Raw genomic sequence first — 72089 nt, forward strand, 5'->3', positions numbered from 1 at the left:
ATCATTACAATGTCTTAATTGTTTTTGTACAGTAGACTTTCTATTGCTAAGTAACGGAAATAATTGGATAGCTGCAGCCATGTCTCCTTTTCGATCAGTCAACTCTTGATTGGTGATGTGCAATTTGGTATCGGTTCGAACCAAGGCCTGGTTTACTGCAGCTAGCTCCTCTTCAAGTTGGGCTTTCTTCTCCAGCAGCTGAATTCGAAATTGAGAAGCAGAAGAGTGCTGTTCCTTGAGATCTGATACTTCAGTATGCACTTGAGAAACAAAACTCTGATCCTTAGCCAGTTTCTCGTCTGCAGCCTTAGCAGCATGACAAATGTTGAGATAGAAGTCAACAGTAGCTGCTGCCTGAGATAGATAACTTGAAACTTTCATGCCGGACTGCTCAGCGATTTTGCAACATTGAAGGAACCCATCTCTGATTATTGGCCTTTGCAGAGCCTCGAAGGGAATTCTTGAGAAAGAAATTAGCAGTTCTAGGCATGTGCCCATATCTATTAAAGGTGCAAAAGGCTTGCTGCTAGAGGAAGAATTCTCAAAAATTTCCAGCAAGGAGTCAGCCAAGACTAATGGCTCAACTTCGGCATTAAATGATGGAGAGGTAGAGGGTGTGTCGGAGAAACTAGCCAGTTTGGCTTCGAAAATGTCTACCTCATCCATAGACATGAGGGGTGCAGAAAGTGTTGTGGTGAAAAGCACAGAGGACTGCATGGGAACATGAGAAATAGGTGGAGCATTTCTGGCAGCCTCTATGGTCTTAACTACCAATGAATCAAGTGAAGAGGGGCTGGAAGTGGGTAAAGATGATGAACCAAGAGTTGGGGAACTATCAGCACCCTCTGAAGGAGAATCAACTGCCATGTGAGATGAAGTAGCAGTAGGAGGAAGAGCGAGGATCGAAGAAGCAAACTGAGGCAGATCAAGAGTCAAGAAAGGGAGGTATGGCTCTAAGCCAAGGAAAAGAGATGCAGGGATACTTGGACTCGGAAAAAATGTATTGAATATAGGCTTAGGAAGTGGGAGCATGATTTGAATGGTTTTCACGCGTTGCATCTGGTCAACTTCAACTGAAATTGGGGAAGGTCTCGCTGGAAAGATGAATGCAGTGGTCGTTGCTGCAAAAAGAAGAAAATGTGAGGTAATGTCAAGTCTCAGTCTTGAAGATTCGACAAGAAAAGAATAAAGGCATGAAGAAAATTACTTGTTCCAGGGTATAGTTCAATAGTCTGTTGTTCTATTGCCATTTCCTTTGGTAATGCATCAACGGCAACGACCTTCTCTCTTAGGAATTGTTGCTGCTGCCTCCCCTCAGCCCTTTCAAGGACAACTATGGCTTTGGAATACTCTTGTTCTACAGCCTTATGGATGGGGTCTTCAAACGAGCCGGTAGCTAAAGCAGTAATCTTCCTCCTCTTTTCTATTACTTGGGCAATTGTCTCGGAATCAGAATCTTCAGTAAAATCGGAAGGAGAAACAGTAATTTTTCTTCTCCTTTTCCTTTGAATTGGTATCATTCGCTCCTCCATTGTCTTCTCAACCTCTTTAGGTTGGGGTCCAGACTCTTCAAAAATGAGCTCCTCCTCTACCTTCCTAGCGGCCGTCTCCTCTTGAGCCAATTGAGGTACTCTTTTGCTTCTTTTCAAGGGAGACTCCTGTTCTTGATCTTCTTTTTCTTCTTCTGTCTCTGGAAGCTCAGTTTTTTCCTTTTCTAGCTCAAGGAGTCTCTTCTTCTTTTTTTGTTGACCACCTTCATAGAGGAAGGATTAGAGATAAGATAGCAAGCATTATGTGGAGAGGTTAGAGAAAAGGAAAAAGGGGTACATACTTCGGGTGACTCTGGGAGGAATTGAAGCAGCAGAAGTAAACTGAGTTGTAGCAGGTATTATAATTGAAACAGTGGAAGAAATGACAGTCTCAGCTCCCTTGGGCTTGGGCACATCCAGCACCTCCAATAGGTTCTAAGGAGGGATAGCCAAATAAACCTCCATGTTGCTCACCCACCAATTTTGATATCTCTTCAATTCAGTACCTTGAGGAGAGAAAGGGGTGAACTCAAAACTGGCCAAATCATCCATAAACTTGAAGGTTGCCTCTTCTAATCTTGATTTTCAAACCTTCAAATCCCTCTTAGTAAGGCTCAGATTGGTGTTGCTACAGAGAGGGATTGGGACCCCTTGTGTGAGACCAAATTGTCTAGCAAATTGGGCAGGACAATAGGGCTCAGCTATACATTTATAAGCTCTAGGATTGGTGGTCCCGATGAATATCTCTCGAGGAATTAGAAGAGAAGCCCATATCTCCTTATGAACAGGTAAGGTGCAGAGCTTGTCACTTAGGAAATTATTCAACCAAGTTGGGCCAATATTGGATTCGAAGGGACGGAAGTAATGAAGAGGAGGGGTGGCTGGTAACTGATGAAAGAAAGAAAAATAAAAGGAAAAAGTAGAGGGATAGAGTGAAGCATTGGCCAATCTTATGCCATGGGTAAGAGAAAACGACCCAGAAAATTTGAGGCATTTGGATTGCAAGTCGGTGAAGTAGGCGAAAAGCCAAAGCTGAAGGATCCAGAATGGCCCCCCTTGGTTAGCATCTAAGGGTTTTTCACAAAAGAGAGAGCAAGCTCTATATGTATGGCCTAAGATATATGGGGCCAAGGCTACTCGTTCCGCAAGACGAAGGCTTTGGCAAGAGGAGCAAATTCTGACATTATTCTTTGGGAAGAAGTACAGAAGAGAAATTTGCAAAGCCAGTATAACAAGAAGGAAAAGAGTTCCCTATCAGTTACCGGGCCCTCTTTTTTATTCTCAGCTCTAACAAAATCACTATAAGAGGAAGTAAAAGAAGGGAGAAGGAAAGGGACCGTTAAATCAGGGAAATCTGGGGTAATGGGAGTACCAATAGGGGATACTCCTAAAAGATGGCAAATGTCAAGGACAGTGGGAGCCATCATCCCACACCTAAACTGAAAGAAATTGAAAATAGGGTTCCAAAAACATAAAGCAGCGGGAATTAGAAAAGGGTCTTCTGAGATAGTTACCCTAGATAGTCGAAGAGCATCGAGAAGGCAGAGTTCTTGAAGGTCCAGTGTCCTAGCAGGGACAACCCGGTCGTACCATTCTTGCCACTCTGGTCTCATCGTGGGCCAGCATCGGTGAGGACGATTGACTTTCCAACCTTTCCAGTCGAGACCACCCTCATACAGAAGACATTGATTCTCCAAACGAGGATATAGGGCGGGAAGCTCAGAAGGGATCTCCTTGAAAATGGGCCCAAGCACGTACTCTCGCTGCACATGGCGACGAGGGATAAAGATACGCCCATCGATGACACTTTTCTCATCACCCTTGTATTTCTCACATTCAACATCAATAAGCCGTTTCAAAGCCACAGATGAGCTTACGCGCTCTATGGTCGGAACTTTTGATGAGGAAGAAGCCATTGATAGTGAGTTTTTTCGGAAAATATAGAAGGGAGTAGAGAGAAATGGAAATCTAAAGGGGGTTTGAATGCGTAAGCAATTCCGGGGCACAGAGTAAAAAGGTTTTAAATAACTTTTGTGTTCGGGAATATATCTCGTAAGTCGTTAAGTACTAAAACGTGCGAATACAAGGAATTTCTTTCAACATCGATAATTTCTGAAGGGAAAAGCACATTGATACCAGCTTCGAAGCCAAATTTTGGAGCTAAAATTTCAAACAACAACGGCTTCGAAATGCAGAAGCCGACTTCGAAGCATACTACATGCTTAAAAAATGCTTGAATGCTCAAAGTATTGGTCTACTTTAAAAAGTCCAAAGACCTGTTTGAAGGTTATCAGTCAAAGTGACAACATTCGAAGCAAACCCTAGGACTCTTTAAGGAAGAGGGGCACTGTTCGAAACATCCAAAACCAATCATTGGTTTCTATATGTGCAAGAAGGAATTGCCATAGGTTGCCCTTCGAAGCCAAAGAGATCAGTTTAAAATTGATTGGCTATATCAACCATGACCATATATTGGTTACAGTTAGCGTTGAAGAGTAAAGTTGTTGAAATCGAAGCACTAAGATAATATCTGCCAGAATTGTCAATTTTACTCCATGAATTGGAAAAAGACATGATTGGTTCCTTCTAGTGTTTCATTATTATCATTAAAAGAAAATGATTGAATATATAATTCGAAGGATGAGGTTGTCCAATTCGAAGCTCTAAATTAGTTTTAAAATATAAAAGGAAGCAGAGTCGAGCAATGGCGAGTGCAAAAGAACTTTGTTTGTATTAAAGATAAAAAGATTACATTGAATAACTCCATTTGGGTACAAACTCAAGTTCATAAAAATAAGGAATAGAATAGATAACAAGATCATGAAATTTAGTCCAGCAATGGTCAATGAATTTCTGTTCTTTCTTTATTATATCTTCTATTTCTTCAAGAGTTGGCTGCATGAGCTGATGTGCTCTCACTTCATAATAGAGCTCTTCAGCCTTTATTTCAAAAGCCTCCTCCCTCAATCTTTGTTCCAATTTATCTACGATCAAATCATCCCAATATGCAGAATCTTTATTCTTGAAGTCGTCGAATTCTTCGGTGAAGTTTTCTGCTTCATACTGGGCCTGAATTCGCAGAGACGAAAGTTGGTCTAAAGATTGCATAGTGACCATGGAATTCCGATGCCAATAAAGGAGCACTGGAAGTTGGTCCAAAAACAAATGAAGCTCTGCTTGGGCAAGAGGGTTGAGGACATAACCCCTAGTCAGGACATCACAAGCCCATCGAAAGTTCTTAAGAGGAATGTCATCCTCAAGAACATTGAAGGGCAGGTGGGAGAAGGCCGCGAGCAAAAGTTGAGCTTGCTTTCGCTCGGCTGGAGAAGGGGGTGACGGAGGTTGGTAAGGTGGAAAAACTTTGTCCATTGGAAGGGCAAGCCTCAGTTTCTCCGTCCAGGACAAAGTAGGAGGAGGAGACGGAGTGGATAGTTCTGCTTCAAACAGTGAAGAAGAAGATGTAGATGCTTCAGCTTCAAAGGATGGAAAAGAAGGTGTGGATGCTTCCATTATAGGAGATGGCGCGGGAGCGGAAGGAACAAAGGTATTAATATAAGCAAGCCAGTCAGAAGAGAAGATCTTCGCCTTCTTGGCTAAGAATGATGGGTTGTATCCTTGTGCTTCTTCTGAGCGCCGGATAGCAGGCATTATCTTCGTAGGTATAGAAGATGTATATCAAGCCACAAGCAAGTTCTCCTCCAAGCTACGTCGTTGGTCAATGGGCACATAAGGATAGACCACTGTACTTCGAGCGTAGGAAGGAAATTCCAAAGGGTCAGTGAATTCAACGAAATGGTGATTGATTCGCTCCCTCAAATCATAAGTCTCAGGTGTTGACCAGTTGGTCCAGCCAGAGGCCCCAGGAGATGAAGAAGTTGTAGCCTCATCCCATGCAGAATTTTTTCCTAAATCCATGGCTGCAAATTGCTGAATCAAGGGATCGAAAGCAGTTTGTTCGAAATACAAGGAAGAATCAGAGGAAGAACTTCTTGTATCTATGACTGTAGTTTGTCGAATCGAAGTCTTAAGGGCAATATATTCGTGGTCCAAAGGATGATAATTTGCAAAGGCATCCATAACCTGAATATAGAAAGGTGGATAAAGGTGGCTAATGAATGCGTGGAGGTTCTTTCGAGGGGGATCAGCATTACCCAATGACTCTTCGTATGCTTGATCAGTAGAAAGGGGAGTTGGTTTAGCCATGGTCTGTTCGAATACTAAGGTGTTGAGATATCCAACAGAATCAAAAGGGAGTTAATGCAAATAATCATCAAATAGGTGACGGTTATGTTTCCTGGAGATGAATTCCATACACGATCCAAAAGCGCGGGAAAAGCTTCTTGGTCCACTAATATCACCAAGTATTGGGTATATTAGTGCGGGGGGTAATGTTAGCTATATATTTTGTAAAAGCCAGTTACAATCCGACACGTGGCAGAATAAGGGTATTATTGGAAAATAATTTAAGTCTTCAATCCTGATCGTACACGTGGTGATGATAATTGGTTCTCACATGGTCTGAGCAACATTGGATCAGTAAAGAAACGCAAGGTGACGTGGCTTCAACGGTTACTCATATTCAAATTCAAATACAGGAGGGAAGCCTAACTGCAAATGGTGGCATAATGGAGCTACTTCTAAGGCAACATGATCAGAGATCATGGAGGAGCAATTCGACGGTTCGAAGAGCAGTTCGAAGGTCATCTTTGACAAGTATAAATAGCAGAGAGACCCCCAGGAAAAGGGAAGAACTCAGATCATACATACCAGTCTTTATTTCATATTTTACTTTCCAGTTTTACATTCATGTACTTTCAATACTTGCACTTTACATATCTGCACTGCACTTCAATTCATAGGAGTAGTCTCAAGTAGATTCAAGTAGACTGTTGCTGTAAACCTCTTCGAGGCTGAGTTTGGACTATTGTAAGTTTTTCATTTTTATGAAATACTTCCATTATTCTTCATATTAATTGTTATTTCTCTTAATTTCTCCTAAGTCAAGCCACCAGTAAAAGTCCTCTTCATTGAGGCTGAAAGAACTAAAACACAATCGTCTGATAATTGGTTGGCAATCACAATTTCTGTAAGGACTGATTGATCCTTGATGGCACGCTCACATTTACAAAAATACCCTTCGAAAAGCCAAAAAGCCAACAAGCATATTTAAGAACTATATGCATTTATTTTCACAATTTCAATGTCCCTCTTAATTAGAAAATAAAATTGATTTATGTCCCAACATTTTTGTTACAAGGCCTCTCCTATGATATATGGCATCGTGCAGGTGAAGTGATGTCTTATATGTGACATGAATATTTGGAGATTGAGTATCCATGCATGTCATTTTTATGCCCCTTAATTTTGAGGAGGTGGATATTCCCTCCCATCTATAATTTGGATTACAGGTCACGCTCCGTGAGGTCGCCTATCACAAGCTCATTTTTTATAATTTGAATTATTTATTTTATTAGACATTTTATATATATCATTCATACAAAAAAAAAATTAAGTCGATCCAATAATTATAACTTATTTAATTTATCGCGTTTATCACCAAAAAATAAATTGTCTATTTTAAAAATTACAATTGTCGTCTTTTTTTTTGTGTGTATGACAAATGTAAAAAATTAAATAGCAGATCAACTTAACAAAATGAACAATTCAAATCATCAAAATTGACCCATAGTGAACCTCACAAATCCAGACTACGCCCTCCAATCCACAAGAGGGAAATCTACCTCCTAATTTTGATAAAGATAATGTTATACAAGATAATATGTGACGTCTACATTTATTCATTGAATTTAAAAAATAAAAAAAAAATCATCACTATGAGTCATATCATAATTGTATAATTTTAGAAATGTCATTGTTGTATCAATTTGCATTAATTTTTTTGTATAAAAATTTTACATGTTTAGCATCTTTTTTTCAATAATGTTTACAATGATCCCATTTATATATATATATATATATATATATCATATTTTTGTTGATTATCTTATATGTTATAATTGTATTAGTTAAATAAAAGTTTGATCACCCATATTTGTTATGTATCACTTATTTTTTTCATCATTTTCTGTCATCCGAATATGTGCCAACGTATTATAATTCTTTAATAATTCTCTTCAAACGAGAAAACCAGTTATTAACATTTATATAGACAGCAGTAGAAAACAGTGACAAAAATATTAGGGAGATGTCTCCAATCTACTGTATGTGGACTGAACCTGCTTCGACAATTTAAATTATTTATTTTGTTAGAAAGTCATAATTATATAATTTTATTTTATATATATATATATATATATATATTTCTATAAAATAAATGATATATAATCTCACTTTCTAAATATATTTTCTAGATTTAATGATGTACAAGTGAGATGATTGATTAATAATTAAAGAGGATATTAAAGGGAGAAAATTGTCTTATGTATTCTAATTGATTGTTACGTCATTAAATTTTAAAAATAGGTCTAATTTTTTTACTTGAATAGCAATGCTTTAACTATAATTATGATAAGTTTGACACTATTATATTGTTTTATTTCCATAAAATTTTACAGGACCAAGTCATTGTATTGTTTTATTTAGATAAAATTTTACAGGACCAAGTCATTACTTAACAAGCAAACATTATTAATCAACACCGACAAATAAAACCTTTAAAAGTCTTCTCCATTTACCATCCCAACTGCTACTGGTAAGTAGACACTTCAACCAAACAAGACACATACTATATATACACAACCGTGTTGATTTTCATGTCTTAAAAACCATATATTATACAAACCTTTCTTTTTCATTGACAAAACAAACCATACATACCACAAAAAAATGGTCCGACTAACTCCGATACACTCCGGCGATCACTCAGGTTCGATGCCATTACTAGCAGTTGGCTTGTTCATCTCTGTATCAGCTCTTGTAGCTCTCTGTGCCAAACATTCAAGAAAAATCTCGAGAAAGAACGAAACCGAGACATTTGATTCGAAAGTCCTTCCTCCTAAGTCACCCTTACGGTCTCCGAAGCAGCTTATTCCATTCATCAACCACCGGAAAACTGAGGCCGAGGCTGAGATTGGTGGCGAAGCTGACGTTGAAGGGTTCGGAGAAGGCGGTTTGTGGCAGAAGGCGATTTTGATGGGGGAGAAGTGTCAACCACCAGAGTTTTCGGGTGTGATTTATTATGATTGTGATGGGAATCCGATTTCAGAGATGCCAAGGTCTCCGAGAAGAGTAAATATTGGGTATAACGGTGATACTGCTTGGGATAGTACTTTGCCAAATTTTTCTTTTCCGGTGCCAAAAGATGGGAACTAGCTCAACTTTTGTTATGTACAAAATGGTTGGCGAATTGGGGACAATATACACGGTAGTCCCTAACTTGAAACGGGTCGTGTTATGGGTTATCAAAAAAAAAAAAAAAAAACAATATAGTGTAGCCATATGTACTTTTTAGCACAGGTTTTTGTGGAAAATAGTATGTACCTTTGTGCTAGTTAAGCTTGTTGCAACACTAGAACCATGAGCAGAACTTATTCATTCTTTTTTATGCTCTTGCTTTTTTTTCTTTTCTTTTTTTTTTTTTTTTTTGAATCGGACAACGAGTTTGTCCAATGAAGAAACTTTATAATTTCCTTCACTAAATGAGGTGTGATCTTATCAGAAATAAAATTTAAAAGTAGAGGCATGAGTGTAAGAGATAGATTGAAAAAAAAAAATGAAGAATAAGTTAATTATGGAGTTTATAAGAAAAATTGAAAAGTTGGAAGCTTGAAATGATTCAGTTATTAAAAAAAAATGGAGCAATCAGCAGAAAGTAAGAGGTTTGTTTTTCTTTCTTTTTTTCCCCTAGAATTGGGGATTTGAATTTTCCATTTTTTATTTTGATTTAATAATTTTATCATGAAATGTAAGGAATATTGCAAGAAAGGAGAAGATCTGACCGGCTTAGCTAATTTAGTTTGGATTGCAGACATAAGTTAACAAATTTGTTCTGTCCAGTTGTTGGATTTGTTGTTTATTTGCAGCTGCAGTATAATCTAAGGGTTCATTTGGGATATGAGTTAGTTTTTTGATTTTTTGATTTTTTGATTATTTTATTCTAGGACTAAAAAACCTTGTTTGTGAAAGGTTTTTTAGTTTTTTTGACTTTTGTAAGAGAAAAAATGAAATGATTATGGATTGAATATGGCATGTTATTCTATTTGGCTAAAACAGCACATTTTGTCCTATATTACTATTCTAGCCCAAATCCTCATCCCAAACGGGGCCTAATTTTGTTTCATGACAATCAATTTTTTATATTTTAAGTTAAATTTCAAAGGCACTCTCCCGTCCATTAACGATTAATAAAGCCGAAGAAACTTGTCATTTAAACTAAAATTGACAATTTTTTTGTCTTATTATTGTTTCTAAATTTTTATCAAAATTTCATTTAAGTTATTGTATTTTTCCTAAAATCTTAATTTAATCTTTTCATTATTAATTTTCATCTATCTCATTAATAGTAGGTGGAGGGAATAATGACATTGCAATTTGACTTAAAGTATAAGAAGTTGATTGTCATAATTAAAAGTGAAGAGATCAAAATAAAATTTCAATTAAAAATATAGGAATGCTAAATGTAATTAACTCTCTCTTCTTCTTTTTTTTTCCTTTTTTTGTCTATATTAGGGAGGATGTTGTTGGTTAAAAGTATTTTATGTAAGGTCATTGTTATTTTAACTCAAAAATTATATTTATTTTTTAAACTCAATGATATGAAAATTAATTAAAATATTTAAGATAATTCTTTTTTTTATATATTTTTTTTAATCATTAATCATTAATCAATTATCTTTCTTATACATCATTAAATTTAGTTTGGGAAGACTAAATAAGTGCACTTTTTGACTTTTTATGAAATATGGGTTGGGTTTAGGTTGGGTTTGAAGTGATGTGTTAGAGAGGTGATGTAACTTAAATAAGATGATATGACTTAAATAGGATAGTGACTTTTTGACTTTTTGTCTTTTTTCAATCATGCCAAACTTGGCCTTAGAATGTGGGGTTGCAATGGTTGTTTTCTTAAGATCAAGGAGTGTTTGTTGTTGGTAATTTCCCAATGTAATCTTATTGGGTTTTGGTGTGGTATTTGATTGGCTTAAGCATGTGTATCAATTTAGTTGGGATATTTGTCTTTAAGTAATTGTGTTCCACTTCTATACTTTTGCTGTACTCATTTTGTACCTATTTTGTAGTTATGTATTGCCTCGATAAATTTTATTTTACTATTAAAAAATAAATAAATAATTGGTAGTCTTGGCAGACTTAAGATTTTGGTACTATCAAATCATTTTTTTTTTAATCCACAAAAGAAAGTTTATTGATATATCAACTGTGCTATAATAATGATACATCAAGCGGTGAAAGGAGGATAGCATTGGAAAAGAGGATCCTAATGAGGTTGGCATCCAAAACAACTAGTCATCTGCTGGCCCAATGGCGAAGGAGCAAAGAAGAATGAAAAATAGAAGGCAAGATGCCAAATTATAGAACAGACAACCATAGAGAGAGATATGAAGATTTTTTTTTATCAGTAGAAAAGTTCATTAATGAAAGCAAAAGCGGCATTTACAAGAATCCATTCAAATCAAAACTTACACCAAACAAAATAAAAAATTTGTAAGAAACACAAAGGAGAGAAACTAAGAAAATATTCTAACGCACCTCTTGTACACGTGCTCATACTGCAAAACAGAACCGATCATAAGAGTCAGAAATAAAGCATGCCTGGGATAAATTATAGATTTCAACCACATAGTGGGTAAGCTTAATAAGCACTCGCTGATGGATTCCCAATAAACCAAACAAACAAATAAAGCAAAGCACAAAGGAAATCAAAAACACAATACAAAAAACATAAACCCACACACCAACCAACTTCCAATAGCGGTGGCTGTAGCAGATCTGGCGAGGATGAAGGCAGCTGATAGGGTCCTAAACCCTGAATTTTATCCTTTGATTAGGGATCAGCCGCCAACAATCCTTTGAATTGGGGATTAACTACCTAAACTCTTAATATTATTTAATTTCCTCCACACCATTACAATAAGCATCTTTGTATAAGAAAAATAACATAGACTTCCTAAATTTATTAGACTACCTAAATTGATTAGATAGTAATTAAAAAGAAATAGAGTTCCTAATATAATTGGTTTCCTAACATTTGACCGCCCCAGAATCACAGCTTATCCTCAAGCTAAAAAATCGAGATAACGAGCACAAAACGCAGTATGGTCTTTCCAAGTAACTTCATTAACAGAATGACCCTTTGTAGACCCCCCATTTTTGACCGTCCTCAAGACTTGGACGTCACCGTTGAAACACTCGGTGATCATCCGTGCTTGTGTTCGTCTCGAGTTCCCAGAGGTCTCGGCTACGCGCCTCGCCTCAAGGATCTCTCGACTCGACTTTTCGGTGTCTGGTTTTGCACCAAACACTTGTGTTTTTGCCTTGAAAGGCAGGGAATGGCTCGTTGGCCATTCCCACACCCCACCGGTTGTCCCCTCACATTACCGGCCGTTTATTGGTGCCACCGGCAGTGGTTTCTTAAAACCAATGGCCGGTCAGCACTATATTTTGCCGACTGACACTTTGTTTTGGCCGGTGACCTCTTTTTCTGGCCGGTGTACCCCTTTTGCACCCTTCAGACTTGGTGCATGCCAGCTGTGCCAGCTGGAATGCACCAACACTCCTCCCCGTGCATGAAGTGGCTGTTTTGCCCCTTTTGCCCCCTTTTGGTCAAAGCTTCTTGAGGAAGCTTGACCCTTTGTCAAAGCTTCCTCAAGAAGCTTGGCCAGCTGTCTTAGCTTCCTCAAGAAGCCTTGACTCCTTTGCCCCCTTTGCCCCTTTCACTTAGCTTCTTTGAGAAGCTTAAACCATTTCCCTTTGTCTAGATAAGCACCTTTCTTCTTCCATTGTAGGGGGTTGGAGTTTTGAACATAAAAACCAGAGCTTATATACATACATCTGATATATACACACTCTCTCTCTATATTTCCCTCTCCTTCCTCCCTTGTGTGTGTTTTCTTGGCCTAAAAGTGCATTTTGACCTTACTTTTGCACTAATACACACACCATTACACCTTGCTACGAGATTGAGAGGCATTGAGGGTTGTTTTTTGAGATTTTGGACTGATTTTGCTCAGTAAAGAGTGGCTGGACCAACTGTTCTTGAAATGTTCTTCAAGGGTGAGTTTCTTGCTTTATTTTCCCCCAATCTTGCATTGGCTTTTGACTTATCTTGCATATTGATTTGAGCTTTGTGTATAACTTAAAAAAAGTCTTATATCTTCATGCTTAAGAACTTTCACTAAGGGTGTTTTGGCATTAGGGGTCGAAATCTCCCTCTTAGATCTCTTTTGGCCCCTTTTGGTGTCTTTTTATTTAAGCCTTATTTGCTTTGTTGTATTAGCCTTCTCACCATTGAAATCTAGTGGATTTTCAGTGGTGAAGAAGATGGTTTGAAGTCTTGTATAGGGGAGGGACACCCCTCTCCCTTTGTGTCTCATTTGTGCATGTTTTGGGCTCATAAGGGTAGCATATATGCTTGGTTGTTTTTGGCTCCATATCAAATGTTTTTGGTGCTATTTAGGTCACATGTTATCTCTGTTTTTGGTTGGATTGGTGGCCCTTTGTATGCTTAGCATACTTGCTTTGTATTCCCTTGTTTGTGCCTAGAAATGCATCATGACTTTTGACTACCATGCTCTCATACTTTGGCTTCACTTTGTGAAGTTCTTGACCATATTTTGTCATGCATGAGGTCTGTTGGCCACTGATTTGGTCTTGTTTAGCATGCTTGATATAGTTGCTTTGCATTTTGGATCATGAGCCTTGAGTGTATGGATCATTAACATGCCTAGCTTGGCCTATTATCATCATTTGGCATTAATTAAGATCATATTCCAGTCCATATAACGTGGTCTTACATTGTCCTTTGTGTCTCTTTCAATGCCTTGAAGTGTTGTGTTTTCATGCCTTGACATGTGCATTGTGTATGCCTATGTGTTTGGGTCATTTTAGGGCTGCCATACCAGCGGGTTTTGGAGCTATTTTGCATGCTAAAATTCTGTTTTTGGGTTGTATAGTTCATGCCATGCTTGTTTGGGTTATTGGTAGTGGAGTGCCTTGTTGTTATGCCTTAGCCTTGGGCCCCTTTTGACTTGCATGCTTGTAGTGCATTTTGTCCATCACCTGAGGCACTTTTGGCCACTGTTTTGGGGGGTGTTTGAGGCCTCCCATTTCAGTCTAAGTCCCTTCTCGGACATGGTTGTATGCGTGACTTGTTGCCTCTAATCGCATGCTTGCATTGTACCATATTAGCATTGCATGATGAGTTGCATTGTAGCATTGCATATTTGCTATGATATGTTGCATTACATTTGGCATGCTTTGCATTTTAGTGATATGTTGCATTTTCGAGCGATGTTTGCATAACATGCATTGCATTGCTTGGTTTGGGGTGTCAAACCAAGTGTGAGGGGGGGAAGTGTTCATACTACAAGTGATGTAACGCGTCTCAACTCTCGGTCACCGAGGCCCTTGACTTTGGCATGATAGGGTTTTTGGTATTCATTTATATGTTGCATGCATTTTCATTGAATTGCAACCTTGGCTCCTTAGGCCATCACGCATCAAAATGCATGATTGATGGCCCGAGGGTCGAGGGTCACGCTCCCTTGAGTCCCTTGCATGATAGGGAGTGTGCCCGCGCATACATTTGCTTGAAATTCCATGCCATACACTTTCTGTCCTGGTTGCTATCAAAAACCAGTTTCTGCAAGGAGTTTTTGCCGACCGGCATTGTAGAGTACCGACCGGCCATGGATTGGTGGCCGATAATATGAAACCCCAGCCGATGGATGAGTTCCATGGCCGGTGTGTATTCCCTTCAGCCGATGGTGTCCTACAGGGTTCAGGGAACCTGTTCCAGGATTTTGGCAGTTTTCAGAGAAGCAGGGCAGTGTAAACAGAGGCAGTAGTGGTATGGTACGGGCTTTCGGGGCAAGATAAATTCGAGCATGCATCATTCACGCATCCCGAGGCGGGGGCTGTGGCCATCTTCTCTTTGCATTTAATTTGTTAATTAGATTAGAAATTTTGTAATAATTAATTTAGTATTATTTATTCGGACTGTAATATTTATTCGGACCCTCCGAGTGAGGGCAATTGTGTAATAAGTGTGGGTGCGTGTGTGCATGTCTTCCAACCCCCACTTTTTTCTCCCTTTTATTTACCCGCTTATGATGGTAGACTAGGGCATATTTAAATTAGCATACCTTATGCTTAGCATGCGTGCATCCATACATTTGTCTTACATGCACCAGGCTCGGTACATCATGCTAACTGCACTCGTATTTTAATTCCAAGTTGAGTATTTGTTAGTTCCAGCATTTCGCATGCCATGTTTAGGATAGCCGAGCCTGTTTGGATTACATCTTCGCATGTGTTGCATTAGCCATTTCAAATATGAACTAGGATCATGCATGTAATTACTAACTGGTTTCTGTTTTGGCTTGGAGTACTAGGTGAGCCTTTATGCTTTAGCATGCCGCATGCATATGAGTGTTGCCATAATTACATGATTATCATGAGGCTAGTTGCTTATGTGATATAACTGCTCGAATGCCTGTGGATGGAGGTCGAATTGCTTAAATTGGGATAACGCATTAAAACTGTGAATTTTAAGCCCACTAGATAGTGGCAAAACCATCTTTTCTAAAAGCCCACTTGAGGGTGGCAAAACTTACATTTTAGCCTACTTGCGAGTAGCAAACCATTTTCAAAACAAACATGAAATGTTTTGTTCCAATTTAGGCGATTTGGTCTATACTTGTTTGCTGTACGCATAACATAGTAATTCTAGGCTAAAAACTGGAATAAGAACATATAATGCTTTCAAAACAAGATATCACGGTTAGTAGAGGTCGATCTTTGATTGGGCGAGAGGGGGTGCTCATAGCTGACCTTCCCCAATCGTACCCAAGTTCCCGAGCCGAGGCAACTTTGGTGATGACGGACACGTGGCCTTTGGCACCGAGTCAGGGTTTCCTAAATTCTCCCAAAATAAAATATTTAGGTGGCGACTCTGTATCTGGCAAAGTAGTCCATGTTTGGCACTTCTTTCAAAAATCTGTTTTCTCAAAACGATTTGCCAGATTTGGACTCTTTGGTTCAGATTAAGAACCGTGACACAAATCGAGTCCGAACTGTAGCGGGGTCCCTCGCGGACGTGTTACACCCTTCCACTGAATGAGCCAACGTGTGACAGCTTGATCCTTCTGCTAATTTAACGTGTGACAAGTCGAGTTGACCACATAAGAGCATGTAACGAAATTTCAAAAGTTGCGGGTTCTAGGACACCACCAACTACGGTTTCAAATTCAAAGTCTTCAACTTTGACCTCCGGTTTACCTTCCAAGAGAGATAATTGTGGCTTTTGGCATCGATGACCAGGCTTATAAATCTCATCGTAATTAAAACAAAGACCCATCTCACAGAGCTCCTTCTGTTCAGTCCATGACAAAGGTTTAACACCAATAGGTAAGGATGTTAATTTGTTAACAGGCTTAGGTACATAAGATATGTCAGAAGGCCGTAAAGAAGATGGACAAGAAATAGTCACTATAAGAAATAACACTTTTAGCAACAGCATAGCAACAATGACGCATCTATCTATCTATTAAAAAAAATGGGAGAAAAAATACGAGAAGAGCAAGGAGGGTAGATTCCAGTACTGAAACAGAAAGGAAGATCAAGAAACCAAGGAGTAAGGATTGATGGAAGAAGATCGGGTTTTTTCACTCTATTTGTGGACAATATACCTGAAGCAATGAATCCAAGAAGTTTGTATGAGCTATTCACTAAGTTTGGGGTGGTTAGGGATGTATTCATTCCTCAGAAGCGAAGGAGATCATCTAATTCAAGATTTGGTTTTGTGCGGTATGATTGCCATGTTGCAGCCAATGTGGCAGCACAAAAAACAAATGGGCTATGGGTAAATGATAGAAAACTGAATGTAAAAACTGTAGAGTATGGGAAGGACAATGGAGAAAACAAATGGTTAAAGCCTGCAATAAGGAGGATGATTGAGGGGTAAAATGTAACAGTAGGCACTATGCCGAAAAGTTGGAACCAAGGCATTGATCAAAGATCGTTTGCAGAGGTCCTAAAGGGAGCAAACTCAGTCGACAAGTATAAGATTACTATCAATGTAAAGGAGATAGGCAATGGATGGCTGTATGAAAGCATCATTCTAAGGCTCAAACCAATATTTTCTATTCTGGCAATCAAAGAAGAGCTCAAACGAAAAGAAATGACTAGTGTGTTAGTAAGAGAGGGTAGAGGTCGTGATGTTGTAATAACTTTCAAGTCAAAGGAGGATATGAGAATCAATAGAAGCAAGCTTGTTGCCTGGTTTCAGGAATGGTGTGAGTTCATAAAGGAATGGTTAACATATATATACCCTGAGCAAGAGAGGTTTGTATGGTTGAGTTGCTACGGAATACCACTTAATGTCTGGAATACAGATACCTTCAGAAAGATTGGAAGATTATGAGGGGATGTGATTTATTTTGATGGTGATACCTGTGAGGCAGCATCTTTTCGTTGTGGAAAGATAAAGATTGCCACAAAAGTCATGGAGCCGATAAATACAAATGTAAATCTGGATTGCAAAGGAAGAGTGTACCCTATAAGAGTTTGTGAAGAGCAGATTGTGAAGAACGTAAAGGCAACTTGCACACGCAACAGATTAGAAGGTGTTGACGAGTATGTCAGCTCTAATGTCAATGGTGAGGTGCAACCCATGGATGTTCCCAGAGGAGAGGAAGATGAAGATGACCTGGCAGATGTGGTGGATGATGATGTGGACGATAATATCGAGCTGGTTGAAGGGGATTTGCTAACTAGGAGGGAGGAAGGAAGTGAGATGAAAGCAGCCGATAGCTTGATGGAGATCTCAATAGTTGAGGAGTCTAAAGATTGCATTGGGAAATTAACTGAGGTTGACAAAAGTATGAATGAAGAGAGTCTTGGGAAAGAAATGCAGGATGGCACACATGAGGCAGAGACAGTGATGAAGGAAATAGAAGGCCTGCTGCAGGGGTGTAATGATAAGACTCTAAAAGTAGGTGGTCAGACTCATATATCAGGTTTTGTGAGAAGCTTGAGTGGGTCTTCAAGGGCCAGATCAGGTATTAATTTGGAAGTTCTCTTGGGCCATAAGCATAGTAATCCTCAGACCAATGGGCGAGGTACAATCCAACATTATGGTCCTGATATTAGCCAACCCAATGAGTGGGCTGAGCATGGACCTATTGTGCTAGACTCTAAATCTGGTGATGGTGATTCTTTTAGTGTATCCATTAGTGAATCTATTTCTAATAAGATAAAGCCTAGAAATAATAAAGGGAAAAGGAAAGTGGGTGCTAGAAATTCCATGCTAGTTGGTGGATTTTCTGGGTTCACTAGAAGATTAGGGCAGAGGGGGGCTGGTTCCTGTAAAAATAACCACAAAGGGGTTGTAGTTAGATCTGCAGCTGCTGCTGTGTTGAAGTCTGCCGCAGGTAAATCTAATCGTAGTTGTTTCAAAGGCAAACTTCATGAGGCTCAACTCACACTTCTTCTGGGTAACAGTTTGGGGATTGACTGCATGGGACAAGATGAAGAAGTGCTTAAAAAACTTGTTCAGATGGAAGAGCAAGATGAAGAAAGAATTGAAGTTGGAGCTGATAGGGCAGCTTAATTAGTTCCCATTGGGTGAGTGTGAAGAGCATTAGACTTGTTATGAAGTGGTTAAGCTGGAATATCAAAGGCTTTGGAAGGCCTGAGAAGATGAGAAAAATTAGGAAGCTCTTATTAGAAAGGAAAATTGAGTTGGCTCTATTTTAAGAAACAAAAAAAGCAAGCCTTTCAAGTGTGGATGTCAAAAGAGTGTGGCCTAGAGATAAAATGGAGTATATGGTTATTGATGCTGAAGGTCGGGCAGGGGGATTGCTCTGCATTTGGGATCCTAAGGTGTTTCAGCTCTCAAATTGTTGCAGTAATAGAAGCTTCATTTTGCTTGCAGGTACTGTTCTCTCCTCTTTTGAATGTGTTGTTATCAATGTGTATGCTCCTAATGATACTGTGAAGTGAAGGAGATTATGGGAAAGTCTAGTAAATTTGAAAGCTTCTTTCCCTACACCTTGGTGTGTCGGTGGTGATTTTAATGAAATTAGAAATTTGGAAGATAGAGTGGGCTGTTCAAGAAGGGATAGGGGTATGAAAGACTTCAATGATTTCATAGATAGGTGTGAGTTGACTGAGATACAAATGATGGGTAGGAAATTCACTTGGTGCAATGCAATTAATGGCAACAAATGGAGTAAAATTAATAGATTTCTGCTTAATCCTGAGTGGTTAGAAAGATTCAAGCTCAAACTTTGGGGACTACCTAGATTCATTTCTGATCATTGCCCTCTAGTACTTTTGAAGGATGATAGGGACTGGGGTCCCAAACCTTTTAAGTTCACAAATGCGTGGCTGCTACATCCTAATTTTGCATCCTTTCTAGTGAAAGTTTAGCAAGAGACACAAATAAATGGCAGAGCTGGTTTCATATTGCATAGGAAATTACATGCTTTGAAGTTAGCATTAAAGAATTGGAGCAAAGAGGTGTTTGGTAATATCTCAGAAAAATTTAAAGAAGCTGAGAGGCAGCTGCATTTTTTGGATCTATTGGCTGAAGATAGACCCTTGTTGGAAGTAGAGTTGAAATTAAAAAGAGAGGTAAGAAGTGAAATGTGGAGGCTCGGCAGAATATTGGAATGGGAATGGCTGCAAAAGTCAAGATTGGAGTGGACTTTAAAAGAGGACAGAAACACAAGATTTTTTCATATGATGGCCAGCAATAGGTAGAATAGAAACGCATTAAATTCTATTTTAGTTGACGAGAGGATGGTTGAGGATCCAGAACAAGTGAAGCAAGAGGTATGGGCTCATTTTAACAAGCACTTTTCAAAGGATTGGAGGACGAGACTTGTTTTGATTGGTGACTTTAAGAGTGTCAGATGTAGTGCTGGTTTCCAGCAGTTGGAAGCAGAATTCTCGGAGGAAGAGATATGGGAAACAGTAAAAGAATGCAATGGGAACAAAGTGCCAAGTCCAGATGGATTCAACTTCATGTGTTTTCAAAAGAACTGGAAGATGTTTAAAGAAGATGTGATGCTTTTCATGAAGGAGTTTTACAGTGTGGGTAGATTGGCTTATGGAATGAATAGCTCTTTCATCACTCTAATTCCTAAGAAGGTTAAAGCTCTTCATCTAAATGATTATAGGCCAATAAGTTTGATTGGGTCAATGTACAAGCTGTTGTCTAAGGTTCTTGCAAGTAGACTAAAACTAGTTTTTCCAGAAGTAATTAGTGAAACTCAATCAGCTTTTTTGGGTGGAAGAAATATCTTGGATGGGGTTTTGATTGCGAATGAAGTTGTGGATGGATGGAAGAAAGCCAAAAAGAAGGGTCTGTTGTTTAAACTTGATTTTGAGAAAGCTTGTGACTCCATTAATTGGAGTTTTTTGTTTTCCATGTTTGTAAATTTTGGTTTTGGTTCTAAATGGATTTCTTGGATGAAGAGTGTATCTCAACTGTTAGAATTTCAGTACTTGTGAATGGGTCACCAACTAAAGAGTTTAGTCCTCAAAAGGTCTCAGATAGGGTGATCCATTATCGCATTTTCTGTTTAATTTGGCAGCTGAAGGCCTTAATATTCTACTGCTCAGAGCTAGGGAGTTGGGCTTGATTAAATGGATTTATATTAGAGTCAATGGGGTGGTTGTTTCACATCTACAATTTGCTGATGATTCACTACTCTTTTGTGAAGCTGATGTGCAGAAGGTGATGAATTTGAAAAGAATCTTAAGATGTTTTGAAATGGTATCAAGGCTTAAGATTAACTTCCACAAGAGTGTGGTTTGTGGGGTAGGAATTTCTAATAGTTGTCTCAAGGATTTTGCTAGTTTGCTTAATTGTAAAACCCAGAGTTTGCCACTGAAATTCCTTGGCCTACCTTTAGGTGCTTCTCCAAGAAGAAAGAAGGTATAGAAACCTGTCATTAACAAAATCAAAAGCAGATTGCTGGGTGGAAAAGGAGGCTTCTGTCCTTTGCTGGCAGACTGACACTAATTAAGTGAGTGCTGTCCAGGCTGCCTGTGTATTATCTGTCACTTTTCAAGATGCCAGAAGGTGTTGCAAAAGGAATAGATCGATTACAAGCTGCATTCTTGTGGGGGGGCACAAAATTAAAAAGAAAGATTCATCTAATGCAATGGAAAGAGGTGACCAAAAGCATTAGTCAAGGTGGGTTGGGAATTAGGAGAATCAAGGAGGTTAATGTTTGTCTATTAATGAAGTGGTGGTGGAGATTTGTCAATGAAGAGGAGGCACTATGAAAAAAAGTGGTTTGCTATAAATATAAAATTCAAGTAGGAGCTTGGCTTCCAAATCAAACAGTTGGCATAAGATGGTCTAAGATTTGGGGTGATATACTAGCTATGGCAGAGCAAAGAAACACCCTCCTACAATTTTTTCTTGATAATCTTCATATTAAAGTGGGTAATGGGTGCAGATTCAAATTTTGGTAGGACAAATGTTGTGGTGATTGTTGTTTAAAATAGGGTTTTCCTAGACTTTATTCCTTATCCACTATTAAGAATGGTTCCCTCAAGTTCTTTGTTGATAATAAAGGATCATTTGAGATGTGGGATCTCAGTTTAAGAAGGCCTTTGTTACAGTGGGAGGATAAGGAGGCATCCAGACTCACTGAATTGTTGAGAGCAGCACCTACACTTTGTTTAGGTGAAAAAGATAAACCAAGGTGGCTCCCATGCCAAACAGGTCAGTCCTTTGTTGCTTCTTTATATAGGCACTGTAAATTGGGTTTTAGTGTACTTGAGAGTTCTAGTAGATTAGTGTGGATTAACTACCTCCCCCCCAAAGTTCAATTTTTTGGGTGGCTAGCTTGGAAACATAAATTTAAAACTTCTATTTTCCTTCAAAGGGTGGGAGTTCTAGGTGAGGGAGCATCCACTCTATGTGTTTTTTGTAAATCTGAGGCAGAATCTGTTGAACATGTTCTAATTTCTTACCCTAAGGTCTGGAAGGTCTGGACTGGACTATTGCAGAGGTGGCGAATATTATGGGCTGTGCCTGGATTTGTTGACTGCTTACTGCATTGGTGGGCTGGGAACTGCCTCTTGAAAACTAAAAGGAGGATATGGAAAGCTATCCCTTTTGTTGCTCTCTGGTCCATTTGGAAACATCGGAATGATTGCTTGTTCAATAATATTCAGCCAGATATGGAGGAGTTACAGGAGGCAATTATTATTAGATTAGCCATTTGGTTGAAAACATCTTCTAAGGATTGTCAGTTCACTATTTTTGACTTTATCTATCACATCTGGCTTATTAGAGCTTGTTTAGGTGGCAGGGTTCGTTGTAATTTACATTGACATCCATGTCTTCTGGTGTGCAGCAGCAGGTGTTTATGGTCTTGCTCTGTATCTGTTCTGTTTGCAGATTAGAGTTGGTTTGCAGTTATGTGGGTCTATGGGATTGCAGCTCTGTGGGTTTGGTATCTGGTCTATCTGTAGCTTTGTGCTCTTGTTTTATTGTTTTGATATGCAGTGATGTGGGCATCTGGGCTCTTTGCAAATTTTGGCATGAGGATTTGGTCATGTAGGACTGTTGTTTTGGGCTATTCCTGGTGAAGTTTTGTAGCAGAAATAGGGGTTCAATGAAATAAGGGTTTCAATGATTTGGTTATTAATTACACTGCTATGTCGTTTTGCTGGGTGAAGATTGGGGTGAAGTTTTGTGATGAAGTTTGTTGTTCTGCTGTGTTATTCTGTATCAGTTTGTGTTGTCATGTGCTATATTGTTATGTTATGTTATTGTCTTCAAGTTGGTTCCTGTGTTTGTTGAGCTTGTTGAGCTCGCTGGTGTTGTGTCTCAAGTAGTGGTCTGATTGTTGAGCTTGGCTGGTTGGTTGAGCCTGTATCTTTACTGAGGGTGCCCTGAGAATGGCTATTGCTGGTGATATGAGATTGGCTGCTGCTGGTGATATGAGATTGGCTGCTGCTAGTGATCTGCTCTAATGGCTGTTGTTGATCTGTTCTAATTTGATGGTTGTTGCTGGGTTGTTTTGATCTGAATATGCATGCTGCTGGAGTTCTGTCCTAATTTGTTGATCTGTTTTGGTCTAGCAGTATTGGTTTGGTGTTTGGTCTGTTCCTTTCGTTGGTTCCTCACCAACTCGGGGGTGCTAGCAAATGATAGGATGGGCTTTTTGGTGCCAACCTCATTAGGGTGATTTAGCTCATTGTGATGCTCTTGCACTCTCCCTTTTCTTTTCTTTATTGGTATAATTTGTTTTGTACCTTGTACTAGATTTTTACATCAATAAAGTCTCTCTTTTTGCCGATCAAAAAAAAAAAGAAATAACACTTTTAGCGACCAACTTTTTGGTCGCCGAAAGATAATATATGGTCGCTAATAGTAGTTGGCGACCAACAAAATTTGGTCACCATGTAGTCGTAAAAAGCCCATCAGAGAAGGTTTTTGTCAACCAAGAATTAAGTTGGCCGCTGAAAGTTAACATTAGCGACCATATAGTTTGGTCACGAAAAGGATTTAAATTTGTTGAAGATTGGGCATTTGCGACAAAAAATATTGGTCACGGAAAAGAAGGTTTTTGGTGACCAAGAATTAAGTTGGTTGGGGAAATTTACCATTAGCGACCATATAGTTTTGTCGCTAATTAAAAGGATTTAAATTTGTTAAGAATGTTCATTTGCAATAAAATAGTGGTCGCGGAAATTAAGGTTTTTGGCAGCCAAGAATTAAGTTGGTCGCAGAAAGTTTATGTTTTAGTGACTACATTAGTGGTCGCCAATAGTTATTCCGAGAACCTGACTGCGACTAAAATTTTATTGGCCGCAAAAAAGCTTTTAATTTCAAAAATGAACTTTTTAAATACAATGCTAAACTTTTTTAATACCTGTAATACATTTGCAATTAATACATAATTCATGTTCATCAAATCAATTTCAATATACCAATCCATCAAGAATCCAATCTAAAAACAAAAAATCATCAATTATAAAGTCAAAATAGTAGTTAATGTATGTAACAACCACCAATCAACATGAACACATTACACGTCCAAAATAACCATCCATCCTTACAACAAATTCACCACATTAAAAAATATTTACAAAACTATCAAAGATTTCAAATGCATGTCATATTTGTCCGATGCGAAGTATCTCAAAAACTCTACGTATAAGCACAACTTAGAATTAATGCACCGGCAACTCAGGTCCATAAACACACATGACTACGCCTCTAGCTACCTATATTAAAAAAATTGAAGAAAGCATTGTTAATAATAATATTTTTGTTTACATTTCTATTTAATTTTGTCAAAATCTATGGATCTAACTCCACTCCCAAAGCTAAAAATCACACACAGCCTTATTGTCCAATTCAAAAAAAATAACACACAGACACACATTAGTTTGTTGTGTATGATAGGGATGTCACTATAATCCTGAAGAGAGAGTTTTCAATTGTTAAGCAACAGTAAATAAATTAATAAAGTGCTACAGAATGCGCAAAGGAATAGCGTCCATGGACATATTCATTTTCCAACGCATTAGTTTGTTAGCATTGGGTTTTGCTTGACCTTTCTTTAAATATTAAGGAAGTTGACAAGATTACATAATAGGGACTTAAAGCCCCGAGTTAAAACATATTTTTCCATTGAAAAGCAGTTGGTTGAATATATGTCATGGTTATAAAGTGACACCCATATCACAATGTTAAAAGTGTTGCCTTATGGTCTAGTGTGCATCATCTCTGGTTGACAAGATTACCTAATAGGGACTTCAAATTTCAATATAAATTCAACGTAATAACTAAAATCGTCTAGCCTGCATCATCTCTATGTCTCATGTATAATTGTATATATCAACGGCCATTCTTTGAATTTCAAAGAAACTTGGGAACTTTAAGTTATTCATATTGAAACATCCATGGATTTGTAGTGCAATTAGAAGAAACGTCCATGACTATTAAGTTAATTACCTTGTGTGTGTCATCAAGAAACACTTCATCAATCATGTACCTCCAATCTTCTTGGCTCACCCCAACAAATGGCTTACTATAAGGATATATACCTTCTTTCACCAACTCTTTGTAATGTTGATTCATATGATATCACCAGCCTTTGAACAAATATGTGGACCTTGTGTCAATAATTTCTTGTGGAAGTGGGCTCTCATCATATCCTTCAATATCAAACTTATCATGTCCCAATTAAACACAAAATGAAAATTAAATATCATATATATTAACTATTTCAATCTCAACAACTATAAAAATTAAATTACCCGCAAGGATTATACGATAACTGCTCAAATGGCTGGTGGAATGTCCTCCCAATTTTATGTTCCTTGCAATCAAATTTGTGCCCCCAATTCATTAGTCGCCTTAGTGGCATTAAGCCCCACAAATGTTCTCCGCTCAATAGAAACTCCAACAAAAAGCTTCTTGCCACTATGTTGGGTGATAAGTCTACTAGTGTTCTTACCCCTTGTTAGACCTCATACTCACTTCACTGGTGAACCTATATTATAAACACAAAATGAAACACTATTATTTCTTTTAATCCATATGTTATAAACAATGTAATGTCCACACTCTACAAGAATAAGGACAATTAAAGAATTGTTTATAGGCTGCTGCTATATTGGTTGCTGCTGTACATACACTTTGATGGCTGTTGCTATATAGGTTGTTTATAGGCTGCTGCTATATAGGTTGTTGCTGCTGTATATATAGATAATAGATTTTAAGAACTCTCTTTAAATAGCATATGTGAATGAAGAAGTCAATAAACAAAATGAATTACGAAGACTGATTAACTAGAACACAACCATACATAAGCTATTCTATATCTATCTTGCCAATCAGGTGGAGTCTTGTTCTTGCCTCCATATCCTAGTTAAAATGGGGAAAAAAAAATTATATATTTAAAAAAAAAATAAAAAAGGAGGATTATATCATGTCTATGCCTCTCAAGTTTAATGCATCATGGAATGTATATGCCTTTATTCAAGCTTGCAATTATTTCATGTTCATGATTATAAGATTTCTATGTCTAGGATAATATAATTTCTTCTATCTTTTTAAAGAAGCCAACCTTCAACTCAATTCACCATGCATACTTCACTAACATCATAAATTTTTGTTTGTACCCCACTAAGTTGAAAAAAGATAAGCTTTTAAAGAAGATAAGCTTTTAACCTATAGTTTGTTTTTTAAATTATTTTGAATATGTCACTCCACTATTTATTTTTTTTTAATTATTTGTTCTTCAATTTTAACCATTGATTTTTATTCTCCGCATCCTCTTTTGTCTATGATCTCTTTCGTCAATTTTTTTTTTTTTTTTTTGTGATATATAAATACATAAACTGGATGGAAAGAATATATAAATACATAAGCTAGATGGAAAGAATATAGTACAAGTTGATAACCAATTTTACATTATACCGTCGTTGGACCTCGTACTCGTTTCACTGATGAACCTATATTATAAACACAAAATGAAGAACTATTATTTCTTTCAATCCATATGTTATAAACAATGTAATGTCCACACTCTACAAGAATAAGGACAATTAAAGAATTGTTTATAGGTTGCTGCTATATAAATAGTTGTTGTATATACACTTTGATGGCTGCTGCTATATAGGAAATTTGGTAGTATTGTTTATAGGCTATTGCTATATAGGTTACTGCTGCTGTATATACAGACAGTAGATTTTAAGAACTCTCTTTAAATAACATATGTAAATGAAGAAGTCAATAAACAAAATGAATTACGAAGACTAATTGACTAGAATATAACCACATAATAGGGTCATACTTCAATACTAACAAATTTTCAATCATAATCACTCCAAAAAGAGTAAGCATGTAGTAACTACTCAACATTGATTACAATTTCAGGAGCAAGAATCAAATTGTTCTATACAAAGGATGAAACACTTACCAATATCAGTTGTTTGCAAAGATAAAGATGCATTCACAAGAGATAGATCTGCAGATGCATCCACAAGAGATGGAGCTGTTGACATGTGAGCTGGGACCTCAATCGGGGTTGCCTCTGGCACTGAAGTCTTCGACCTCTTTTTATTGGCTTGCCCAAGTGGCATATGTGTAGTCTTTGTATATAACAAATGAATTGTAAGAAATGCATTAATAAAGATTTAAAATGCATGACAATTCATGAAATTATAAGATAAGCTAATAGTCTAATATTAGAACTACATTATAAGTATTGAAATTATCAACAAAAAAATTCATTACAATTTGAATCATAACTAAACATGACTTCATTAACAAGTGCATGCCATTACAATCAAGGACATTACAATCAAAATGACTTCATAATGATCTGTTTTGAAGATCTATTGGAGGACACATCACTGTCCTCTAGTTTAAATATTCTAGAAAAGGATTATGTTGATCCAACTTGTAACGAGGGTGAACTGCATGAAAGGGTGTTTTGTAATGTTTGGTTTATTGGAATGAGATGGAATTAAAATATCATTCCATTATGCACCCTAATTGAAAATAAATTGTAAAGTTCAATACTTTTCCTACATTTTAACTTAATCTTCTTAGCAAACAAACATTGGGATTGTAATGCCTGCTTACAAAATAATGATTTTTAGAGTATATCACATTAATTGATGACTATAATAATTTAATAAATAAACAAACAAAACAATTGACTATGTCCTATTGTAAACCCTGAGAAAAATTTACAAAATCTCATAGAAGAAACATATAACATCAAATTCAACCCTTTAACTCCTCTAATCGATATATGCAAATAGATCCAATTTCTAGAATTTAAAACATACAAACACAAATAAATAAACATACATACACGATTCAATTACAACACTTTTTTTTATGGTTCTATTCTCTGTCACCCTTCTACATTCATTGATGCTATAGTTAGAATGTTTAGATACATATCTGTTGTATAGGTATAGCTATAGATATAAATATGAACATTTTGTAAGATTCAAGAAATGGAATAACAGCTTCATCTTTTCTTCAGTATATATGAGTGTGAGAGATACGAGGCAAATTATCTTTTTTATTATAGAGAAATAAGAGAATGTGAGAGAAATTACTTTCCTTTTTCTTTTTCTTTTTCTTTTTTAATTATAAGAAAGGAAAAATTTTAGAAGAGAGATGTGGGCTAACAGATTATTTATTTATTTTTAAAGTTGACAAATCAACAAATTTAAGTTGAGGGCATAGAGCTCTAATAGCTCTCCTTATTGAAAAGACCTTTTGTTATAATATGCATAAAGTTATAGATATAGACATAGATATGGATTCTTCACTAGAAATAGAAATCAGGGTAACGAGTAAATGGTCATATCATAAAGAGGGAAAAGAAATCTAACAGACAGTGGGTGATGGAAGAAACTAGAGTAGAGTTGAAAAATTAGAGAGAGCATTCGATGAAACATGACTTATTAGAGGGATCTAAAAAAAATGTTATATATATATATATATATTGAGAGAAAGAGAGAGAGAGAGAGAGAGACTGACTTGGTAAGCACAATGGCGAAGCTGAAGATGAAGAGGCAACAAAATAGAGGATGAAGTGAACGGAGATGGTGGCTAGGGTTTCGATGAACTGATTGGAAGTGTAGAGAGTGAGAAGTTGCAGGATAGTAACTAATCTGACATACGGAGTTGAAAGAGGGCAACAATAAAAAAAGAAGGTCAATCGATTATATATATACGCGAACAGAGAGAGAGAGAGAGAGAAAGAGAGAAAGCCATTGACCTGGTAAGTATAATAGCGGAGGTAAAGATGAAAAGCAACAAAAATAGGGGACGAAGTGAGGAGATGGTGGCTAGGGTTTCGATGACCGATCGGAAGTGTAGAGAGTGATAAGAGAGGAAACGTGTTTTTGATTAAGGAAATAGGACAACAATGAAAGAAGCTCAAGATTAAGGAAAGGTGTTTTTGATTTAAGAATTTCAAAACTACGTGGTTTTGTTACAAAGTATATCATTTTTCCTTTTTGTTACCACAATCTATTGGTCACCAAAGGATTTGACGTCTTACCTTTTTTTTTCACGCTCTCGCCATTACTTTCTGTGACCACATTTTGTATTTGGTAGCAAAAAAATACCTATTAGCCACCAAAAAAATGTTGGTCACGAAAGCACAATCATCCGTGACCAAAATAAATGTTGGTCGCAGATTAGTGTACTTTTTTTACGACCATCTCAAAAAAGGTGGTCGCGAAAGGGGTTTTTTCTTGTAGTGAGTCTTGGTCATATAATGTGTGATGGTTGTTATAATCGCATCCTCTTGGCCAAGTGCTAATTCAAAGGTCTCGGTTAGACTCATTGGACGAAGCAAACGAACACCAACCCTTATGTTGGCACGAAATCCAGAAAGAAAAATACTAATTTGATACGACTTAAGCAAACCTAGAACCATATTAGCAAGTCGCTCAAACTCTGTAATAAATTCATGAACAATGCCAATCAGAGACAGTTTGGCTAATGAACTACAATGATCAACGTATTGTCGAGAACCAAAATGGTTACATATGGCTCGAGAAAATTACGGCCAAGTCAAAACCCCAAGGGACTGTTTGATCCAACGATACCAAGAAATAACATCGCCTTGAAAGTGCATTGCAGCCAAAGGAACTATCTGTGCATCTAAAACACCATTAAGTTCTTGATATTGTTTAGCCTGAAATAACCACCCTTCAGGATCAGTACCATTAAATTTTGAAAAATCAATTATGAGAATTCGACCCTGAAATTTTGGACCAGCACGCCGATCATCGTCGCGTTGTATAGGTGGATTAAGATTGATGCCAAGTTAGAGAAGGCAAGTTTCACATTGCCTATCCTATAACAGCGCTTGGATATTTTGAAGAATGGTATTATTGGTTTGTCTATCACGTATCAACTCTTGCATATTGGTAGACATCACGTCTATCCTAGTAGTAAGAGCAGCAACTTGTTCTTCGAGTTCCTTAATAGTCATGTTGATGATGATGAATGACAGAGTAGGAAGAGATGGAAGCTCAAAGATCGAATACTTTGATACCAAATGATAGGGTCCTAGACCCTAAATATGATCATTTGATTGGGGATCAGCCACCAACAATCCTTTGAATTGGGGATTAGCCACCTAAACTCTTAATATTATTTAATCTCCTTCAAACCATTACAATAAGCATCTTTATATAAGAAAAATAGCATAGACTTCCTAATATAATTAGACTTCCTAAATTGATTAGACTACCTAAATTGATTACATAGTAATTGAAAAGAAATAGACTTCCTAATATAATTGGTTTCCTAACAGCAGCAGAGCCAGTGAGACCGCGGCCGGAGTTAAAGCGGAGGAAAGAAACACCCCACAAAAAAGGGAAATGATGGAAGTACAGAGCTTCCAGGTTATTGGCAGCTAAACAAGAAAATGAAACAGAAAATTGAGGTAAGAGGAGGGGAGAGAAAGCCAGAAGCCGCCAGAATCTCCTCCCCCCCCCCCTTCCCCCGACTGTCGCAGCCCTCAAAAACCCTAAAAGAAGAAAAGTGTAGAGTGAGAAGCTCTCAAACTAGAGAGACAAAGTCAGGACGTATATTGAGATAAGAAGATTAATACATAAAAGGGTGTATACTATATACAAGTTAGGATATTTGTAGTGTTGATTATCACAAATCCTTTTTAGCCATAACTAAAAAAATGAGTCATAATTAAACACCACATAAGTTATAATCAACATCACATTAGTTGTAGTTATTTTGTCTCAGCTTGTTCTGTATTTGGCTGGCCTTTTTAGGCTGTTTTAGGTTGCTTGTATAGTTAGGGTTAGGGCCTGGGGCATATCCCTTGTATTTGTGTATATCTTCTGTTTTTATTTTATGATTTATTCACCCAAAAAAAATCACAGTGGGACTGTTTATTATAACTACGGTTGTGCAAAATACCGTTCAATTTGCTAAAATGGCACAAATTCGCACCAATCCATCCACTAATAACAGATTAAATTTTAAAATTTATAATTTACTTTCAAAACCGCTCCGCTCTAGTATAGTTACTATATACATTTTTTTAACCTTTAAAGAAGCATTAAAGTAAAAATGAGTGTGAGAGAGATTTAAGATATAAAATTTATTGTAAATTAGTAGTTATATATATATATATATATATGAAAAATATTATGTAAATTAGTGTTATATATTATGCAAATGTTTGACAATTGTTTAATAATATTTTTCAATCAACTAACAAATTGAAACCGCCCCAAATCACCCAAACTGTTGTTTGGTTATTTGTCAATCCGCCATTTACGTTTCGATTTATAATTTTACTCTCAAATCATCTTAACCGTACCACAAACACCTCTAGATACAGTGTAAAAGAGTTGAATATAACTTGTTTTAATTTAGGAGTCTGTGTCAGACTAGTTCGCATAACCAAGTTATAACTAATAGCAAAATAGGTTATAATCAAATATCACAAGTGTTGAAATTGAGACATATGTTACACACCCAGATATAATTTTTCATAAACTAATAACAATTAGTTTTAGGGGTGTTTAAAAAAAATAATAGAACCATTCAAATTGTTGGTTTGGTTTGGTATAATTTTATTAGTTTCAGTTCTTGTTATAGTTTTGAAAATAGTAAAATTGTTCAATCGATTCAGTTTCCAATTTTAAGGCTTTGATTATGATTACAAACCAAATGGAACCTGATATATTTGTTTATTATTTTTTTATATTTGTAATTTACAAGATATTTTTATTTTATAAGATTTGAAATCTAATTTTGATGGTGTAATTAACAAACTCTAATAAATTTAAGCAAACTAATTTTTATTAGCTTATTACTAACATAAAATTTATATCATGCATATTTTTATTATAAAAAAAAAAATAGAATCGTAGAATCTAACTGATTCTAGTCCACTTTCACAATGGTTGGATTATGATTTTAATTTTTCTAAAACAGTAAAAATCATTTTAATTTCGGATTTACTTTTACAATGATCGATCCGATCGGTAAATACTCTAATTAATTATTAATTTATTTATTTATATTTTTGCTGGGTACCCTTAATTAATTTAATTGAGTTAGGTAAAGCATATCAATTTCAGTGTAAGTATTAAAGTTTAAAAGGTCGCATTGGGAAATAAGTTAAAAATTAATTTTTTAATTTTTTTTAAACTTTTTAAAAAATATGTAAAAATAATAATGAGATCATGCGACAAAAAAAAAAAGAAGCCAAAAAATTGACTTTTGCAATAAAATAGGCCTAAATAAAGGTTCGTTTGGGATGTGGGTTTACTTATTTATTATTTTAGTCTGAAGTTAAAAAATTTTGTTTGAGATAGGTTTTTGGTTTTTTTTTTTAATTTTGTGAAAGAAAAAATTAAATAATTATGGGTTGGATGTGACATTTTATTTTATTTAGCTAAAATAACTATTTTAATCCCAACTTTTATTCTAAACGGAGCCTAAATATGTTTTTTGATTTTTTACGAATAAATATATCTAAAAAAAAAATTTAAAAAAAAAATGTACTAATATATTGCCTAAATCTTACCAGCAACCCTACAAACCGATTTAGCGGTTGCACACCGAACCTACCCCAAGTTGACACCCATCTCCCGATTCCGTTTCGCCGCTCTTTGCGTTTCTCATTCTCTGGTTACGTTACATATAAAATATTTATATGTAGCTAACACTAGTTTCTCGTCTACATCGCAACCACTTAGGTTGGGAGGTTTGAGATCGCATCATCATCATCCAATCTGCAGAAAATGGCTTCTTTGACTCCATCACTACTCTTTCCTCCTCCTCCTTCTCCTTCTCCTTCTTCTTATTCAAATTCATATTCATTACCCACCAGACACAAGTCTATCCTACGAAATCTTCCCAGAATGACTCGAAGAAGAGCTCTTCGTGTTTTGGTCATGGCAGCGAATAATGAAGCCCCTTCTTCTCCTCAGAAATTAACCAAATTGGTCACATTTTTAGGCAAAGGCGGCTCTGGCAAGACCACTTCCTCCATCTTCGCCGCTCAGGTTACTAATTCACATCTTATATTATTGTTTGTGATTTCTGTTTTGGGGGCACAAATTGTTTCTGACTTACCTTTTTTCTGTGTATGAATGGAAATGCTTTCAATTTGTTCATTCAATTGGGCTTCAATTATAATTAATTGGACTGTAATATTTGTTCATAGTGATGGGTTTTTGCTAGTTTTCTGAATGCTAATGGAAATGTACCTTTGTTTCTTTGATGATTTTCAAATTAGTGTTCATCTACGTAGTAATTATTGGGAAAGAAGTGACCAGTTGGGTTGATTGACAAAATAATTACAAAAAAAATAAAAATAAAAAAGATGAGTTGTTTTTAGAGCTTAATAGTTGAGGAAGGGATATTTCAAGACATCTAATTGAGATACTTCAAGGCTAAGGCTGTGTTTGGATTATGAATTTGGATAGAGATTTGAAAAGGGAAAGGAAAAAAGTGGGTAAATTGTAGGTGAAATATAATGTAGTTATATTTCTTTCACATTTTACCTAACTCTGTCTTTTCCCTTTCCAAATTCACGATCCAAACATTTTATACAACCTATGGTAAGCATAAGTTAATCTGGGTATTTCGCATATCTAACCAAGTATGAAATGAAAACTGACAATTTTTAGATTCTACAATTGAAAAGGCCTTAACTTGTAGTCTTTGCATATCATACCTAGCTAAATAAACACAAGAAACATGCAGGGAGAATGATGCTAAACTTTCTTCCTCAAAGCACATGACCTTTAGGAAAACTCTTCAACGCCATTATTGCTTGTTTCTTAATTGGAATTATTTGTTATATTTTGTTTTCTTTTTCAGAGAAAAAAAAAAAAAAAGAGCACGTAGGTAGTGTCAGTCTGTCATGTAGATTTAGATGATATATTTTGTTTACTCTGTCATAATGAATTTGATTATTATGTTTTGGGAATCTTCCTTCACTTTTGTATATAATTCCATTGGGTTTATTCTAAAATTTTCTCAAAATTTAACTAATCAATTTTTGTTGATCAGCATTATGCAATGGCTGGGCTTAAAACATGCTTGGTGATACAATCCCAAGATCCTACTGCTGACTATCTTCTAAATTGTAAGATTGGAACTTCTCCAATCACATGCAACAACAACCTTTCAGCTGTTAGGCTGGAAACTACTAAAGTGTGTTTTTCTATCTTCCTATGCTCCCTATATCTGATACTGCTGTTTAAATTTAAGTAGTTTTGACTCTAGATAAATTATTCCCAATAATTGCAGATGCTGCTTGAACCTCTCAATCGGCTGAAGCAAGCAGATGCTCGTCTTAATATGACCCAAGGAGTGCTCGAAGGGGTGGCTATGTAACAATCATTTTGATTATTTGGATTTCTTGTGTCTGAAAGACATTGTTTCCTCAGTTATGCTTTTATCCATGGGCGGTTCTCATGTGTTTTTTTTTTTTTTTTTTTTGGTGATATGGTAGGTGGTTGGAGAAGAGCTTGGGGTTCTCCCTGGCATGGATTCTATATTTTCAGCCTTAGCACTTCAGAGGCTTGTAGGATTCTCTAGGAATGTTGCTCAAAGAAACCGGCAGGAAGATAAATTTGATGTAATTGTATACGATGGTATTAGTACTGAAGAAACTATACGGATGATTGGTGCAACTAGCAAAGCAAGGTTAGGAAGAACTCTCTCTCTCTCTCTCTCTCTCTCTCTCTCTCTCTCTTCATGTGATTCTCTCAATCTTCATGTAATCACATGTTTCTGTACAGATTGTACTTGAAGTATTTTCGAAACTTGGCTGAAAAGACTGACCTTGGGAGGTTGGCTGGTCCATCTCTCTTGAGATTTGCAGATGAGGCTACTAGTTCAAGCACTAGAGGGTCCCAGCTCAATGGGAAAATGAGTGCAGAAATATGGGATGATCTAGAACAAACTCTGGAGGTATTTTGATACCCATTTCATGTTGTTACCTCTGTTAATGCAAGTCAATTTAGATTTGGATTGGTTATGTTATGTGCACTGTAGAAAGGATCTTCTATCTTTGCGGAACCAAGTAGATTTGGCTGCTACCTTGTGATGGACCCAAACAGCCCAACTTCCGTGAACTCTGCTTTACGTTTTTGGGGTTGTACAATCCAAGCTGGTGCACAGGTTTCTGGTGCATTTGGTATTGTGTCTCCAAGTTCTCGTGTAGAATCAATGGAAACAGTTGAGAAGAACTTTTCACCATTACCTTATTCTCTCATTCCGACTATCTCAATGGAACCCTCTCGAACTTGGAATGAGATATTGCTGAACGAAATCAGTAAAGATGCACAAGAACTTCTCTCTGTGCAAACAAGCCATTACATCCCTATTGTCCCTTCAGTCAGGTTTGATCCTGCCAAGAAATCAGTCACCCTCTTTATGCCAGGTTTCGACAAGTCAGAAATCAAGCTATACCAAGTATGCTCTCATTCTCTTTCATTTTTCTGTTCCAACTTCCTTTTATTGTATTTAAATGGATCTTGCTAGTACAGATCCTTTCTAGATATCTCAATCAAAGGAAGGTGAAATGATTTGAAGTACACTTTTCACAGAGCAAAACTAAAAGAAAGGGAACTTTAAATGTTTTAGGTCATTAAAAAGTAATAGAGAAAGAACTCGCATACTTATTTTTGTGATATATCATGATTTAGAAGGGCAAAATAAGGAACGATGGGAATATAAGAATATACTTCTAGAGCCTAGTGGGAGATATACTTTTGTTTTGATTTGATTTGTAGGGCATAAGACATTCTATGTTTCGGCATCCAGTGACAACAGTAAATGAGCCACTTGTAAAAATATGGTTTTTTGCAGTGTGGAATTTTGCAAAGCTTGTTCCTGTAGCTGATGATTCAACTTGTTGAAAACATGAATTACATTGTGCATGTCTCTGTGTGCGCGCAATTGTTGTCTGCTTTTTTAACAGAAAATGATGATTATTTTTCAAATTTGGACAAAATTGCAGTTCAGGGGAGGATCAGAGTTGCTTGTGGAAGCAGGGGATCAAAGACGTGTCATCCATCTGCCATCTCAAATTCAAGGAAAGGTGGGAGGTGCCAAGTTTACCGATAGAAGTCTCATCATCACAATGCGGTAGTGTATGCATTATTTCTCACTCCAGAGAAAGAGAGATCATAGTTCTCCTCTGTGCTATCAGACCTAAAAAGTTGGAAATTTACTTGGAATACTGACCCCTTGTAATTGATAACTGTATAAGATTCTTCTTTCTTTTTTTTGGATTGAACTGAACTATTGATTGTACAATGTTCAATATAATTGATGTTTTCCACACCTACATACATGGAGATGATGATGAAGTATACAACTGAAAATTGAATTATATAAATAAGAGAGAAGAAGAACACAATATAAAACCCTCATGTTTCCAACTTATTTGTCTTCTCCTGTTTGTGTACCGACACGGCCCCTCAGGTCTTCAAAAGCTTTCATGCTCTCTGCATCAAAGCCTCCAGCAAACTGCAACACAAACAAAAACAGTTACTCGCTATTTGTCATATATTGAATGTTTGGTTGCGCTTTTGTTTTCTGTTTACTATTTTGTTAAAAAAATATATAAAAAATTGTAAACAAAAACACATTTGATAGCTGTTTTGGTTTTTAAAATTATGGTAATAGTTTCTAAATTATCCAAAATTTTAGGAAACAAAAAAATGTGCTTTCGCTTGTTTTGAATACAAATTTGTATTCCCTCCTTTCTTTCCCACCCCTTCTCTGACAATCAACTCTGGCCACTTCCCTTTTTGGCAACTCACTAAACATGTCTTTTTATTTTTGTATTTGTGTCTTGAAATGTACTAAATATGTAGAATTTTTTCTTTTTTTTATCAAAAACAGGTTTTCTAAATTTATATAAACCAAAAACAATGAATTAGCAAAGTTACCAAACATGACCTTAATGTTTAAGAAGAAAATGAATTTTGCACAAAATGGGATTTGGAAACCACTGCTTTAGCAACTTCTATTTTTTGGTTCCTAATTTCTATCTAAATTCAATTAAGGCCTAGTTTGGGAAGACTAAATAAGTGTACTTTTTGACTTTTTTTGTATTATGTGTAGAAAAAGTAGAGAGGAGATGTTGATTGATGTGACCCAAAAAAGATAAAAAGATGAAATAAGTGCACTTTTTTGGCAGTAGCCAAACTTGGCCTAAGTTTTCTGACTGAAATCCTACTTTACATAATTGAGAGAGAGAGAGAGATTCAACACCAAACTTTCTCAAAAGTGGTTCATATGCTTTTAGTTGTTCTCTCCAACTTCAGAATGGTTACATCCATAGCAAAGTAGACATTTACATGAATGATATTGTTCTCTGAACCCTCAGAACCTTCAAACTTAATATCAACAAAAATTAGCCGAAGTTGGGATATTATTACCTGATGAACACGGAAAGCAAAACGCACGCCTTGCAGAAGCAAAAATTCTCTGTTTGGTTCCTTCTCAGGTCCACTCATTGCATCTAGCTCTGTCGCTACACGTTTCATGTATTTCCTTGCCAGTTGTACAGACGAGAGCTTGATCTGCAACAGGAAAACATGTTCATTTTAAGCATTAAACGTTTATGATATTGCTTATGATTTCGTTGTTTTGAGGTAACATGATGGTCGAGCCAACCATCATTAACCATAACAGTAAGAGCTTGTTCATCATTGGAAAGTTCAAGTTACATTTGCCAATTGACACAAAATATTCAAAATACCCAAAAATAAACAGTACCAATGTTGCATTTAAGCATCATGGAAGTTTGTATCATCTAGTTTTAGAAGTATACCTTGCCTACGATACCAGAATCCAGCAACCAATCAACTGGAATTCCAAATTCTCTATATCGTGAAATAGCCATGTCCCGTGTACGCAAGAGCGCATAAACACTCTGTTCCACCCTGGAAATCAGCAAAAAATTTATGTTTACTGACAACATAGAATAATTTCGAAAAGAAGTTTAAGATTACGCAAGAGAAGAAGACATACTTTTCAAGCAACTTGTACATTTTCTTCAAAGCACTTTCGCAAGAGAGTTTGGGATCATCGTCAAAAGAGGTCACTTGCTGCTCTAGCTTCAACAGGTCCTGGTATTCAAATGCTGCTTCTCTCAACGCATCTGCTTTCCCTTCAGGCCAATCAAAGTGCTTAAGGACTGCGCGTTCATCAACCTTAATGAAACACAGATGATTGAGACAATTTTGAATATTTAGTACTTGCTTAATGAGAATGTTAAACAAGAAGTGAGCTAATTCGAACTTTGTCAGAGTAAACATTTTTGTATTCTCCAAAAAAGAAAAAAAGGTCGCATTGTGATTTTAGATATTGAAGTCTTTGTATAATATGAGAATGGCTAATCCCTTTCGATCTAGAACTATAATTGTCAATGGCATATGAATGAACCCATTTCAACAAGTGAAGTCTAATGAGTATACCAAGAAAGAGAGCTCCTCATCAAGCCAGTTCACAAATGCGACCAAATCATTTATGTTGGTGAAGGATGCTGCTCGGACTTCAGTTGCCAAGGACTGCACGAAATCTCCTTGAGATTCCACATCAGCTTTCACCTGGATCAAGAGAAAAACTGTGTTAATCTTTGTCATAATTTGTGAATAGCTAACTGAAAGTAGAGAAATCATTCATACAGCTAAGAGGAACGACGATCTGTTCTCAATCTCCCCGATCATGTTGCTCCTAGCATCAGCTGTTGTACTAGATGTTGGAGATATCAAAGACGATGTGTCCTTCTTAGCCTCGCGTTTCATCAATGACTGGTAAAATTCAACTAGTTCAGGAGCCCGGTGAACTTTGTCACCACTCCCTCCCCCTCTTGGTAAGCTTCCTGGTGGAGGAGGTGGGCGAGGCGGTCCACCACCAGGTGGTGGCGGTGGTGGCGGTGGTGGGACACCTGGCGGAGGAGCTGGTACCCCACTCGTAGGATTAGTATTTGCACCACCAGATGATTTAGGAGGTGGCCGAGGAACTCTAGGAGCTCTCTTCTCAATATGTGCAAATTGAATCTTGCTCACCATTTGAGGATCTGCTGTCTTGCCATCATTGGATTGATCAATCGAGTCACCAGAGACAACTACTTTCTCCTTTACTTGAGCAAGTTTTGGTGGCAAACTTATGGATTTGGCTTTAGAGTCAAAGCTAGAATTTAATTTTGAATTGTCGCTAAACCTCGCTGCTCTTGCTTGCCCAGCTTTTTCCTTGATTTGTTTTTCCCTCTCCAAAGCTAATTTATGCCGGTCTTTATATGCAGGGTACTTTTCATCTAAAACCCCTTCAACCGATTTAGACATCAATTGGAACGACGATGCAACCTTGTTCAGTGAATCACCGCCAGGAGAAGAAACCTTTGGAGTTTCCGGAGATTCAGGAGCTTCACCAAATGTAGTGATGGCTACACTATCACTAGCATTTCTCAACATTAGGGATTCCAATGGACCCTTTGGTCTATGGCTAACGCTATTCCTAGGAGAGCTTCCCCCAAGCGATCTGGATGGTGATGAAACAGTGCTTGAATCGTCTTTGCTTTTGCCCCATTTCTTAAGCTTTTGAATTATGCCAGGCTTTTTACTGAAACTACTATACCTACTTGTGGAACTATCTATTGAAGCGTTGTCAAAATCCTCGCTTCCTGGGGATGAGGGGTGAGAAAAGTTGCTTTCAAGATCCGTGTCCCCTCCTTGGCCACGTTCTGATCCTGCGTACTCTAACATAAGCTGTTTAGCCTTCTCTTGTGATCTCGGACTCAAACTCTTGTTGAGATCACGAGCTGATGTTTTGCCTGCAGGTGTTTGGTAGTTTCGTAGCTCATATCTCAAGCATGCGTTGACCCAACGAAGGTACACTAGCTCTTCCACTTCACTGAACCGGTTTACTTGAAGCCCTTCAACTTGCTTTAAAAGGTCTTCATTTGTGTGCCTCAAGTTATTCACCTCCTCTCTGGCCTTGGCAACCATTTCAGTCTGCAAGCAGCATAAACAAAAGCATACTAGGATTGAATTTAATCTGATTACAAGCTCATTCTTAAATCCAAATAGTTCTGATTCATCAATTTCTTTGATTTCAAGTCCACACTAAATTTCTCAGACAATCCTGAGTACTCTAGATGTTACACAAACAAAACAAAGAGCGAAATTGAGAACCGGGCATGAAGTGTAAAGTAATTGTAGTTCAAACCAGGGGGGGCACGCTATAAGAAATGGTGTCAGCTGACCCCATCAATCAGATCTAAAAAAATTATAATAAAAAAAAAATATTTTGTTTATGTTAGCACCGCAGCCTTGTTTGTTGCAATTGCAACCTTAACTTTGTTTGCTGCACTCGATCTCCTGCTCTCTCTCTCTCTCTCTCTCTCTCTTCAAAGTATAAACATTCACGTATGACCATCTCTCTCCACTTCAAACTCAATGTTCATACAAAATACGCATTTCATATACATATATATAATATTTACTAGAAGTTTTAAAAAAGTTCGACCAATTACACCAAACCAAGCAAGCTATATATCTAAAAAATTGTAAGATGAAACCTCCCACAAAACACAAACTCTTCTTACTTACTCTAATCAAAAGCATTACAAAGCCCATTAATCCCTTTCTTGACTATGATTTTGCTTATAAATTTGAGAGCAGTTTTTCATTCTTCGAAACTTATTCAATGTTATCTATGCTATTTGTAGTGAGTTTGTGGATTAGTCATGAATTTCATATCTTCTTCTTCATGGTTATCTTCATGGATACCATAGAATTATGGTTTAAATTATACCAATAATGGTTTAGATTTTTCGAAATCTGATAAACCATTTGCATTGAATTGGAAAAACAAAAATGAATGATCCCATAGGATACAAATATGCAAGAGGGAACTTTAGACTTTTACCTCTGTCATATTAGAAAGGGCTGTAACGCTGGCCTCAGCAGCATCAAGTTTAATGATCAACTCTCTCTTTTCATGTTGAAGCTCTCTGTTCTTCCTCTTGAGCTCCACAACCTCCACTTCTAATTCCTTCAAAGCCTTTAGACTCTTTTCAACTTCCACGTCTTTCTTGAATGCTTCTCCCTCCTTCGCTTGAAGACCACTCACTTGTTGTTTGAGCAACAATAACTGACCTTTCGTTTGATTCGCTTCGAGCTGAATCTGCCTCTGAAGCTCCTTTATCTTATTCCTAGCCGCCTCAAGCTCTTTCTTCACAGAAACTCCATGAGAGACCTCCTCATGAAGCTTTTTCCTCTCTGCTTGCAGAGAATTGATGGTGATGTTGAGCATGTCTATCTCTACTGTCTTAATCTTGAGCTGTCTTTGCAATTCAACAATGTCCGATTCTTGCTCTTTCAAACCATAATACTCAAGCAATTCACCTTCTAGCTTTACTTCCCTCTCTTCCAATTCCTTAACTAAATTGCGCAAACGTTCTAGTTCGCTTGCATTGTTTGCCATCTCAGTCTCGTAAACTCTGTCTCTCTCTACCTTGGAATCCCTCTCCGTATCATACTTGTCGTTGGGAAATGGAAAATCAATCTCTCCGGAGAAAAGATCTTCAAATTCAGGTAAAATCTCATCCTCAATATTGGGTGAATTACTCGAACCATGGTTTATTATCCCACTTATTAATTTAACCTCTTCTTTCTCCTCTTCCTCCTCCCCCTACAATATGTATAAATTACCATATTAAAATTCAAAAACAACAACAAATACAAAGATTTATATCTAATCTTCACTACACAATACCACAAATAAAAAATATAATCAAAGAAGAAACTTGGTTTTGATCAAGGTTTGCAGTAATACTCACATCCTGTTCTTTGAGGCCATCGATAGAACATATAAAGTGCTCTCTATCTTCCCCATCAATCTGAGGTTGTTTTTCAGATAATTCGCCATTTTCTGAGTCCCAGATTCAGAAAAAACAATTATACAAGATAAATAAAAACAATATGACGTCCCCAAAAAAGAAAATAAAAACACAATTTAGTCTCTGATATACAAATAAGCCATCAACATACTCACAAACAGAACTCTAAAGTATCTCAATTTTGTTAGTGCTGATGCCAAGCAAAAGTATTGAATGAAATATGAAACAAGTGATTGGATTAAGTACCAGAAGGCTTGACTAGAGTGGCCGATGAACTCGAGGTTTTGATATTGAGCTGCTTAACTGCATAGGCTGCAATAGAAGCAGCAACAAGAAAACCTACCCTTAATATCATGTAGATTATTATGATAGGAAATACTTCTCCTTCCTGTCATCCACAGAGAAAACCCAGTTCCCAAACACTCCTCAACCCATCTCTCCCCAACCCCATAGTTCAGAATTCAAACCATATCAGACCACTTGAAAATGAAAACAAGAACAACCCAGAAAAATTCTAGATTAGGAAAGTAATAACTGTGAAGAATATTCCCCCCAAAAAAAATAACTGTGAAGATTTAATAGCCATTATTGAAGTTAAAAGGATCTCCACATAATCAGCATTATCATTATCTGTGAAATTTGATAGGAGAAGACTTGATTGTGTGGAAAGAGTGTCCGATAAATGGAAAATCTATTCACAACTGTCATGCTAAGAGGTACAGAAGCCACCAAAAAAAACTAGTGGCTAGTCTTTCTCCAGAAGGATTGAAATTCTCCATATGGGTTGTGGAAGTGGGTCTCAGATGTTAACTCATTTCTTCAGAAGAATGTGTGTATAGTTAAAAAGAACCATTTATACAGATTGACAAAGACTCCTGCAACTGTAAATTTGAACATAGAGTTGGCTACAGACAACAACTAAATCACCCAATTTTTTACTCTTTATAAAGGTTGGGATTGCTTGCGGATCGGGTTAGGTCGGGTAGCCTCTCATTTACTATCTGTCTGAATTTAGACGGATTGAAAAAAATCAATCCGCTTCTATTTCTTAGTTAGCGGATACGGATTGAACGTGCTATGCAGGCTGGCAGATAAATGCAGATTAATTTGACAGTTTGAGCTTCACTGTTTTGGGCTTATTTTCAAACTATTTTTCAATAATTTTTTATTATTTTGGGCTCAAATTTTTTATTCCTCATTTTTTATAATAAAAATAAAAGCTCAATTTTTATATTTCATAAATAGCAAATATAATTACTATATAAAATGTCATTTTTTTGACACACAAAATAACATCATTTTCTTGGTGGTGTTAGCGGGGTCGGTTTAGGTCAGGTGGTATCTCATCTGTCATTCATCCGAACTTTGACGGATTGGAAAAAATATATCTACATCAATCTACTCAAACCATTGAAACCATCCAGTCTATGGTAGATTGGTTCGGGCCATTCGATTTTAACGAGTCGGATGGATGTTTGCCCCAACCCTAATAAAGGTTATCAAGGTCTTCAAGATCTTTCAAAAAGTCAATTTATTCTTTCTATTTTTTATACATCTTTTTATTAAAAAAAAAATTAAAAAATTACAAGCCGATTCCCAAACCAACCCTTACGCTCGTGTAGTAAATTTTGAATGCTAGTAGTAGTGATTTGTAAATTTCAGTTATATTTGTTTGGAGAACTAGACTGATGAGGATAAGAGGGATAAGTTATCTTGAGGAGATTATGTACACTGAGATTCTATTTATAAAATAAAATTATTTTAAAATTGTCTTATTTATTTATAGTTTGTTTTTTTAATTATATGGGATTTTAAGACCTATTTTATAAGGTGGGCTGTTGGGGACGAAAAGGTCGGAGAAGATAATAGTCTTGTCTTTAATGCCATGCAATGAACACGTGTCTCTCTCTATCTGTTAGCTCCCACTGTTTATCCACTAGTTTGATTGGTGTTTGTCCACTCATTTTCAGACCCACAGAACTCATATCCTCGGATTGATAGAATAGCCAAAAAGTCAAAACTACCCACCAATCCTAACGGTCTGATCAATCTCTCTTTGAATGATCTTGGAAAGGCACTTGCGTAGGATATCCTCTCATTATGATTTGATTAGAGAGAGAGTTCAAATCTCTTGTTAATATCATAAGAAGAGGATTATGGGCCCACATGGAGAAGGTGGTGAGGTCAAAAAAGTCTATAGAAATACAGATTACTCAAAACACAACATTTACAGATATAATATATATATATATATATTCACTTCTACATATGAATATGTCTGTAAAAATATTTTTAATCTCACACCTATATATTCTATACTTAAAATCTTCTATGTTCCTAACACTGCTCAGTAGGGTCCATTTAAGAGGCCCAAACAAAGAAAAAGGGGGCATGCATGTTTGTTTTTGTCGTTTGGTTTCACCCAAAATTGAGAAAGGAAAGTTTGCTTGGAAAAGGTTTGTGCTGGAAATTTAATTTAATTGTTTGCCATTTGGTTAATGGAATGAAGCATATGGAATATGTTAGCCAAAGGGAAAGCTGTATCAGCCAAACTTTTATCCTTGTAAGATTTAACACCTCTGCTCTGCCCACCTTAATTTTCTTTTTTCTTTTTTTTGGCTTTTCTCTGAGTTTTATTTTTATTTTTTTTAAGCCCATTAGAGCATCTTCAAGGGAATAGTTAAACAAAGTTTGCTAGATATTTTAGCCAATGTAAGTCTAATTTTGAGTTCTAATGGGCTAGTTATTAGGCTAGCTACTTTACCATTCTATTTTTTTTGTGGCTACAATTGAAGAGCCCCAGAGGCTCTCCAAACAATTATGTATGTATATATTTTAGATTTTTGTATATTTATGTCTTGGATTTGGGATTTTATATTATATATATGTGTGTGTAGCAATTTTATATGTTCTTTCAATTTTGTTTGATGAATTACGGAATAACTTATGTTGTATTTTTTATTTTTTTTCCTCCTCATTCTATAGGTTTTGTATGTTTGTATGGGCAAATTTATTATTGCAAATTTATATTAGTAAAATATCAGCAATTAGTATTTTTTTATTTTAAAAATTAATTAAGTTAATTTAAATGATTAGCTAAAATAAAGAGCGTGATTAGAGAACACAATAGATAAAGTAATTAGGTAAAATAAAGAGTATACTTTTTTTTGTACTTTAGCTAGCGAAAAGTAGAGAGTGTGGTTGGAGTTGCTCTTAGGTGGTTCAATTTTTTTGAAAAAAAAAAAAAAATTATTAGTTGAACAATCAAAACATAATCTTATTTTCATATAAATATTTTATTTATTCGTACGTTTAAAATCTGATTTTGCATTAAGTTTTTATATTCTTAGACTTACTATTACAAAAAAATCACTCTTTGTTTACAAAAATTTACCCATCATTTTAATCTAACAAAATTTTGGGAAAGATAAATAGGAAAATTAGAATTTTTGGACAAGTCCAGGAAAAATGGATACATTGTGAATGATGAGTCCATTGGAATATTATTATTATTATTATTATTTATTTTTGGAGGGTGGAGTTCATGGATCTCGATTTCGGATTAAAGAGCACGACTTGATTTAAACTTCAGGTACTTTTATTGCTACACCAGCTATATTATTCAGATTTAAAAAAACACATCCACAACTATAATTCACTCCAATTATTCTTTCATGAACATGAACATGAACATTTAAAATCCAAATTAGGAGTCTGACCACTTGGAAACAATGCCAACTAGCCCATAAATTCCTTGATTATCCTCCAAGCATGTAGGCACTCACCATCCCCTGCTACTTCTGGGCCAGGGAACAAGTTCGGGCTTAGAGAAAACTCTCTGATCGTATAGTAAAAAGGAGTTTGAGACAGATAAAGAGAATTCGAACAAATATATGTCCCTAATTATGTGATAAAGAAAGAATTTAAGACAAGAAAATAAGAAGAATCCAGACAAAGGATTCAGTCTCCTCTCTCTCTCTCTCTCTCTCTCTCTCTCTCTCTCTCATAGACAAGTACTAAATCTTCACCAGTAACATAAATGACATGAAACTCAAGCAATTGAGATCTCATAAGATGATCGGGTACTCAAGCCTCCTTACCCCACCACCCTTTCCCTCTTGGGTTTAGTTTAAATGATATGAACTACAATTTGTACTTTAATATATGTCTGACAACACAGAATTTATGTCCTCTTGCACATAAGAACTTGGAGAGAGAACAAGACAAAACTACTTCTGAAAACATCACAAAATCCGTTCAGTTTGCTCTCTGTGATTCATTAACTCAAAACAAATCACAAAATACATGATTGGCAGGATATGCTGCCATTTATAAATACACAAACAAATGCCCAGAGACAAACTCTCAATAATGATAGGGTCTAAGAAGCAGCTTGATGCACGACAATTATTGAAGATTTCTGGCGTATCCCTTGACCAAGGGTTTCTTCGAGTAATTTATCAGCAAATCTCTACTTCATATGGGAAAAGAAAACATTAATCTCAGTCGTCCCATTTCCATCTTCGGCCTACCTCCTCAAGAACCTTGGCACGCGCTTGGCTTTTCCTAGCTTCATCCTCAATCCAAGATCTGCATCCAATAGCTTCTATTAGTAACAACTATGTTTGTTGACAGTCTAGGACTAAACCAAAACATTATAATATTCTTGTCCTAACTCACAAGAATCCTCAACTATAAAATTAGGGCAATAACTGCATTGTCTCACCAGACACTAGCCAACTATTAAATTAGGGCAATAACTGTCTTGTCTAACCAGATACTAAAACAGTAGGCTTAATCATGATGGGAGAAATAGAAGGAACAAAACTTAACACCAAGTATTGCCCTGCAAAGCAAACCAACTTTTATTTCAGGTGAGCCAACCCGATAGTCCTCTTAAAGCATAATAGTTTATTTTGTAACGAAACAGGAATAGTATGGTATGGATACTGAAAATAGCTAAAAACAAAATCATCATGGCTTTAAATTTTTTGGAATAGTATTTTTTTTTTTAACATTACATCCACTCAAAAATCAACTGACAGCATATACGCAGGTAGCACATTTTATATCACAATGTCATGGGCTATGCTATAGACTTCAATAGAAGATCAAAGAGTTCATCACAAACTAAACCATACTTAAGCCTTGTGTCAGGTGAGGTCGGTTACATGAATCCTTCCTAACAAATGACCGACTCTGTCCAACAATCCCTCCCTTTTTCCATAACCCACTTCCCTTCTCCCCACTCTTCCCTCCGAATAAACCAATCCTGATCATTGATCTTATTTTTTTACCACATCTACTGGAGCCCACTAATCACTAATCACTAATCACTAATCACAGTTCTATACATAATTTAGAAACATATACATACATATATATATATATAAACATGAGACTTTGTGCATAAAAGAAAAGAGAAAAATATAAAGAGTCGTATAGAAATTTCAAGAAGAAAAAAAATCAGAAAATGCATGCAGCTTTAATTCTTACCTGAGTATCCGCAGAGCTTCAATCTCTGCTTGAAGTATTGACTTTGCATCAAGCGTTCCTTCCAGCTTGACCTGTAAATCACTGAGCATGTCCTGCAAATTTCGTTGCTCATCTGCATGTTTAGCGTTCTCACATGCAAGCCTCTCTGACATCTCAGTGACTTCTTCCTTCAGACTTGAAAGCAGCTGCTTCTGGCAGTCCATGGCAGCCTTCTCCTTCAAATACTTGGCTAGAGTGTCCTCTTGAACAATCTTCTCCTGTTCCAAGTCATGAATTGTAGCAAGATAACCCTTGTGCACTTCAAAACCACGACGTCTCTCTTCTTCTACCTTCCCATCCCAATATCTCTGTATATCTCCTCGGTTCAGAAGCTCAAACCTAATTTCTTCCATTGCATTTTGCCTCGAAGAATTTTCAGCTTCTAGTCTCAACAGTTCAGCATGAATTACTTCTGTCATCCTGCCAGTTGTCAGTGCCACTGCCACTTGTGCCTTTGTTGAAGGTTTATTTGGTTGAAACCGCTTTCCCTGTCCTGTTAAACAGAATGCAACAGTTATAATCTAAGAAACACGAACATGGACACGCAAACACAGAAATTGGCAAAAAAATGTAGAACACGACATATGGGGGTCACGTGCCAAATATATAATCTTATATTTTTATTATGAGGCATATATGAGTCTTGAATCTAAAGGATTCCGAATAAGCAGAACTAAGACAAAATACATTGAGTATAAATTTAGTAACAGTAACAATGAAAGCAGAGAAGTGAAGATTGAGAACCAAGAACTGTCTAAGAGTGAACATTTTCGTTATTTAGGGTTGATTATCACAACGGCGGAGGAGATTGATGCGGATATGACCCATAGAATTAAGGCAGGATGGCTTAAATGGAGAAGTGCGTTTGAGGTACTGCACAATAAACGAATACCCACTAGACTAAAAGGAAAGTTCTATAGAACGACTATTAGACTGGTGATGTTGTATGGGATGGAGTGTTGGGCAACCACGAAACATGTAGAAAAGATGAGTGTTGCTGAGATGGAAATGCTAAGGTAGATGTGTGGTAAGACTAAACAAGACAAAATTATGAATTAGTGTGTTCAGAATTGGATAGGAGTAGCATCGATAGAAAATAAGTTGGGAGAGAATCGATTGAGATGGTTTGGTCATATTCAACGGAGACCAATAGAGACAGTAGTGAAAAGATGCGATACAATGATAGCAGATGGAAGTGTTAGGGGACCGGGTAAGCCTAGATTAACATTAGCTAACGTTGTAAATAGAGATTTGGATCTACTTAATTTGACTAACGAAATGGCCTTTGATAGAGTCGTGTGGAAAAGAATGATTCATATAACCGACCCCATTTGATGGGATTCAAGGCTTGGTTTGGTTTGGCATATATAAGTCAATGATAATAATTTTGAAAGTCTAAAGGAGAAGAATATATATAAATTTATACTGTTTTTTGTTTTATCATTGGATTCCAAGTCATTTTATTCAAACTTGTAATGTGATTCATGTGGGTCTACGTATTGAGAAGTCTCCGACGAGTGTCGTGTTGTGTTGTGTAATATCAAGTCAGTGTCGAACACAACACATTACTTTATTAGAAGTGCCCATGCTTCTTAGGTTATAATCTTCTTATATGAGAAAATGAAACTGCATATATTACATCTTTGCACACATTGATGGGCACCTTGAAGAGAAGCCTGGCAGCACTGCCATTTAAAAGACTACAGCTTATCACCTATGTGGCCATTTCCCCATATACATGCTTTCTATAGCAAAAAAAATAGGGAACCTCAACACACACACACACACCAGGAGGAATGAAAGAACCTCACTTGAGTCTCATTGCATCTCCCATTGGAAACTAATTACTCCATATTTTCCATCACTACTAAATCAACACCTTTTCTTAAGATGCAAGGTTTACTAGAATGAAGTGGAATGGAATGATCATTCCATTGAAATATCCATTCCCATGTTTGGTTGATTAAAAAAATAACGAAAAATGCATTGCAAATATAATCATCACCTATGAAGCACAGACATGGCAGAACTAGTGCTGTAGCGGTGTCGGACACAGGGACACGCTGACACGCCGACACGCCGGGAACACGTCCATTTGATTTTATTATTATTATTGTAAGGGACACGTCGGGGACACGGAAAGAGGAGAAACCTAAACCCTAAATCAAAAGAAGAAAAAAAGACAGGAGAACTTGTTCAATTGATCGATCTTCAGTCGCGAGCCCCATCTCCATCGAGGCTCCTGTTCCAATCAAATCTCCATCTCATCTCGACCTAGTAAGTCTTGCCTCGTCTCTCTCTCTCCCTCTTTTCTTTCTTTCTTTTCTTATTTTAGTTTTTTTATTTTATTTGCTGATTAGATATTTATATACTTGTATATTTTAGTTTAATTTTTTTTCTTTATAAATTTATATATGCAAATTTATTTTTTATTATTTATTTAATTTTTTCTTTATATAACGTTTATAATTTATAAAAAATATATTTATAATGTTTAAATGTAATGATTTTTATATAATACATCGAATTAATGTTAAATTTTATTAATTTTGATTGTTTGGTATTGGTAACATAATATTAATCTATATAACAAATAGGTAATATATATATATCTTCAAAAAAAAATTGCCGTGTCTCCCGCCATGTCTGTGTCTCCTTTGTTTTGAAATCGCCGTGTCTCATATCCGTATCCGTATCTGTATCCGTATCCGTGTCTATGCTTCATAGATCATCATTGACCATTGTGAGGGAATTATCATTCCATAGGGGAGCCTAAGGAATAACCATTCCACCTCGTTCCAAATAGAGCATTACAGAACCATTTTGCCCATAAGAGTGGAAGTTCATTATTAGTCTAAATCAACACACAGATTAAGTGATCAAAAGAAGCCAACTACACTCAATAAGGACCAGACACATTTTAAAATTTGTTTCCATTGCTTTGAAAGCAAGTCAGTTGTGTCTCTCACATCTACTTAGCTAACTCAACATAAAAAAAGAATATGATCAAATGTTAGGTCTTGATCAACATGCTGCCAACTACTAAATGGTAATGGCAGATAAGATGCATTCAAATATGTAAACTTGTGCAATCTATAGCCTGTTTTCAGAGAGGAGAGAGAGAGAGATACCAAAAACTTTTTTGAGTATGCCTTCGTCACCAGCCAGCATATCCATAAAAAGCTCAGGTGATGCATCTGAACTGATCTCCCTCATGTCCATAAAACCCATGTTGGTCCTTGATATCTGGACTGTAAATAAGTCAGGTTTTAAAAGCTATGAAAGGATGACAAAATGTCACTTATCAATAATGCCGTTCTGATATTTCAAGAACCATAGACATATATATACCCATCATGTATCAAATTTCTTGTACCTTTTCATTTATTCCTGGCATGGCTTCATACTCTAGCTGTGCTTTCCAATCTATCAGATCCTGGCGAGATATGAAACTAAGGTACCAAATATGTTATGTTTAAGTGAAAAGAATATCAATATTTGTGTGTTTGTGTGTTGTTTTATTTATTTATTTATTTTATTTTATTTTTTTAAGCAGACAATTGAAAGAAGCATAGTTGGAGTACCTCTCAGGATAAAAATCGACACCTTGTAGGCCTTTTGAATCATCCTGATCCAAACTCGTGTTCTTTCCAGACAGCTTGCTAAGAATGATGCCAGCCTCAGCCAGGGCTGAATAACAAATCCAAGGGAAAAATTTAGAAATTTGTTACTTTATCCAAGGAACATCACTACATGAATATCAACATCAAACCATCTCAGTTCTTACATTGAATTGACCCAAAATCAGGCTCTTCAATGTTCACATCATCAAAGGCAGCAACTATAGACCCAGAAAGTGCAACAGATGGAACAATCTGATGCTTTGGATTCCTATTAAACCAAATAACAAATCGCTAAGAGAGACCATCACAAGCTGGCACATTACATTTATATGATACTGACAAATCTTATCCATGGACCAAATCCTACCTTTCCAGTAAAGAATTAGCTCGAACTAACCATCTTGCATATTCTCTCCGAGTACACAATTCATCTGCCTTGACATCATCTTCAATGATCTGTATACCTTAATTACAATGGCGCAACATGCTTAGAACTGAACGTTAAGTTTCACTCAAAATAGCATAGGCTTCTATTCTAAAATATATAAAATTATTGCAGATGATGATGATTTTTTTTTTTTTTTTTGAACGGCAATGATGATGAAATATTTCTACATTATAAGGAAGGGAGGGAGGAGGAGAGGAACTAATGGAAGAAATATATGATCTATGATTACTTCTATTTCAAGGTCTTAGATAAAGTCCAAACTTCACGACATCAATCCCTGGTTAATGTTGTAACATGTAAGGACCAAAGTTTCGAGGCCACAGACTCTCTTCTTTCATGACTTTTGGATCATAATGAATGGTACTATCATGATTACACTTCACAATTATACCATCCACAAAATCAAATTTCTGATGTCTTAGGCCTCGTTTGGGAACAGACTAATTTAGTAACTTTTTGACTATTTGGCTAAAATATGAGCTAAAAAAAACTAGTATGTTTGGGATGACTTTTTGACTTTTTACGAAAAGATGTGCAAAAAGTAGAGAGAAAAGAGAATCTTTGACTTTTTGGTATGAGTTGTTGGCTTTTTGGATAATTTAGTAACTTTTTGACTTTTTGGCTAAAAAAGAGGGTTCCCAAACGAGGCCTTAATCAATAATATGCTAAACACCAGGTAAGAGACCTAGAGGCAAAAGCTGGAACATTTGGACACAAAACTTCATAGTCATATATTCTAGTGATTTAGGCACATCAATTTGATTCAAATACCATATGCAGTCAGTAATAACAATTTTAGAAGTTCACTCACTCCCACATCCCTTCAGCCAAGAATAAGAAGTTGGCAGTTCATCTTCCAAGAAGTAGATTCAAGGGGAATGGCAAATACGAAAATAAAATCTTCTGTTCGTAAAATTTGTGAAAAATATTAACAAATCTGTAGGCGGGGGGATGTAGTATAGTAATTTGGTCCAACCCCAAACACAAACAAAGACAAGGAAAAAGACAGTCTTAAAGAGACTCTCTAAATGACCCAATGTATAAATAAGGAGTCTGTTTTGACAGGAAATGGATATATCCATATATATGACTCCTATTTATGAGAATATGCTTCTAAGACATACCTTCAATTTCTTAAGCACCGATAAAGCTTCCTGCTGAGTAGAATCCACAGGGGCTGGAATTATCATCCGTCCAAGCTTTCTTTCTTGCCCCTTTAGATGGTTTGTCTCTTAACAAAGGTAAAATACAAAAGATTAGTACATAAAAAGTGGCACACGATGCAATATAAACAACATTAAGAGCTAATCAAGTTCCAAAATCCAGCTATTATCACAACAATCATTTTATAAAACAAAAAGTTGGAGATGGAAACCATCAAGTTGAGAAAAAATGCAAAAAGCTAAAGAGATGCTCATAAAAGATGATTAATTTTTCAGGAGTATCAGTCATTTACTCCATATGACGAAACACATTAAGACAAAAAGGATAATGTAGGGAAAAAAAATCTTTTGCTCAGGAAGTCGTCTAGGGCTTCAGTCCGACTAATCCCCCAAGTACATGGAATCCCCCTGTCCGATATACCAAGTAATTACCGGGCCAAAGCCCCAGAGATAGCCTCAAGGGGGAGTGGGGAATGTAACATTTAACCATTGGCCCAACCCTTGCGATGCAAACCCATGACTTCTCATATGAGAGTCATAAGCTCAGGCCAACTAAGACAACCTAGTCCGTTCATTCAAAATTACTTTCAACACACTAATAAAGTTAAAGCTCAGTCAAGTTCAGGCTCAAAACGGAGAAAATGAATCAAGCCTGATGGAGCTTCCAATTACAACACTTAAGCAAATTGTTTGCCATGGTGGGAAACTTGATGCACAACACACAAAAACATTCAAATGCATCACTTTGTTACTTTGAACAGCAGTTAATTGCTTAATGGGGGGACACAATGGACAACCCATGGATAAGAAATCAACCTACTGCCTTGTACATTGCATTTGTAATCCACATCTCTCTCATATAAAAATGAGTTTTATTTGTTTTTCCATTAATAGTTTAACATTGAGGCATTCCAAAGCTTCAACAATTATCACACCTCTACCATGTATCTCAGTGCTCAAGCGGAATTGCAGCTTCAACATCAATTAATATGCTCAGATAAGAAAGCAATTTAAAAGGAGAAAACAAAATCAAAACACCGTTCAAATTTGAGAACTTTTGAAATTGGAATGTACCTAATGCCACTTCTTCAACAACTGCATCGAATTCACTCACCAAGCTTGCCTCAGGAACCACAGTGTCACTCGACCGTGAATCATAATCAATAGTTTTATTCTCAATGGCTTTATCAGATTCAGATGGCCCTAAAATCCCGTGCAAAGCATGCAGTGGACTCCTAAATTTTATCACAAGACCTAAAAAAAAAAAAAAAAAAAACACAATGTTCTACAATTAAAACCCAATTCACAAAAACCCCAAAATAGGTTAAATTTCCAAGAAACAAACCTCTTCTGAATAGACTAAAGTAAGCAATGGCAGCTAGTAAAGCAGTGATTGAAGTTCCAATACCCACCACCAGAAATGTAGGCCAACCTGCAGAGCCAGAACAAACACTCAACAACAATTTATAACAGAAATTACATAGAAAACATGTAGATTTAAGCCAATATATATATATATATATATAAACAAACGAGACCTTTGTTTTTGCTCTGAATTGGGGATTCAACGATTGCCCAACCACCGTACTCGTCGGTTGAGCTTAGGTCTGGGGCGAACCACGAGAGCTGGAGGCTACTCGAGGCGATTGGTGCAGAGAGACATGATCTAGGGTGTATGGATCTGCGAGTGATGAAAATTGGGTGTGGAGAATTTTGAAACGAGAAATTACAGGGACGATAGAGAAGGCGAGTGCATGTGGGGAGGATGAAAGAGGATGGTGATGAAAAAGACCACATTTTTGTAGTATCTGCAATTGCCAGTTTGCAGAAAATTAGGGTTTGGATTTAGGGTTTGTGGACTGAGATGAGATCAGACATGGTTGCCAATCACTTGTAGTTGCAGAGGTCATTTATTAAACTATTTTTTTGTTTACAAAAACAAAATTTGAATTTGGATTAAAAAAACCAAAGGCAAATTCTGGGGTATTTTTTTTAAGGTATCTGATATTATAATTTTATAATATAAAGTACATCAAATATTTTTATGATGTCTAAGGTTTCTCAACATCAATTCAGAGAAAATTAAGTCAGAGAAAATTGGTCCAGAGAAATTTTCTCTGGCCTCCTTAGCTTTTCATGGACATTGCCAAAGAAATTTCCTTAGCCTTTCATGGACTCCAGAGAAATTTCAAATTTCTCTACCGTGGGTTTGATCCTCCACCAAATGTTGTTGAAAGCTTTCACTGTGTCACAGATAGAAGGTTCCAAAAACGCTCCCAAAGAAAATTACTTCTAACCCAGAGAAATTATGAACTTCCCAAATAATTTCTTTGGGTTCAACCCAGAGAAAATTGAAATTTCTCTGCAGAGGAGGAGGTCTTAGAAATTCAATGAAATCAGATCTAATAAAGTTGGTATAGTTGAAAATTTCTCAGAATTCATTCATCAAATTCCACTTGACATTGAAATCTTTCATCACAACCATAAAAAGCAGCAAGCAACCTTCAACATCATCATCATCATCATCATCTTCTTTCTACATCATCTGTAGCAGCACCATAAAAGCAAAATAAGTAAGAGCACTTTGATAGCATCAACACAAATGCACAACAAGATAAATGATTAACTAGAGATAGCATGAGGCAATAACAAAACTTCCAGAGAAATTTGAACAACCAGAGAAATTTGAACAAACCAAAGATCAACCAGAGAAATTTCAACAACCAGAGAAATTTGAAGGAAATTGAATTGCAAGGTATCTCGGAAGAGAATGAGGGACTGCATATGAAGCTTGAGAAGAGCTTACCAAGCCAGAGAGAATATGAACCAGAAAAGGAACTAAAGAAATCAAAAGACAACATTGAACATTTGAGGGCAAATTTGATGGATAAGAAGACGGAATTGCAAAATATATCAGAGAAAAATGAGATGTTGAAGTCAGAAATGAAGGGAAGAGAAATGGGAAAAGTTTGAAAAAACACAGCTAGAAGCAAAGCCAGCAAGGACAAAAAAAACAAACTCACACTTTGTAGGGAGAGAGAAATAGAAGAGAGTTTCCAACAAGAGAGAGAGAGAGAGCGGAGTCCTCTTCGTCGGCCTGTCGATTGCCGCGATCCAGAGAAATTTCATCCAGAGAAATTCTGAACTTCCAAAGAATTTCTCTGGGTTCAACCCAGAGAAAATTCAAATTTCTCTGGGTTCAGTTTGACCAATTTTCAAACCAGAGAAAATTGATAAATCCTGGACTTCCCAAACCCAGAGAAAATTGACTTCACCAATTTTACTCAGTTAAAGGCAGAGAAAATTAAACAAATTTCTCTGAGTTTGTTTTATTGAAATTTCACTGAGTTGTCTCAGTAATTTCACTGAGTGTACCAAACAAACTGCCTCTCATTTTCTTCATCTCTCTCTCTGACCTCCAGATCAGTACCTCTTCGTCCTTTGTGTTTCTCCTTTGCAACTCTCTCTCTAGCTTTTAATGTGTTTGAATTTGGGATCAGAATACTACTTTATCTCCCAAGAACACCAGTTTTAGTGGATAGTTGATGAGTGATGTTATAGTATTTTGTAGGTGTTCTTGAAACAAATTTTGTTGAGCCTACTCACAATAAGCAAGATTTTAAGAAGACTCCCTTTTTCAAAAGCTTGAAGCCCGATTAAAGGAGATGACATTGAAATATTGGTAAGCTTCCATTTGCAAGGTTTTAAGCCTTATCCCAGTGAAAATTATGGGAAGTGAATTTAGATTATTTAATTCCATGAAAAGTCAAACAGAGATGTTTCTGTTCAAACTTCAAATTGAACAATCATTTCATGACATTAAGACAAATGTAGGTGAGTTGCTTGCTGGCTGGGTTAGTTTCTAATGGCTAGATAATATCACAGGCATTTCAAAGATTCTTGTTTTTATTAGCAACGATAAATTCAACTAATTTATATTTATATTTTATCAACATTAGAGTACCGAGTAATATTGTGGTAAAACTTTAATCATCATTCATCACTTTATATTGTTCAAAGTATCAAAACTCTATGATTTTGAAAATAAGTATGGAGTTTTGAGTTGAACTGGTTTTGCTTGTGATGTATTTCTGATTGTTAATACTCTTAGTTCTTCTATGTCCTGGGTATGAGTTTTGTTTTTATTTCTATTTGCATTTTATTCTTAAGGCATTTATCTGCTGAATCTTGGTAGGAATTTCCATTGCGGATTGATTGGTTATCAGCAAATGAAAAAATTTCCACCAGCACCCAAGCCTTCTCAGGAACCACGTTCATTTAGGGCACATAACTTCATTGAACAACCTGTGTTACTGAATCACAGGTCCTCTGTAACTGACAATGCGGGACCACTTTCTTCTACAGTTGAATCTTTTGAATCTGGAAGTTCTATGGCTTTCGCCTAGACCTTGGGAATTGATTGCTTCTGAGAGTGGTATCTCTCACGGCTTCGAGGCGACGATCTCCGACCACTGTCGAAGTTTCTTCAGAGCGTTGATCCCCTGATTCCATCACATCTCCTTTTCCTCTTTCGTCCTCATTCTCTGCCACCACAGCACTTCCACTGTGTTCACAGCCCCGTCGAGACCACGGTTTGTGGGTCTAGACGTGTTTGAGCAAGAACAAGGTCTGATAGCTGTAAGCAAGCTCACGAGGATGAAAAAGAAGCTAGGGTTTGGGGTTGATGTAGGAGAGAGAGAGAGAGCAGAAAGTGAGAAGAGAGAGACTTCTTAAATTTCTCTGTGATATATGAGTTTGGGGTTGAAGGACCTTAGACATCAAAAAATAATTTTGTGGATCTCTTCCATTACGAAAAGTGGGAGAGGGACCCTAGACTAATTTTTCCCAAATTCTAACACTCCGTTTGAATAGTTGAGTGAGGCCAAAAAAAAAAATGGTTATGATTTTGTGCTATTATATTTGGATGAATAGAAGAAAAGATCTGATTTTTGAGTGATACTATATGTATAAATTAATATATTAATTAGTGTATTAACACATAATTTTATTATTGATCTCACTCATTATACAAATTATAAATATCAAAAATATTTTAAACTGTACCATATTATCAATTGATTATTCTTGATCTTACTCATTATACAAATTATAAATATCAAAAACATTTTAAATTGTACCATATTATCAATTGATACATTAGTTAGTGCACTAATTGGTATATATAGTATTAGTCATGATTTTTTATTTATATTGTTTAGACAGAGTAAATAAGAGAAAAGTAACGAAAGGGTTGTATTTTATTTTATCAAAATAAACTTCTATATTCGATAAAAATAAATAAATAAATAACTTTTCATATTAATAAATTATGTTGTTTTATAAGAGTAATTTTGGTACTTTAAAATTTTTTCATTAAATTCAATTTTTTTTCTCACCAAATCTCATTATTTTTTGTGAGAAACAAAATATAAGTTTAGTGAGAATCTTTTTCTCACTATCTCTCATCATTTCTCACTTATTCAATCATCCAAACAAGTGAGGGTTTCATATTCTTACCATTTTTTTTCTTTTCTTTTCTCACCAAACCCCTCAATCCAAACGAAGTGTAAAAAATGAGTTCATCCATAATTTCATCTCTCCATTCTTATTCAAACCCTTATTATGATTCTTAATTCAAACTCATATCGATGATTCAAACGGTTTATCTCGTAGGTCTTGTAGTAAAGATCATCCATGTAAAAAATTAATTTCACTAGACATATATAAACACATAAACAAATCACATTTTCTTTTATAAAATGCTGCCAAATATAATTGTAAATTTAAACCATCAATTTTATAAAATAAAATACAATTTGTTTCCGTATTTATAAATGTTCAATAAAACTAATTTTTTGTAATGATGAATTTTATTGCAATGTCTAAAAAATAGACAATTCGGATCATTTATAGATCTATAGCCCAGGTTAAAATCTACAAAACAAAAGAGATGTGAAAGAGCATAAAAGGATGAAATATAGAGGGGAGCTCATCCCAATGCGAAAAGGCATTTGGCCCGTTTAGTGCAAGTTATTATAAACTAAAAGTTGATGATCAAAAAGTGTTAAAAGCATTCTTCCCTTAGTTTTTAGATAAATTTAGTAATAAGTGGTGTGAAATGAAGAATCAAGATCTTCCCCTTACATTTTTTTCTTGCATTTCTTATTTGTAGGGTTATTGGACTCACTTTTAGGCCCAATTTTAATAATCTGAACCGTTCATATTTTAAGATTTGTTCAGTACATCATACCTGTAAAAAATCAAGTTGATCGGATATCAAAAAGCATGTGTTCGAAAAACTATTTATTAAATTCTTTTAAAAAATAGTTTTTAATTCGAGTTTTCCGAACACATGCTTTTTGATATCCAATCAATTTGATTTTTCACAGGTATGATATACTGAACAAATCTTAAAATATAAACGGTTCAAATTATCAAATTGGGCCTAAAAGTGGGCCTAATGGCCCTGCAAGTAAGAAATGTAAGGAGAAAATGCAAGGAGGGGGATCCTGATTCGTGAGATGATATCCAATATTTTTTATTAGGAATAAGTATCAAGTGATAAGTAGTGTGAAATGATACTCTAATACCACCAAATAATTATTTTTAAAAATAAATAAAAATATTAAAAAGTGTATTAATTTTAATAAAAAAAATGTCTTGAATTCAAAAAAAGGTAATCTTGTGGTGCTCTTTAATTTTTTAATTTTTAAACTTTTTTTTAGCTTGAGCGACATTTGTTGGCAAGACACTATACAAAATAGGTGTCTTTTTTTATGGTCATTTATTAGAAATTAAAATGTTCATTTTCTCGTAGTTCATAATTATAAAAATATAACAATCATACTATTTTTATTTTTATTTTTAAATAAAAATTTTGAATATCTTTTTTCTCAAACAAATGAGATATGAAGATAGGTTCTACTTATAAAAATGAAGATAGGTTTTATTTTTTTTGAACAAAGACAGGTTTTATTTGAATATCATTTTTTATGATAGTTTATGTATAAATTTTTTATGGGTTTGTTAATGACCACCTTTAGTCAATAAAAATTACAAACTGTAAAAATATTCATAATTTTAATACATTTTTCAAATACCTCAAAATAGTCTGTCTTACTTTTATACAAATTTTACAGAATTTTCTTACAATAATTATAATTTTAAACACTGTTATTTTTATATCACCATTTGGTTTTTTAATTATGCATAACTTTTTTTGTCTGTAATAGCTTATCATTTTTTATATCATCATTTTTATTTTATTTTTATGGTCTCCAGTAACCTATACAAGTTATACCGTTGTCTGCTCAACTCTCATCTAAATTTGTTTGGGATTAACTTAAAAAAATAGGTCAAATGGTCAAAATTACATAATTTGTTATTCACTTCAACTTGACTAGTTTATAACTTAGTAATTCGTGTACATAAATATCAAGATTAAAAATTATTCAAAATGTCATATAAATAAAAATTAAAAACTTAATTTTAAATTAATAAAATGCAATTGAGACGTGTGCTCGGCATCTTGAGTAATGAGTACACAATTGGAGTGCTGATTTTTAGGATTCAACGACCATCTAATTAATGAATAAGGTAGGGATTTTCCTATTAATTAATGAATAAGGTAGGGATTTTCCTATTATCTCTCTTTATTACATATATTTTTCATAAAAATTTAAAAAATTCTTCTAAAATACTTTACACATATTTTTCTATAAAAATTTTAAAAATTATTTTCAAATAGTTCAGTTTTTTTCACTTCATATTTTTTAAATTAATTTTTTATTTGAAGTTAAATAATCAAGGAAAAATTACTCATAAATCTCATTTTAATAAATGTTACTCTAATTAGTTCTAAGTGTTTTTTCTTAAACCATTTAGTCCTTTTTATTTTTGGTATGACACATGTTTTTGATATATTGTATATAGAGTTTACATTTTTACCCATATTGATTTCATTTTGCAACAACATTATCAACATCATCACACATCATCAACATCATCAACATTGTGAACATTATCAGATCATCCCTACTGTCTCTTCCCACCTCTCTCTTTAAAACCCTCCCACATCTCTCTCTAGCTCCTCCACCGACTCCGCCGCGGGCCCACTGTCCTTCCTTAAGTCCCATTAGCGGAGCCGACGGCCTCGCCGCTGTCTGAAAGCCTCCACACCGATCTCTTTCTACTTTCTCTCTGTCTAGATCCTCCACCGATCCACACCGATCCAGTACCACCGCCGTGAGATCATGAGATCCGTCATTTCGCCACTGCTGACCTCTCTGCCTTCGTGGTTCGCAATCGTCTGCAACGTTTGTTGGGAAAAGGCCGATCCACACCGATCCAGTACCACCGCCGTGAGATCGTCAGATTCATCGCTTCGCCACCGCTGACCTCTCTGCGTTTGTGGTTCGCAATCGTCTGCAACGTTTGTTGGGAAAAGATCTTTACCCATTCCCTTACGCTTCAACAATCGGGTTCTTCTAGTTGATGTTGTTGATGTTTGATAATGTTGATGATGTTCACGATGTTGATGATATGTTTTGGTAATGTTGTTATGATGTTCACGATGTTGATGATATGTTTTGATGATGTTGTTTTGATGATGTTTTACGATGTTGATGATGTTGTTGATGATGTTGATGATATTTTTATGATGTTGTTGATTTTTGATGATGTTTTTTTAGTGATGTTGGTGATGTAGTTGATGTTGTTGATGGTGATGATCTAGTTGATGTTGTTGATGGTGATGATATAGTTGATGTTTCTGATGTTCGGAAATGAGAGAAATCTAAAAAAGGCTTATAGTAAACTTCTTGGGAAATTCTGTAAATTATACATAAACACCAACCCAAAATTACCCCCTCAATTATTGACCTAGACGCGGAAAAAAATGGGTACTAATGTCTTTACACAGGACCTATTAGTCCAACAAAAAAACGCTAGGACTAAATGGGTTAACATTCCCAAATTAGGGATTTAATGGTGCTTTCCCCAATAATCAATGTACAAATAAACTTATTTTTTATTGGGTGCTCAGGTAAAAAATCCAATATTGAATTTCTTATGCCCAAAGGGCCCGTTTGTTTTTCAGAAGTAAAATGAAGGAATTGTTTGTAAGGGGACGCTAGTGAAGGGATAAAGAAAAATTATGTTTGTTTGATAACCAGTAGACTAGTAATAGTTCATGTTTGTTTTGAGAGATAGAAGTGGGATTAACCATGTAAAATTTCACAAATACCCTTTGCATTATTATCAAATTTAGGCTTATACCAACTAAAGAATAAATAAATTTTTACTTAGTGTTATTCTTCTTCTTTTTTTATATTTTTTAAATATTAAAGAATCCAACTATCAAATTTTTTTTACTAAATGTTATTCTTTATATATATCAAATTTTTTTTACTAAATTTTTACTCAATGTTATTCTCTTTTTTTTCTTTTTTTTCTTTTTTTTTTTTGGTGCAAATATTAAAGAATCCTACTATCAATAAATTTTACTCAATTATTTGTGTTTAATATTACATGAGCCATATTATGAGTCTTATTCCAAGTATTATAACAAATTTAGTAATAAACACAAAGGTAAAATAGTCAATTAACCCATAGTCTCAAGGAATTCATTTTTGAATACCACCTCCCCTACACCACTACTAGTCTCTTCATCCAAAGTCTTTCATAGTCCCACGGGACTCTTAATCCCATGGCTACTTTTCAGAACAAACACAATTTTTTGAATCCCACCTCATTACTAGTCCCAATCCAATTGTCCAAACCTAGAAACAAATGGGGCCAAGGTCTATATGCAACTTTATTATGTCCATAAGGACAAGTTTTTGTAAATTGACAAAAATACCCACGTATATATATACATGATTCTCAAAAGAGTAATGTTAGAGATCCAAAAATTTTTACCAAATGTCTTACATGGTGTGGGACCTACACCATGTAGGTTCCACACCCATGTGAAACATTTGATAGAAATTTTGATAAAACTTTTGGGATTTCTAGCATTTTTGTTCTCAAAATCAAACATAAGCAAATCATTTTCTTAGGCCTCATTTGAGAACAGGTTTTTTTAGTAACTTTTTGACTTTTTGGTTAAAATATGATGTAAAAAAAACTAGTATGTTTGGGATGACTTTTTGATTTTTTACAAAAAGATGTGCAAAAAGTAGAGAGAAAATAAAATCTTTGACTTTTTAGTATAGGTTGTTGGCTTTTTGATTTTTTTAGTGACCTTTTGACTTTTTTGCTAAAAAAGCTACTTGCCAAACGGCCTACTCTCTCTCTCTCTCTCTCTCTCTCTCTCTCTCTCTCTCTCCTCATGTCCTCTTTCACCGAAATCAATACTGGAGGAGGTCCTATACAATCGATCTTTGTCGGTGAATCACACAGATCCACATCAACAACCACCATATCACTAGTTCCTCAATGCCGATCTCTCACGTCTTCTGATCTCCTTCCTCTCTCTCCTTTGTCGTCGTCTACTCATCGCCGAATTCTCTACCACCAACGCCAAACTCAACGAGGCAACCGAGTCTCTGATCTGCCTCATATGGTTCGGATCTCACTCCCCATGCCCATCGTGTTGCCATGTTATCCCAAGTAAGCAACCCAAGAGGGGGGGTGAATTGGGTTATTAAAAACTTTACAATATTAAAATTAACACAATATTCAAAATTTTAACCAAAAAAAAAATAATAATAATTATCAAAATAAAAGTAAAAGAGATAGGGAGAGAAAATCAAACACTGAGATTTATAGTGGTTCGGCACGCCAGGCCTACGTCCACTCCCCAAGGAACCTCCTTGAGAATTTCTTTACTATCAATTGAATAAATATACCACCAAGCTTGTGAATTTGGCACAAGACTTGCTCTTATCTATTGAGTCTCACTCAACAATAAATGTCTTGCCCTTACAAAATCTCTCACAAAAATAATGAATAAAAATAAGTGGTACTTAAACCCTCTTTTACAATAATTCTCTCGCAAAGAGTAGATATGAAAGTGTAAGAATAAATGCTACACTTAGATCTGAAAGTGAAAGAGCAGAATACAATATACTCAAAATTTTAGAGCACACAGAAATTTTTCTCTACATGTTCTTGATTTTTCTCCATACACAACACTTCTATTTATACACAAAAATATACCCGTTGGAAGAGACAAGCGCTCCTCAAGACGTCAGCTGAATAAATCAATTTGGAAGAGAATCACATGGAAAAAATTTTGCAATCTTGCAAATTTGAACATCTTTAGGTATTAGTCAAAATTGTACAATAAAGCAAAAAGTTAATGATGACTTTTCACATGCTATGATAATGTTTCCACATGTTAATATATATGATACAATTAATGTTTGTGTAAAAGTCTAATTGCTCCCGTGATATATGCTATTTGTATTAAATGCATTATATATATATATATATATAATATTCTAATCACATATTTGCATACACAGAAAAATCTCTTTAAACAATATTTATGATAGATCTGAAAATATATGTCCTCTTTAAATTAATGTATGTGTTGTAGAGATTTTAAACTAAATATATCCTATTACTCCATATAAATTTTGTCAAAAGAAGATAACCCATCAATATCAAATTTGTCAAATTAATACAACTAATCAATATTAATTTCATCAAAAGGTGAATAGTGACCGGCCGAACTTTTCAAAATCGTGAATAGTAATATTTTCAAAATATTTTCATTTAAATAATATGTATAACAAATATAACATATAGCCTATAGTTTAAACATATTTAATTTTGCGTCAAATAATATAGAACATGTGCATTAAAAAATCCAAATATGTGCATTAAAATATCCAAATTTTCAAATAATATTTTAAACATCATCAAAATTAAACAACATGATTAACAATCTCCTCATTTTTTATGATGGAAACACAAGTATGTTTTTGACACAAAATTAAAATCAACAAAATATTTGATAACTTTGCAATATATAATTAAATCACACGCATGCACAAAATATTCTCCCCCTTTGACATCATCAAAATAAAATATTTGAGAGACCAAACTATAATAATGATCCTTAGGTCTTGTCGAGATCATTGTGGGGATTTTGAAGCATTTCGAGTGCACAAAATGTTGACAAACAAAATATTTGAGCAGATATGCATCGAGTATTGGATCGTTGGAGTGTATAAAAAGTGACAAGGATGATAGGCAAAGAGACGAAATTATCAAGTGTTGGAGGAAAAAAAAATTTGTTTTAGCTTCTTGTGTAATCATGTCTTTCCTTACCTTAGCTATCAATGATTCGGACTTGCATGAGATACCTGTAATGCAAGCAAATGAGAGGTTACCAGTGGTGCAGGCACATGCTATTCCTGTAAATGAGGGTCCTAGTATTATTGATAATTGAAATGATATTGATGCTATTAATAACACTATGGCTCTTAGTACACAGGCAATGACTGCAGTTTCCAATATGGCGCAACGATTACAAGCAAGAATACAAAAAAATCAGCAATGAAGAGATGAGGTGTGCTTGTTAAAACAACATCTGGTTACTATGTGTAAGGAGAAGAAAGAGCTAAAAAGAAAAAATGCACAGTTGGAGAATGTGGTGCAATATTATGCAACGGTTATAATGCCAAAACTCACAGAAGTCGAAAATAGAGAGAGGCATGTAAAAGAGGCTCATAAAAAATTATTGAGAGAAGTGAAACGGAAAAAATCTGTGAAGCCTTTTGAAAACTTACATGTAATCGAGTAATATTTTCTCCTTCTAAAATAAAATTGCAAGCATTTTTCCTCCCTTTTTTTTTAATTTAAATTTTGTCTTTTCAAAAAAAAATTGATGGTGCAGATAAGAAGTAGTGCAGATAAGAAAATATATATATATATATGCTCTCCCTAAAATTATGCACAGAATATGCACACATCTTTTTTCTTTTTCTTTTTCCTTTTTATTTATTTATTTATTTATTTTATAATAATTGTTAATCTCAAAATATATAAGTCTCCCTCTAAATTAATGCACTAAAAATTACATAAATTTGAAGAAACAAATTAACAATCTATAATACCAATGGCCATTAAGATCCGGCCATAAACAACTACACCAACTGCATTAGCATAAAAGGAGAAAATAAAAATAAAAACAATTTCTTCAGACAAGGTAGAAGCAACCATTATTAAATCCAAGAGAGTTTAGAGCACAAACAATAAGTAAAAAATATAACACAGTACAAAAAGAATTTTAACATGTTGATCGGTGATGACCTTGATGATCAGAAGAAATGGAGAAGATCGTGTAGAGTAGTGACGAATTTTTTATAGATCGACAATGGATCTTGATGGATCAGTCACGGATCTTGATGGATCGGTGATGGAACTTAATGAATCGGTAAAGATGGTGAAGCAGATTTTGGGTAGAGACGTGATGGAGCTTGGTAGATTTGTAAGGGATTTGGGTGGATGATGGTAGTGATGAAAGTGATGGATGATTTTGTGGATGGTGGAGATGGTTGTAGACGATGGTGAGGATGAAGATGATGTCAGCTGAAGATGAGAGGAAGAAAGGGAGAGCAAGAGAGCAAGAGAAAGAGAAAAAGAGAGAGTAAGAGAGAGAGAGGGTGAGAAATAGAGACGGAACGGGTGAGAGAGGGAGAATATATATATATATATATGTATATAATTTTAGTATTATTATTGTTATTATTTTTTATAATAATTATTATTATTACTATAATTATTTTGTTTAAAGATTTATAATCATTATTATTTTATTTATTTAAAATAATTTTAATATAAACATTATATTGGAGTATTCATCATACCAAGTTCAGTTCTAATATAACAAAATTGTTCTTCATTTAGAGGCTTGGTAAATCTGTCAGCTAATTAACGATTTATGAGCACAAATTCGAGTTCAATGTCACCTTTGAGTACATGATCTCTTAGAAAATGATACCTTATTTCAATGTGTTTAGTGCGTGAGTGGATTTTTTGAAAGGTTAATGGCACTTATGTTGTCACATTTTATAGGAATATGATCATAGTGAAGTCCAAAGTCTTCAAGTTGTTGTTTCATCCAAAGCAAATGTGCACAACACCCAGCGGCGGCAATGTATTCTGTTTCAGCAGTCGACAGAGCCACTGAGTTTTGTTTTTTTCAAAACCAAAAAGTGAGTGAGTGTCCAAGAAAATGACAAGTGCCACTAGTGCTTTTGCGGTCAAATCTACATCCCGCAAAGTCGGCATCTGAGAAACAAAAAGGTTCAAATGTGGTTCCCTTAGGATACCATAATCCCAAATTTAGAGTGCCATTTAACTGAGGTGATGTATGACTCTTTCGGTGCGGATTGAAAACATGCGCACATACAAACACTAAACATTATATCGGGTCTACTTGTAGTAAGATAGAGTAGAGAACCAATCATACCTCGATATTTCTTTTCATCTACAGGTTTACCTTGTTCATCTTTGTCGATTTTTATTGATGTGCTCATTGGAGTTGCTACAGTCTTTGATGATTCCATTTCAAACATTTTGAGTAGATCCTTGATATATTTCGTTTGATTTAAATGAATCGCATCATTAGTTTGTTTAATTTGTAGACTAAGGAAATAATTTAATTCCCCCATCATACTCATTTCAAATTCACCCTGCATATCTTTAGCAAACTCTTTGCATAAACTTTCATTAGTAGCACCAAAAATGATATCATCAACATAAATTTGAACAATTAGCATATCTTCCTTTTTGATTTTTATAAAAAGTGTTGTATCAAATTTTTTTCTACAAAAATCTTTGTCAAGTAAAAAATTACTCAATCTTTCATACCAAGCTCTAGAAGCTTGTTTTAAGCCATATAAGGTTTTTGAAAGTTTGAAAACATGATCCGGGTATTTATGATTTTCAAAACTGGGAGGTTGTTCAATATAAACTTCCTCCGAAACGTACCCATTTAAAAAAAGCACTTTTAACATCCATTTGATATAATTTAAAATCTTTAAAACATGCAAAAGTAAGTAGCATTCTAATGGCTTCAAGTCTAGCAACTGGTGCAAAAGTTTCATTAAAATCAATACCCTCTTCTTAATTATAACCTTGAGCTACTAATCTAGCTTTATTTCTAGTAATAACTCCAGATTCATCCATTTTATTTCAAAAAGCCCATTTAGATCAAGGAGTTAAAAACCAAACTTCATTTCTTTCAAATTGATTTAATTCTTCTTGCATTGCTAAAATCCAGTTTTCATCATTTTTAGTTTCTAAAAACGATTTTGGTTCAATTTGTGAAACAAACGCTAAGTTACCACAAACATTTCTAACAGAGGAACGAATTTTTATACCTTCCGCTACATCACCTATGATGAGGTCTTTGGGGTGGCCATGAGCATACTTCAATTCTTTTGATAAATTTGAGTCGTTTTCTGGAAGAGCATATATTTCTTGAAGTTTTTTCATTGTCATTTCTTCTTCATGTTCACGTAATGGATTTTCTTCATTTTCTTTTATATAAATGTTCTCCATGCTTGGTTGTTTTTCTACAATATCATTACTTACAAGATTCTTGGAAATCATGTTATTACATTCATCAAAAACAACATGCACAAATTGTTCAACAAGTAGAGTTCTTTTATTAAATACTCTATAGGTTTTATTGGAAATTGAATACCCAAGAAATATAGCTTTATCCGATTTAGCATCAAATTTTTCTAAGTTATGTTTATTGTTATTCAATTCAAAACATTTACAACTAAATGCACGCAAGTGACTAATATTAGGTTTTCTACTTTTCTAAATTTCATAAGGGGTTTTCTTAAGAATAGGTCTACTCATAGCTCGGTTTACAACATAGCATGCAGTGTTAACAGCTTCCGCCTAGAAATACTTAGGCAAATTATTTTCACAAAGAGTAGCACGGCCATTTCTTCAAGAGTTCTATTCTTTCTTTCAACTACACCATTTTGTTGAGGAGTTCTAGAGGCAGAAAAGTTATGATTAATTCCAAATTCATCACAAAACATAATAAAATCATCATTTTTAAATTCTCTACCATGATCACTTCTAATACTACAAATATTAAGATTTTTTTCATTTTGAATTCTTTTAGAAAGTCTTAAGAAATTATGAAAGGCTTCATTTTTGTGTGCTAAAAACAATACCCATATATATCTAGTATAATCATCAACACAAACAAGTGCATATAATTTTCCTTCTAAACTTAATGTTCTAGATGGTCCGAATAAATCAATATGCAAGAGTTGAATCGGTTTAGTAGTTGAAATGATATTTTTGGATCTAAAAGAAATTCTAGTTTATTTTCCAAATTGACATGCATCACAAAGTTTGTCTTTTTCAAAAACAATTTTTGGTAAGCCAATGATTAACTCATTTTTTGAAAGTTTGGAAAACAAATCAAAATGAGCATGTTTTAATTTTCTATGCCAAATCCAACCATTATCATTTATAGCAGATAAGAATTTAATGTTAACATGAGAAGATAAATCATGTAAATCAAACACATATACATTCTTATGTCTATAACCTACAAATAAGTTTTTGTTTTCAAGGGTGTTCTCAATAGTACAATGAGTTTTTTAAAAAATAACTCTATAGCTTTTATCACATAGTTGACTAATGCTAAGCAAGTTATGCTTTAAACCTTCAACAAGTAAAACATTTTCAATAATAGGAGAAGGATTTTTACCAATACTACTTACACCAATGATTTTTCCCTTGCTATTGTCCCCAAAAGTCACATATCCACCATCCTTTGGTTAGAGAGTGGCGAATATAGTTTTATTTCCCGTCATGTGTCTCAAACATGCACTGTCGAGATACCATCTATCGTTACTAGATTTTATCTTGAAACATACTTACAAAAATTTGATTTTTCTATTAGTACCCATATTTTCTTGGGTCCATAAAAGTTAGAATTTGACATTCTTGAAATGGCTTTAGCAATCCACATCATTTTTATTTTAGCAAAATGATTTCTTTTAACAGGACATGAAGGTGAAATATGACCTTTTGTACCACAAAAATGGCATGTGAGATGAGAGTGACTAAAGGATGCATGCATAAAACCATTTTTGACAGTTTTTACTTTTGAAAAAAGGTTTATATCCAATCCCGGCTCTACCAAAAGTACGATTTTAATTTTTAAAATTTTTATCTAAAGTCTCTCTACCTTAAGTGAATTTTGAAAGAGTACTTTTCAAGTCTTTAATATTTTCTTTCAAAATAATTTGCTCCTTTTAAAAAACTCATTTTCTTCTTGTAAAACAACTAATCTTTTCTCAGAAGTTGAAGACTCTTTTCGAATTAAAATCTCATCTTCATTTTTCATTTTTATGGCTTCGTTTTTTAAAGTATTTATCTTGGAAATTAAGAATTCATTTTCTTTTGATAAACTTAAAATCACTTTCTTTTGACAATTACTTTTCAAACAAAGTTTCTTAAATTCAGCATGTAATTCATCAAAAGCTGATTGTAATTCATTAAACGTAAAAGATTCATCATTTACTTCATCTTCGTTTCCAAGTGCCATTAAGCATAGGTTAGCAACCTCATTTTTGCAAACTTCGGTTTCTGAGTCGCTTTCATCGCTATCTTCTCCCCATGCCGCAATCGTGGCTTTTTTCTTGTTTTTCTTGAATTGTTTCTTAAGTTCTGGACATTCTGATTTGTAGTGTTCAGGTTTGTTGCATTTGTAGCAGGTAACTTCAGATTTTTTGTGATTTTCTCTCATTTGAAAATCCCTATTATTGAAATCTTTTCTAAAAAATTTTTGCACGCCTTGTTTCTTTTTTACAAACCTTTTGAACTTTCTAGTGATGAATGTCATTTCTTCATCACCATCTGTATCATCTTCCTCTTGATGTTTCGAGGTGGATTTGAAGGCTATTTCTTTCTTCTTCTTCTTCTTCTTCTTATTCTTGTCCTCCTCTTTCTTTCCTTCTTGCATTATGAGCTCATGAGTTAAGAGAGATCCCATTAACTCATCTAGACTTAGCTTTGATAAATCCTTGGCTTCAATAATGGCAATGACTTTTGTCTCCCAATTGTTTGGCAATGACCTAAGCACTTTTCTTATAATTTCAACATTAGTATATATTTTTCCAAGAGAAATTAAACCATTAATAATATCAATAAAGCGAGTAAACATTTGAGCAATAGTCTCATCAGGCTTCGTTTTAAAGAGTTCATAATTATGGACTAACAAACTGACTTTAGATTCTTTAACTTGTTCGGTTCCCTCATGAGTCACTATAAGCTTGTCCCAAATTTCTTTTGTGGTTTTATATGTGAAAATTCTGTTGAACTCGTTGGCATCTAAGGCGCAGTACAACATGTTTGTGACTTTGATATTAATTTGGGCCATTCTAGTATCTGATTCATTCCACTCATCTTTAGGTTTTGGTACCCTAAGTCCATCTACGGTTTTGGTAGGAATTTTTGGACCATTGCAAATAATTTTTCAGCATTCATAATCATTAGATTGAACATGTATGGTCATCCTAGTTTTTTAATAGCTAAAATTTGTGCCGCTAAATAGTGGTGGCCTATTGGATGCTTGTCCCTCAGGTAAGGAATAATTAGGGGTTACCATGATCTACTCTAAGATGGTTAAGTCACACAAACTAGAGTCTAGGCTCTGATACCAATTGTTATCCCAGGTAGATAACCCAAAAGGGGGGTGAATTGGGTTATTAAAAATTTTACAATATTAAAATTAACACAATATTCAGAATTTTAACCAAAAAAAAAATAATTATCAAAATAAAAGTAAGAGAGATAGGGAGAGAAAATCAAATATTGAGATTTATAGTGGTTCGGCACGCTAGGCCTACGTCCACTCCCCAAAAAACCTCCTTGAGAATTTCTTTACTATCAATTGAATAAATACATCACCAAGCTTGTGAATTTGGCACGGGACTTACTCTTATCTATTGAGTCTCACTCAACAATAAATGCATTGCCCTTACAAAATCTCTCACAAAAATGATGAATAAAAATAAGTGGTACTTAAACGCTCTTTTACAATAATTCTCTCACAAAGAGTAGATATGAAAGTGTAAGAACAAAGGTTACACTTAGATCTGAAAGTGAAAGAGCAGAATACAATATATTCAAAATTTTGGAGCACACAGAAATTTTTCTCTTCAAGTTCTTGATTTTTCTCCATACACAATGTCACGACCCAAACCCGCCTCTATAGGTTTAGTGTCGTAACCGGCCAATAATCCTTGGATTACCAAAGACCTCTTAACAGAATAACGTATAGTTAGGGCCTGCGGAAGTAAGTATATAAAATATGTGTAGTCCAATAAGCTGTGATGACATACATGAGACAGATAGACAAATAATTTAAAACTTTAAAAAAAAACTTGTGAGCGAAGTAAAAAGATATAGTATTTACACATCACTCCATGAACATATAAACAAAAATCTTGCGCGCACTTAAAAAGAGCAAAGTCTAGTACACCGCAAAAACAACCACTAAACTTGTTTCCACTCGGAACCTCCTCGGGAGGCACAAAGGTTGGCTGACAAAAACTGAAACATAGGCCGTCAACTTTGGGCCTGGTCACGTGCTTGCTCACCTACATACATAATATAAATAGTGAGTTGGAGCCTAATGAATAATAACGAAGCAAAGGGTTTTAAAG

General features: G+C 35.3%; 4 protein-coding genes and 1 long non-coding RNA gene across 6 annotated transcripts; 2 read left to right on the forward strand and 3 right to left on the reverse strand.

Annotated features, from left to right (window-relative positions):
* Window positions 1-8375: 8375 nt before the first annotated feature.
* Window positions 8376-8861, forward strand: LOC114285859 (uncharacterized). Its single transcript, XM_028228940.2, has one exon. It carries the CDS (start codon window positions 8376-8378, stop codon window positions 8859-8861), a length of 486 nt encoding a protein of 161 aa, XP_028084741.2.
* Window positions 8862-24613: 15752 nt separating this feature from the next.
* LOC114285874 (uncharacterized) lies at window positions 24614-25157 on the reverse strand. The gene is made up of 2 exons (XR_014342797.1): window positions 25020-25157; window positions 24614-24917 (listed from the first exon to the last, which is right to left on the reverse strand). It is a non-coding gene; the product is annotated as an uncharacterized LOC114285874 (long non-coding RNA).
* A 7159-nt stretch (window positions 25158-32316) lies between these two features.
* On the forward strand, window positions 32317-36088 carry LOC114285872 (P-loop containing nucleoside triphosphate hydrolases superfamily protein). 2 transcript variants are annotated; one of them, XM_028228955.2, is made up of 7 exons: window positions 32317-32789; window positions 33802-33945; window positions 34042-34116; window positions 34247-34440; window positions 34536-34707; window positions 34792-35211; window positions 35608-36088. In XM_028228955.2, exons 1-7 carry the CDS (start codon window positions 32526-32528, stop codon window positions 35635-35637), a joined length of 1299 nt encoding a protein of 432 aa, XP_028084756.2. In that variant the 5' UTR covers window positions 32317-32525; the 3' UTR covers window positions 35638-36088. The 2 variants fall into 2 exon arrangements, with proteins under 2 accessions (XP_028084756.2, XP_028084754.2); XM_028228953.2 differs by having other exon boundaries at window positions 35759-36088.
* On the reverse strand, window positions 35995-42582 carry CHUP1 (Hydroxyproline-rich glycoprotein family protein). The gene is made up of 9 exons (XM_028228952.2): window positions 41903-42582; window positions 41597-41688; window positions 40684-41448; window positions 38439-39767; window positions 38229-38360; window positions 37783-37964; window positions 37583-37694; window positions 37188-37331; window positions 35995-36270 (listed from the first exon to the last, which is right to left on the reverse strand). Exons 1-9 carry the CDS (start codon window positions 42009-42011, stop codon window positions 36184-36186), a joined length of 2952 nt encoding a protein of 983 aa, XP_028084753.2. The 5' UTR covers window positions 42012-42582; the 3' UTR covers window positions 35995-36183.
* A 3197-nt stretch (window positions 42583-45779) lies between these two features.
* On the reverse strand, window positions 45780-54398 carry LOC114285865 (SLH domain protein). Its single transcript, XM_082892657.1, has 11 exons — window positions 53964-54398; window positions 53771-53857; window positions 53500-53679; window positions 52387-52493; window positions 51182-51270; window positions 50979-51082; window positions 50776-50881; window positions 50568-50643; window positions 50323-50437; window positions 47153-47684; window positions 45780-46246 (listed from the first exon to the last, which is right to left on the reverse strand). Exons 1-11 carry the CDS (start codon window positions 54220-54222, stop codon window positions 46159-46161), a joined length of 1743 nt encoding a protein of 580 aa, XP_082748783.1. The 5' UTR covers window positions 54223-54398; the 3' UTR covers window positions 45780-46158.
* Between the last annotated feature and the right edge of the window lie 17691 nt (window positions 54399-72089).

Source organism: Camellia sinensis, chromosome 10 (assembly GCF_055761805.1).
Source record: "Camellia sinensis isolate YWXY chromosome 10, ASM5576180v1, whole genome shotgun sequence".
Lineage (NCBI taxonomy): Eukaryota > Viridiplantae > Streptophyta > Magnoliopsida > Ericales > Theaceae > Camellia > Camellia sinensis.

Coding starts and splice junctions, on each gene's coding strand:
- LOC114285859 (XM_028228940.2), top strand. CDS start 8,376: ATGGTCCGACTAACTCCGATACACTCCGGCGATCACTCAGGTTCGATG.
- LOC114285872 (XM_028228953.2), top strand. CDS start 32,526: ATGGCTTCTTTGACTCCATCACTACTCTTTCCTCCTCCTCCTTCTCCT. Junction 33,946..34,041: donor TTAGGCTGGAAACTACTAAA/GTGTGTTTTTCT, acceptor CAATAATTGCAG/ATGCTGCTTGAACCTCTCAA. Junction 34,708..34,791: donor ATCTAGAACAAACTCTGGAG/GTATTTTGATAC, acceptor TGTGCACTGTAG/AAAGGATCTTCTATCTTTGC.
- CHUP1 (XM_028228952.2), bottom strand. CDS start 42,011: ATGATATTAAGGGTAGGTTTTCTTGTTGCTGCTTCTATTGCAGCCTAT. Junction 41,689..41,902: donor CACTCTAGTCAAGCCTTCTG/GTACTTAATCCA, acceptor TCTGGGACTCAG/AAAATGGCGAATTATCTGAA. Junction 37,695..37,782: donor ATGTACAAGTTGCTTGAAAA/GTATGTCTTCTT, acceptor GCTGATTTCCAG/GGTGGAACAGAGTGTTTATG.
- LOC114285865 (XM_082892657.1), bottom strand. CDS start 54,222: ATGTGGTCTTTTTCATCACCATCCTCTTTCATCCTCCCCACATGCACT. Junction 53,858..53,963: donor AATTCAGAGCAAAAACAAAG/GTCTCGTTTGTT, acceptor CTGGCTCTGCAG/GTTGGCCTACATTTCTGGTG. Junction 50,644..50,775: donor GTCGATTTTTATCCTGAGAG/GTACTCCAACTA, acceptor TTGGTACCTTAG/TTTCATATCTCGCCAGGATC.